Raw genomic sequence first — 72,089 nt, 5'->3', positions numbered from 1 at the left:
TGTTAGATCTTCTAAATATTTATATTTGATATAAAGGGCTAATCACTTGTATAATTGTATATAGGTGGAGGAGCCAAGTAGAAGAGGAACAAGCAAGGAAAAGGTGGAGAAGGGTTCGACCATTATGTTTTTTGCTCACTACTTAGGAAGTTTGTTAGGCATTAAAGATTGTCTTTAAACTTTCTTATTTTGATAAGAACTTATTATGTGGCTTCATATGATGGAAGACCACTATTAATGCCTAAATGTATAAAGGTATTTAATTAGTCTCTAAATGTATAGAGCTAATATTTTTTGTATTAAACATTATGAATGTTTGAACTATCATATTAATGTAATGTGAAGAATGCCTTTTTAATATACTATTTCCTTAAAGTAATGTTATGAATTGAAAATTGTCTTGTTGTATCCTAGATGAGATACAAGAGTTATATCACTTATTGTAATGTGATAACCAAACTTTAGATTTATCAATTGTGGATAGATCTCACATGTAGGACATAAAAGGATACAATGAATCTTTAGATTTGGTTCCATTTGTCTACTTATGAGTTCTATATGAATTGACAAAAGTCTAGAGAATCCTTTCTTGAAGAAAAGGAAGATCACATTATAATGATATAAGTAATAAGAAAAACGTTTCTTATATGGTTATCACTTGAAACACAATGATCAAGATCACTCTTGATTCAATTAGTAATTTTGAACAACTAATTGGGCATTCTTTAAAAGGTTTTAAAATGTCAATTGTGTTAGTGATTAAACCAAGAAAGAAGTGTCTAAATCTATAAAATGTTTAAAGACTTTATTCACTTAATAACAAGACATTAAACTTAGTGAAGATTGAAACAAATAAGCTTGAAATGTTTTAAAGCTACTACACAATGTCTTCTACCAAAATACTCCACTTTTATACATTTTGAATGTATGAAATGATTTCTCATTAAAGTCATGAGAAATAGTGGGAGGTGTGAAAATGGATATAAACTTAAATATGATTGGTTTATAGTTGTCTAAAGAATAATAGTACTTGACTATTATTAAGAGTTTGTAATTTTAATTGTTAAAAGACTCAAGCTCTTCAAACGTTAAAATTCTATGTTGTGTGACATTCTAAAGAATAGTCTTTGAATGTTGGTTTCGTCAACCTAGCATAAAATGGTTATATGTTGGGAGTTGTCCATCATTCTCTTTTATGAGAACAAGCTAAATAACCAAGCATATGGACAAGTTGATAAAACAAAAGGGAATAAGTTTCAAAATGAGTCACAACATATGGTTTAACAACAAGACAAACCAAATTCAACATCTCATGTAACAATATTGCTCTATGTAGTTTTGATAAAGAATTATATCAACCACCTAGAAGGAATGGTTGAGTTTCTATATCCTTAGTAGGAGCCATGCTTCCACTAAAGACTTGGATAATTCTTATATGACTACGTTAAAGGTCTTAGTATGACTAAAACTTGAAGTATAGTGTATGACACCATATAATTTAAATGAATAGACTTGATAAAGCAAGTCACACATTTCATGGAATTACTTGAGAAGGAACTCTTTTGTGTGTGATTCATTTAAGTTAGTGGGAGCAATATGCATTCAAATCAAGAAAATATAATTGTTATTTTTGAATGAATTCTAAGTTACAACAAGGCCAGTGGGAGTGATGTCACAATTTGAGCAACAAGATGTGAATAAAGTCTATTCAATAGACTTGATAAAACATAAATGTTACTCGAGAAATGACAAAACATGACACGGTCAATTTTGAAGTATAGACTTGAAATTGGACTTATTGATATAGCAAGGCTATCTCAATAATGTTATATGGGAATTAAATCTCAAATGTTGTAGATTTAAGAAAGCATTTTCCTATGTGATAGGAAATCACTTTCATAACCCTTATAATGAATGTGTCATAAAATCACAAAAGGGACACATGTATGGACTTGTGAAGTAGATATCCAAAGGTGAAGAACCACAGGGGTTGTCACTTTAAGATATTACTATATCCCAGGATCAGAACCAAAGCAACTGATAAAGTATTATTGCCTTTAAGAAAGAAACATCAGAGTAGGACTCTGGAAGCGTGCATTCACTTAGGTTGTTAACCAAAGTGAAAATAAGCCATTTTAACAAATGGAACTTCATAATGGATGAAGTACTGATCATATGAATGAATTGTTAGTATTGTACTACAATGGTCTCAAGGTTGGAGCAAAGTTTGTATAAAGTATACAAACGAAATATATGTCGATATATAGTTTTAGAAACTGCTTCAAAAGGTGTTTTGAATGGAAGAGGTTCTTTTAGAACCAATGATTGAATCCAAACCATAAGGTCGTTAGTAGGATACTACGACGTAATGGGGCGATAGCTCAAGCCATGGAATCAAGGTCTCATCAAAGTATTCGAACACAATAAAGAGACATCATCAAATGTTTTAGAAACATTTGATAAGTAAATCCCTTTTAAATAAAAAGGATTAATACATAACCAAGTTAACCTACGAGCATAAGCTCTCTCAACTAGCATGTATAAGATACACTAGTGATTAACTTTAGTGCAAGTGGGAAATTGTTGGAAATATGCCCTGAAAGTCAATCTTTGGAAGAAACCTTTCAGGACAAATGAATCGATGTATAGATGACTCTTATACATCGAATGGCAAAGATACTAATTAGGACTATCTCAATAAATGATATATGTCCTAAATAGTGAATCCATGGACAATGGATTGATTGAAGAAGTAATCTAATGATGTTAGACTACAGAGACCTTCTTCACATAACCATTATGTCCAAAAGGTTCCTGGTCATTGGATTGTCGGAGGGATACGACAATGCTTAGGCCGGTACATACTGTGTCTGCTTCAATTGGAAGGATGAAAAGTCCCATCCCATTCGTGTGGTGACACTAAGACAAGTATGTAGGTGCTCATTAAGGGAATGAGTTCACTGAACACAATCGAACGAGAGTACTTGCATGAAGGTCTACTCACATGTCAAGCAAGTAACTCTAATGGTTGGAATAATGTAAGTAGTCCTTTGACCTGAGGCATCGTCGTTGTCTTGTGGTTAAGTACTTGATCTTTGATTATGTCAAAAGTCACTCTATCAGAATGTCAACGGCATAGTTGGGGTTAAGCCACTTAGTCATGAAGGCAAGTGTATGCGCAACAAGGAATCTCTAATCCTCGATAAGAGAGGAAGAATACTCTAAGATATGATTCGGGAATCTTCGACCGAAGTATCGAGCGTAATAAAGGAAAGCGTTCCTATACGACTCAATTGAATCATATAAGAAGGAATAATCACATTAGGGGTTTGACATAATATATCCATACCCTAGTAATGTGATTGAGAGTATTGTTTTAGAGAAGGATCGAATTACATTGTAATTCCAAATGAATAGGTTCTCCGAACAACTTCTACATTAGCTTGGGTAGCTATGACATATGGTTAGATGTCACTCATAGCTTGTGAGTTTTTTCTAGATGATTAAATGTAGTCATCAAAGAAGAAAGGTGAATTAAAATGAAGTTTTAATTCACTAAGTGATTGAATTAAATATAATCAATTGGATTGATGCCAATCACCTCACTGCCTTGCTAATTGGAACCTAAAATGATTGTACACCGATACACTCTTGTAGTGAGTAATTAATGGATGATGGAAATAATTAATTGGATTAATTAAGTGTTGTGATTAATTTAGAAAGTCTAAAGAAATCATAAAAGCGATAAAGATCGTTTTGGGCTTAAAGAAACGTTCGGGTTTAATTGGGCCCATTGGGCCTAAACCCATTGGGCTTTTATTCAAGCATTGGATGACTTGAAATAAATGAAAGCCCAAAGCCCAAACAACACAAAGAGGGCCGGCCACTTTAAGGTGAAGAGGGTAAGATATTTAGTCAAGTTGTTGACTAGGTTTCTTTTGTCTATATAAGGAACTTTATAAGATATTGTTCATTAGGGGTTTTTTGTGTGGTTAAAACAACAAAGAGGCAAAAGAATATCTCTCTAAAAACTTCACAAAGGCCGGCCACCTTGGGGTGATTTTACTAACATATCTTTCACCCTTTGGTTATTCCTTCATCCTTCTCACTACACTAGTGGGTGAGGATCTTTAGAGGTTTCCTACTTTGAAAACTTGAAGAGAACCTAGGAGCACACATTCTATCAAAGTGGAGGAGGCAAGGAGGGAAGCTAGGCTCAAGGAGTTCAAGGAACAAAGGGCTTGGAGGTGGTCCATCCTTGGTCTCAAGTCTAGATCAAGAGGTATAAGACTAAACCTTCACTTTGTTCTTTTTTCTCTAAATTTTATTTGATAAATTATATATAAACCTATGAACCTTGAAGGGGATTTGCATGACTATAGCTTTGATAATTTGTTATAAATGCTTCCGCTGCTTTCGTATATTAAATTTGATTTGTATATGCATGATAGTCATTTAGAAATCCCATATGAAAACTCATAATTTTCCCTTCAATCCTCACAATCTTCCTATTGATAATGTATCATTAGAAGAATATGTTAGAAAAAGTCTATCATAAAGAGGACAACACTTTTAATGTCATAATTCTTCAATTACAAATTGTTGTATGAAGAAATAAGAGTTGCTTTGAACAACCCTTAGTCAATGCAAACACTAGTGCTTGTTTTCTTTGTTAAATGAACAACGAACTTGAGAAGAAAGCACAATGGCATGGACACTTTATGTGCCATGATTCTTCACTTACAAATTGTTGTATGAAGAAATGAGAGTTGCCTTGAACAACTCTTGAAAGTTTGTAATTATGTTTAGAACATAATGGTTGGTTGACAAAAATAGTCCATCAACATGGACTTATGATGATTTTGAATCATTGAGTGTTGAAGTGATAAACCATTTAACGAGACGGAAACTAGGCAAGGACTTCACCTTTGTGTCCCTATCCTAATGGTTCACTAAGTTTATTGTAAACTATATAGTGAACAATAACCACACACTCTCCAAATCGTTTGATGTATATAACACAATTGAAATAAGTTTCAAGAGAGATAGTGGGAGTTTAGGGACCATGACTATTGTAGTCAAAGGAGAAGTCAAATGAAGAAGATAAAATTAACTCCAAGGGAACAAACTTTCTTTATGAAAGGATGGACATTGGAAGGGGTATTTGCAAGAAATGTCTTGCAAGTGTCAAGAACACACCTTTCGAAGGTGTTGTAAATTGTTCTTGAATAGTTCAAAATAGTTGATTCTTCTACTTGAATGCTTGATTCCGTATTAGTAACTATGTTTTACAATCGTTGTAAAAGTGTGACTAATAAGAAGTAGAAGAAATATGAGAGAAGAAAATGTGCTTCACATTCGGAACGTGAATAAAATATAGATCTCTGCGAAAGCAGATAGTACTTACTTCCTCATATGAACTACCAAAGAAATTGGAAAAACCAAAGATTGTCTTTACATTCCAATTTTAAGGAACGTAAATCCGTCACTATAGTAGAGATGGATGAATGTTTTGTTTGACAAAACATTGTTCTTTATTAATCAATGATTGGATTATTATAATCTAATTGATTGTCTCTATAGTAGAGATGATATGGTAGTGTTAACTGTTTAGAATATAATGATGCTTAAAACCCAAAAGGTTGCAAGGTAGTGACTAATCCCAACTGAGTTGTGATACCTCTAAAACATAAATTACGAGTTGGTCATAGATGGATGCTTTGGATCGTTAGATCCGGATCCAATACCTTCTTGTTAAAATTGTATAGAGGCGAAATGTTCGAATCTTTATTCTTTTGGAAAGAATAAAGAATCACAAAGTTGTTGAGGTTAATTCACTTAGATGTTAGTGGCACTTGTCCACAACATAATACTACTCATGTTGTATGACATTCACCGAAGATCACCCTCAGTTGGACTATAGTTTATTTTAAATAAACACAAGTCCGAATACTTTGCAAAATGTTTCAAAGAATTCAAGAAATGTAAGTTGATGAGTAAGACGTCTAAAGTATTTACATTCTTAGATTTGATCCAAGGAATGGTAACACTTTAGAATAGTTTTCCTTGACAGATATCAAGGAGAATAGCATCATAAGATAATGAATTTCTCCATTAGGAGAAGAACGAACTTGAATAAGATTTAGTTCGTTGGATGTTATCTATTACCCATATATATGATATATATACTTCTAAAACAATATGATTGTCAATTAGAAGATCTTCCAAAATTTTCATAACTCCAAAAGATGTAGTTGGAAAGAAAGACAAATCTTAAGCATGTTAAGATTTGGGGTTGTGTGCTAAAAAGCAATATTTGTTTGATAACAATCTTGTGGGATATCCTTAAATTAACTTTTGGATATCACTTCTATAAACCAACTAACAAATGTTGTTTTGTTAGGTAGTTCATTGTAATCCTACAATGTGATTTGCCTAAGAGCAAATGAACGAGAGATAGAACTCAAAGAATGGGTTCTTTGAGAGACAAGATAATAATCAACAGATATAACAACCTAGTTCCTATACCAAAAGCTCCAAGGTAGTCAAGAAGGATTTATAAACCGTCTCAGTTGAATGGTTTGAACTTTATGACTATGTCATAGAGTTGCACCTCTTAATTCGAAAGAAATAAGAATGAAAATCCTTATGACTACATTGAGTGTATATATATACTCAAGGAAATGGTAAAGTACCATTTGACCCGAAATAATGAAACCTTCATAAGCTAATTGGTAGCTTAAGGTGACTACAATCAAAGAGAATGGTTGACTTTGAAGAAACCATCTTTGAGATAGTCTTGGTTTCAATTAATTCGAAGATTGCTAGCTACAACTAAATGGTGATTCAATGTTTGGACATAATATGGGTTTCCGAAACCATTATTAAGATAGTCTTGATAATATATGTCTAAAACTATAAATCACAAGACATGTAAGTTGTAGAGATCCATCCATCATAGATCTTAGCAAGCTAGTGGGAGCTATAAGCGTCTTATGAGAGAAAGATCAAATTGTTTGATTTCTCATAAAGATGTAAATGAATCTTTTGTTTACTAGGTTTACAAAAGATTAGTGGGAGTTAATCATGTTCCTAAATTTAAATATATATATATATATATACACACATATATGATATATTAATTTTGGAAATGCAAAGAATACTTCTTCGTTAAAGTTGTGACTTTAAAAACATTATATAAAGATAGAATGTATATGGGAGACATAGTCTATATACATGGGATGGAAATCTATATTGATAGATTTTACGATATAATTGGATTATATCAAGCCCTAAATATAGACAAAAGATGATAGGAAGTTTCTCATATGATGATGAACTTCAATCAAAAGGACAACTCTAGTGAGACTAAGAAGTTGCTCTTCTCAAAGAGAACGTACTCTTTGACTCCCAAAGAAATAATGCGTAAATAGAATCCTTTATGCGTAAGCAGAAAGGTGATTTATGTATTTCATATTGTATGAAAAACATTGATATGAGTTGTACCTAGAAAGGTACAAGACGATATTAGTACAAGCCCAGGATCAGAACCATGGCAACTGTCAAATGAGTCCTTAAGTATTTAAGAAATACTAAAGGATAGATTCCTCAATAATTAAGGAAGAATTAGAGTAACGTAATGGAAGCATAAATGTATTAGATTATGAATCTAATCCATCATTGGATGTTTCTTCATTATGAATGAAGAGATAAACAGATATCTCTTTATTATGACTAAAGAGATATTTGGATGGACACATTAAAGTAATGACTTTAGTGTGTTCCATTATGAATGCAAAATATATTGCCATATAGAAGCTTACAACAATGTTGTTTGGATGGGAAAGTTCATTTATGAACTCTCTATTCGGTTCCAACCAGAAAGTGTATCTAGTGTATCGACACTATGACACTAATGGGGCGATAGCTCAAGCCAGGGAATCAAGGTCTCATTAAGATCCGAACTCATATGAGAGACTGAACCACATGATTGAGAATCATGTATAATGGTGACGTCGTTATTCTCAAGGTTGCTTCTATGGATAACATATAGATATCCATTGTCTAGGCCTACTACTTAGCCATTTATGAAATGACTACAGAAGAGGTATCATCACTGATGACCAAGCTGATTGGCTCTAGTGCAAGTGGGAGATTGTTGGAAATGTGCCCTAAAACCAATCATATGATGATACTTTACGGACATTTCACAAAGTTAAACTAATGTAGTTTAAATATAAAGGGCAAAGATTATTGTTTGAGCCGTCTCATATAAATGTTATATGCTTAAACGATAAGTCCAAGGAATATGTGATTGGGAGAATGCAATCTAAAGAAGTTAGATTCATGAGACCATTCTTTCGTAGACACATCCTAAACGTTCCTGATCATAGGATTGCCGATTAGGCATTGACAGTCCTTTAAGATCAGTACGTGCTGTGTCTTCTCTCAGGGAGAGTGACTAGTCTCGAGTCATTGGTGTGTGTGACATCAAGACAAGTACGTAGGTGCTCAATAGAGAATGAGTTCACTGAACACGATCAACGAAGAGTTCTCATATTCATGTCACATGAGAACTCATGATTGGGATAATGCAAAGTAGTCCTTTGACCTGAGGCATCACAGTTGTCTTGTGGTTAAGTCCTTGATCTTTGATTATGTCAAAGTCACCCCATCCGCGGGTGTCCACGGCATCGTTGGGGTTAAGCCACTTAGCCATGGAGGCAATTGAATGCGCAATAAGGGATCTCTAACCTTCAAACTGTTTAGGGGAGAATACTCTATGATATGATTGAAAATCTCTTATCAGAGTATTGTATTAGAGAAAGACCATATTGCATTTGTAATCCTAAACTATCAAACCAAACAATGTGGTCAAGAGTATTGTATTAGAGAAAGACCATATTGCATTTGTAATCCTAAACTGAATAGGTTCTCCACCTCTTCTGATTAGCTTGGGTAACCATGATATGCTGCTAGGTGTCACTCATGGTTTGTGGAAGCCCTAAACGTGTATAATCACTAAAGGGAGAATTGAAAGTAAGTTTCAATTCACAATTGGTTTGAAAGAGTTCTAATCGCCCACTGCCTCGCTAAAAGGAACCTAATGGATCGTACACCGTGTAAGGTAAAGATTGAAGAAACAACGGAGATGAGTAAGAATAATTAAATGGTTTAATTATTGATGGCAATGATTAATTAATATGTTAATTAATCAAACGAATAAGTTCGTTAAAAGACCACGGGTTAGTTTTGGGCCTCAAGGCCCAATGGGCTTCGAACGTCAAGCCCATTGACTTAAGTTGTATGACAACTTAATGACTAATAATTCACAAAGGCCCTAAAAGCCCAATGAAACCCAATGGCCGGCCATTTAGAGATGGAGTGGGTTTTGGACTTATTTACAAGTTTGTCACTCCAATGAATTAAGGTATAAATGTGACTTTATAGCCAAAATTCATTTAGGGTTTCTTTTTAGGAAATTGGAGAGAACACAAAGCTCTCCTTTCTCTCTAAAGAGGCCGGCCCCCTTGGAGGGATTAGCTAGCAATCCCACTCCTCCAAGGTCACTCATTTCTTCTCCAATCTAACCTTGGTGTGGAGACTTAGAGGTTCTCAATTTTGGGAACTTGGAGAATCTATTCTTCCATCCAAATCCATGGATCTAAGAAGCAAGGAATGAAGGCCCTCTCCTTGGGTGATTAGCCTTTGCTTATGCAAAGAGGAATCTACAAAGGTATAAATTTCTCAACTCACTTTGTTTTGAGTTGAGTCTTGGTTCACCAATCTACTAGGCTTTGAATTTCATGGGTAATGTTTTGTTTTTTAGTGCATGCTAGCATGATTCCGCCTTTAATTGTTAATTGCATGCTTATAGATGTTGCTCAAATGAACATGTTTTCACAAAATCTTCCTTCACATGCATCATTTCATCACCTTAACCTCCACTCCATGCACTCATTGCTGCACCATTTCTTGTCCCCTCCATTGTACCAGATTTCATGCATCATTTCATCACTTTAACCTTCCATCCTTGCACTCATTGTTGCACCATCACTCCACTTTCCTTTCCCATGCCATGCACACCATCCTTGTCCACTTCATGCACTCATTTCTGCACCATTTCATGGAATCATTGCTGCACCATTCCACTCCTTTTTCTTTCCTTAAGCTGTGCACTCCTTCTATAAAAGGAAGTGTGTGTAACAGCTATAAGTGTTCAGATTTTGATCCATCTTCCACCACCATTCAACACAACCAAAAACACATCAAATCATCCCTCGCCGCATCTAACCTTCATCCATACACATCCATTCATCTTCTCAGCCATTCTTCCATACAAATCACCACCCAAACGTTACACCAAACCTTGTGCTGTGAGTAAAGAAAGAAGGGAGTACTCTTGGATGTTCAAGCTTGATTGTTGAAGCATTCTAGGTGTAATTCGTTCTATATTTACAATGTTTAATTTCTTTTTCTTTTGTTTTGCTGTGAACATGAGTGGCTAAACCCCTCTTGGCTAGGGGTGATTTCAAAGCCATGATTATATGTGCAATTTGAGTTGATAAATTCCAGTTATGAATTCTTGAATCGTGAATGCAATTGGCTTAATTGTTTAATTGATAACTTATTTGCGTTTGTTAATTGAGGGTCGACACTTAATTGGCATGCATAAATCCGATGCTAGAATATAAGGTAGTTTCACATAATCGTTACAAACTTATATTCATATGTAGTGAAGGTTGTTGATCACAATCGCATTAAGTTTAATTCCTAGCATGAGTGACATGATGTCATAGTTGCAAGTGCTTTGTCAATGCTTATGATTTTCATTGAACGTAATGATCTTTGATCGTATCTCTATTATGATGTCATGTAGGGAACTTGTGAAGAATACTTTGGGTTGTCGAATGATGTCATCCAATCCAATAAAACAAGGAAAATCTGAGGGTTAACTAGTGATGTCATGGTTAATTTGGGGCATTGTCGTTCATAATTCAATGAAGTAGTAACTGGAAATCGAGTCGTTTGCATACATGTCATGTGTGGAGGAAAAGCCTCTAGCTATCCCATCATCCATCTAATTTCCTGAAATTATTTTCAAACCTGTTTTCAAGTTACAATTTGTTTTGTTATTCTAAATTCATCCAAAACAAAACCCCCCCTTTACTTTCTTGTTTCAAATTGTTTTAAACTTGTTTTGTTTGTGTTTTTAATTGTTTTGAGTCAAGCCCAAACCTTATTTTCGTCCAAAATTGTGTTTAGTGTCAGAAACTGCCTAGTTGGTGTTTTTAGGCAATTTTGAGTGTTTCTATCTTATTTTGAGTATTGTGAACTAGTTTTAAGTCTTTTCAATCTATCCTAATGTTTTTAAGTTTGTTTTTGTGTCTCTAAGTCAGTTTAGAATCAATTAGCAATCCCTCCTAATCCCCGCCCTAGAACGATCCCTACTTATACATATACTACAATTGTCAAAAGAGGGTTTAATTTGTGTGTTAAGTTAATTTTCGCATCAGGCAACCACAATTCTCAAAAGCTTCACACACTCTTGATCAAGACATTGTGAAGCAAAACCAATTTATGGTGCCAACAAGAGCTTTATCAAATGAGTTCAACCACAATTCTCAAAAGCTTCACACACTCTTGATCAAGACAGTGTGAAGCAAAACCAATTTATGGTGCCAACAAGAGCTTCATCAATGGAGGGCAACCACAATTCTCAAAAGCTTCACACACTCTTGATCAAAATAGTGTGAAGCAAAACCAATTTATGGTGCCAACAAAAGTTTCATCAAAGGAGTTCAACCATAATTCTCAAAAGCTTCACACAATCTTGATCAAGACAATGTGAAGCAAAACCAATTTATGGTGCCAACAAAAGCTTCATCAATGGAGGGCAACTACAATTCTCAAACATTCAAAGCAAATTCAAGACTGTTCGAAGCAAATTCAATTTATATGGTTCATCCAAACCTTCGACTACTACAAGGTGTGGCTTGCATCACAATCTCTTGCTCAATAGTATGGACGCAAAATTTGTATATGTTGTCTCTCCCACATTTTCAAATTTCTAGTTTCCCAAAAAAAAAAAAAGGAAATTCAACAAAGCTTCATCAATGGAGGACAACTACAAATTCTCAAAAACTTCACACTATCTTGATCATGATAGTGTGAAGCAAAATCAATTCGTGGTACCCAACAAAGCTTCACCACAAAAGCTTCACCAACAAAAGCTTCATCACAAAAGTTTCACCAACAAAAGCTTCATCAATGGAGGACAACTACAAATTCTCAAAAGCTTCACACTATCTTGATCAAGATAGTGTAAAGCAAAATCAATTCATGGTACCCAACAAAAGCTTCAACTCCACAGCTTCACCTACAAAGCTTCAACTCCAAAGCTTCACCTACAAAGCTTCAACTCCAAAGCTTCACCTACAAAAGTTTCACCAACAAAAGCTTCACCCACCACAAAAGCTTCCCCCACCATAAAAGCTTCACCCATAAAAGCTTCACCAACAAAAGCTTCACCCATAAAAGCTTCACCAACAAAAGCTTCACCCACCACAAAAGCTTCACCTACAAAGCTTCAACACAAAAGTTTCATCTACAAAAGCTTCACACTATCTTGATCAAGATAGTGTGAAGCAAAATCAATTCATGGTACCCAACAAAGCTTCAACCTCAAAGCTTCACCTACAAAGCTTCAACACCAAAGATTCACCTACAAAGCTTTAAAATATATATATATATATATATATATTTTTTTTTTTTTTTTTTTTTTTTTTCGGAAATTCAAAAATTCAAAAATTCGAAAATTCGAAAATTCGAAAATTCAAAAAAAAAAAAATTCAAAAAAAAAAAAATTCAAAAAAAAAGAAATTGCCTAGGCCCCCTCTTCTTTGGGCCTAACAACTTTTATAACAAATATATATGAAGAAGGAGTTTTGGGCTACCACTTAGAAAGGAAATGCCTCATTCATCAACTCCCTCGACCGGAGACTTGGGGGACTCCTACCATATGCTACTGCACCTTGATACTCAGAAGTCTCACGACCACTCAGTGACTTGGATTTTTCAAGTCTCCAAACGAGAAGTTTTCCTCACTCGGGAAATTAAGGGAGCACTACCTCAACCTACATGCTTCACTCACAAAGCTTCAACAAAAGGAAAAATTCAAAGAACTTAGTTAAGAATGCCTTGGTGTATTTAACACAATACATTGAAATGAAGCAAAGCTTGCTTATTGATATCTTTGATAAGTTACAAATATGTACATTTACATGAATCAAAATAAACAAACAAGAGGGAGCCTTCACAAGGGTTGCTCAGGGAAGCTTCACTCACAACGTTATACCGTCAAGGACCCAGAAGAGTTTCCCTCCAACCAGGAGGCCAATCACAATGTGACACGTGTCAACATCAGAAGCCAATCATAGCGCGACACGTGTCAACATCAAAAGCCAATCACAACACGACACGTGTCAATGTCAGAATGAAACTAGAAACTCTCTTCTATAAATAGAGATCATTCTCTCACAATATTTCCTAATGTCATTTGTACTAAATCATTCACTAGTACTCACAAAAGGAGAGCTTGAACCTATGTACTTGTGTAAACCCTTCACAATTGATGAGAACTCCTCTACTCCGTGGATGTAGCCAATCTGGGTGAACCACGTAAATCTTGTGTTTGTTTCCCTGTCTCTATCCATTTACATACTTATCCACACTAGTGACCGAAGCAATTTAGCAAAGGTCATAAACTTAACACTTTCTGTTGTACCAAAATCCTCACTGATTTTATGCATCAACAGGATGTATTTGTGCACTTGCACCCTGAGCTCTTGATCTTTCACAAGAAATAGAAGATGATGTCCTGGTAGACTCTTCAACTTCACTAACATTTGTTTCCTTAACCTCAGGTGGAATTAGAGGAACACAGATTTCTCTCAATTTGTTTTCTTCCTAATCCCACTTCCCATTCTCATCAAACACTACATCCCTAGACACAATCACCTTCATTGTGGTTGGATTTAGAATTCTATATCCCTTATCACAAGCTGCATATCCAATAAAAACTCCTTTTACACTTGATGCTTCCAGTTTATGTCTCAAATATCTAGGTATTAGAGAATAGCATGCAGCTCCAAATACCTTGAGATGTTTAATCCCTGGTCTTCTTCCACTATAGGCTTCAAATGGTGTGACACAATTTAATGCACTTGTAGGACACCTGTTTAACAAGTAGACTGTAGTGTTGACAGCCTCTCCCCATAGTTTGTAGGGTAAATCTTTCTCATGCAGCATGCTTTTGGCCATTTCCACTATTGTCTTGTTCTTCCTTTTTGCCACTCCATTTTGCTGTGGAGTATAGGACCCAGTGAGTTGTCTTTCCATCCCAATTGATTCACAAAATGCATTAAATTCAGTGGAGGTGAATTCTCCACCTCTATCACTTCTCAATTTCTTCAAAGAGTAACCACATTACAGTTCAACCATTGCTCTAAACTTCTTGAACATCCCAAATACTTCTGATTTATTCCTCATAAAATAGACCCAACACATTCATGAATAATCATCAATGAACGTAAGAAAGTATCTATTCCCACTTGTGGTTGGAACCTTCATAGGTCCACATACATCCGAATGTATCAGTTCCAATGGTTCATGTGCTCTCCATGTGATCTCCTTTGAAAATGGCTCCCTATGATGTTTCCCAAGCACACAGCCTTGACACACATCATTACTATCTTGGATTTCAGGCAGCCCCAATACCATTCCTTGACTTTGTAATAGCTTGAGACTCCTGAAATTTAGATGTCCATATCTTTTGTGCCACATCTTTGCATCTCCCTGTACATTTGTTCTCAATGCTAGTTCTTGGTTGATATTAAGAATCAAAGGAAAACACATATTTCCCTTCTGTTTCACACTAACCACCAGATTTCTAAGAGACCTGTCATCAAACACATCCACTTTATAATCCCCAACAAAAGAAAATAACCGTGCTCTGTCATCTGTCCTACACTGAGCAAGTTCTCTGTAATACCAGGTACAAGCATTACATCTCTTATGTAACTTCGGCCCTTCATTGTTTCAATGATCAGTGTCCCCTTTCCAGCCACTTCAACCAAGTTTCCAGTGCCTACTTGAACCTTGGCTTTCACATTTCTATTAATGTCAACAAGCAAATCTTCCCTGGATGTCATATGATTACTACATCCGATATCTATATACCATTCATCACTTATCTTCTTCATTTCCCCTGAATGATTAGCATAAAATAGATTTCCAGTTTCCTCTACCTGATTAGCAAAATTCACTTGTTGCACAGCCTTGTTTGAATTACAATATCTTGCAATATGACCAATTTTGTTACACTTGTGACACTTGACTTTGTTCTTAACCCAACATTCTCCATAGTGTAATCTATCACAAAATTTACACTTATCTCCAGTGTTATTAGCATCATTCTTCACAGGAAAACTAGCCTTATTTCCCCATTCAGCCTTATTTCCCCACTGTTTCCCTTTTGGCTTAAATTTTTTCTGATGTTTGCTACTATTTGACTGACTGTTAAACCTATTTGATTTCGGTGCAATATTCAAACTAGCAAATGCTTTCTCCATACTACTTTCCCCATGTCTATCAAGTCGTTGTTCATAACCCTTTAGGATAGCAACAACATCCTGTGCATCTATGGTGTCTAAGTCCTTAGTATTCTCTATCATAGCTGCAATACTATCATAAGACTTAGGTAGACTGATTAACAACTTTTGAACAATTCTTTGATTACTTAAATCTTCACCATAGCTTTTCAATTGATTAATCAGATCAAACAATTTAGCAATATACACAGAGAGAGAATCATTATCATTCATGCGAGTATATTCAAAATCTCGCCTAAGACCTTGAAGTTTCACAGATCTTACTTGCTTATCACCCACAAATTCTTGTTTCAGAATGTCCCACACAGCCTTCGCACTTTCCTGGGTTGCAATCCTCGGAAAAATTTGATCTGAAACGGCACCTTGGATGATTCTGAGTGCTCTAGCATCCTTGACCACATTCTCACGCATCAGCTTCTTCTCCGTCTCCATGAGCTCCTCCTCCTTCTTCGCAGGAGTTTCTTACCCACTTTCAACCAGATCCCATAATTCGTGTGAATGGAAAATGGTCTTCATTTTGATTAACCAGAAATCAAAATTATCGTCATTGAAGATTGGCGCTCTGAGTTCTCCTCCTCCAGATCCAGCCATGTTAGACTAGATCACAGATATGAGCTCGAATCACTGCAATGAGCTTGTTGCTGTGAATCCGAGCTTAACCCTAACAACCACGACGCCCAGAAATTTAGATCTAACCAGGCTATGAGGCCATGTTAGTGATTAGAGAAGAAAAATGCAGATTTGTTAGACAAGAAGAAGAGCCGAAACAAGGAATTTCAAACTCAGAAAACAGGGAAGGTTTCTCTGTGACTTCTTTTGTATTTCACCAAGTGAAAGGGACAAAAATTGCACTCCACGCTTGCATTTCCTTTTTGAGGATTTCGTAGAGTACGGTGAAGGTCAGTTCAGTAGCTGGTGGTCTACTTAATAATTTACTCCGCAGACGCCATTCATATTCATCAACTTTGTTTAATGGTTGTTTTTTAATGTTTCAGGTTGCACTCAAACAATGGATCCTCGGAAGTGTACTTTGTCTGGTGGTGCAACTTCTCTTGCTATGACACCTCCAAGCATTTTAAATAGGTTAAATGAGAAGGCTCGGTTTGAAAAAGAAGAGAGGGATACAGGTCATGTTGTCGAGGCTGGAGTCGATATAGACATTAGAGAGGTTTATTTTTTTTATTATGCATTTTCTGTCTCTTGGGCCATGCCAGAGGACTTTCGAACAGTTTGGGAATGATCTTCTGGAACATCAGCTTCTACCTAGAAGGTTTCATGCTTTGGTTTTCACGGAGCGGAATGAGGATGCTACCTCTTTCCCATTGAGTTACAACAACTTGGTTGAAAGGTGCGTATTTTCCTTAGTTTGTCCAACAACTTGGTTGAAAGGTGCGTATTTTCCGTATTTTCCTTACATAATACCTTATTTTGTTCTTGTTAGAATTGGTATTATGTAATGCGTCCAGTGTCCTCTTATTACAGAAGATATATGTTTTAAGTTTTAACAGTAGTCACTTAATAAATGTGTAACACATGCAACAAAACACACACCCAAGCCTCACATTACATGCCGGCACCCCTTGTCTGGTATGGTACCCTAACCCTAAACTTTGGTCCTTAATCCATGTCCAGTCAAACAGACAATTGGCATCTGATACGTAAAAGAGGAAATGTACTGGGTTGTGTTAGAAAATGAAATAGTTGCTTAAACTTTTGGCAGTAGTGGTAAACAAACAAGTTCTATGGTATCTGAACAGAAGAACTGAGCATTAACCTGAATTCTACATGTTGGAAAAAATTATCAGGGTGCGCGGGTTTTCTTATTGCATTCCTTTGATTTCTTTCTATACTGTATAGGTTGGCCTAGTCATTTTATTTCCTATGTTAATGTGTAAATTGATGAATTGATCAAAGAGGTTTATAAGTTTCATTAGTGTTGTGTCTTAGCTCATAGGCTGAGATGGAGTGATAAAAGTGTAATGTGCTAGTTAAGTCTCATAGGACTTGATAGTGGACAAGTGTCCTAATCTAAGCAATGAAAATGGATGATTGAGATTGAATTGAGGATATGTCTCTCTCTCTCTCTCTCTTCTCCAACGGTTATTATGTTCGTATGTAAGCTCACATGTGGTGTGTCAACTTATTGCAAACCAAGCTAACCCTTAATTATTTTCTTCCTATAGCGAGGCAAAAAGGTTTGGTTTTCCCTTTTATTCTACGAATACGACATGCCTGCACAATCTAAGCCTGAATTAGTAAAAAGGCTATTGAGTCAAACGACTCAAACCCAACTGCTCCCAAGCCAGCCTGCTGCTACAACTTGGATGAGCTCATACAAGTTAGACCTGGATAGAGACAAAAAGTGCAAGAAAACTGCCAACCCAAAATTGTTAAGATATAATAATGCATTCAACAATTCATTAGCTGTTTCCGTGCAACTTTCACTAAATTATGCGCTTCTCTACTAAATAGCTAAAGATGGATGCTCCGTTATAACTCTTCCAATCCATCCTTTTTCTTCCTTTTTCATTAGCTTCCATTAGCTAACATGTACGAACAAACAAACAAACAAACAAACAAACAAACAAACATATGACGGATGACTTCATTAGCTTCCATAACTGGAGATCGTGCTCTATTCAATTCTCATGCCCTCCGATAATCAAGCAGTAAATGGAAACAAGTAGCAGAGAGACAGTACGTAAACGGAAACCAGTCAAACAAATTGAGAAATGCACATTGCATCGAGATTTTGTGTTCATGAGTTCACACGCGTATATCATTATTCGTACTAATCGTCACGCATTAAATTGAAACAGCATAAGTAGAAAACCATATGAATAAACCTGTGCATTGTAGAAACCTCTGGATTTGGTTCAACAAAGTAAAAGAGAGGCAGAGAAGTTGGCTGCAACTGAAGAGGTTGCTGTCCCAAGTCCGATTGTCCGACGACCGTACGGGGCTTATTCCTGGAGGACGAATCCTATTAATTCTCAGAAATCTTCCTTAATTAATTAATGAATTAAATGCGTTAATTTGATTTCCTTTTTTGTTTTAAACATATGTTATACCTACTTAATACCTATTAAGATTAGACGTGTGAACAACGAGCGATAGCAAATCTCATGTATGCGCATTGTATTTGTAATTTAGGAAACATAAAAGAAAGAAAAAAAATCCTAATACATCAATATCAAAATACAAACGAACTAGTACAATTTCAGCTAACTGATCTAATCAGACTCCCAATACAGTTCTGCAACGATGGCATGCCACGTCGAATAATCTTATCTACTCAAGCTAAAGCTCTAAACAGTCCGAGCTACAACAAAAGAGTAAATGAAACCAAGGTTCAGCAAGGTAAATGTAGACAAATCTTGGCAGATGGCGCTGCTACGGTTGATGAGGCCAACCAATGATGTACTCCCAAGAGAAGCTCGAAACGACCTTCAATAGAAACATGTGATTTCCCGATTTGAGTGGCTTCCTCCCACTCCCACTCACTGATCTTTCAAATGGCATCAATGAATCGGATGTCAAAAGAAATAGGATTAATCTGCCACACATTTATGTTTGCGTATTCCTCTAAACATTGTTTCAGTTGGGCTTCACTGTATCCCTGTTCCAAAGCAAACATTCCACATGGCTTGAGACAAAATAGATAGACGTTCGAACATGATTATCACGAATTTTCATTTTTGCTATATATTTTGAATTTCTACTACTATAAATTATATAATTATATTTATCACTTTCAAGTTTTGGACTAGTTTGACATGTTAAGCAGTGCAGTTGGATTTTCGGCATTAGATCCACTTATATAGGTTGACATTCAATTATTTATCTGAACATCGGTCACAAGATGCTTAAAGTTGAGTTGCAAAAACTAACCTTCCTAGAAATCAGATTTAGAGCATGTGCATAGCTCACATCCTGCTTGCCCGTTGTCTCAGACTCATCTCGCAAAATTGAATAGATATCTCCAATAGGATCCAGACCAGATTTCTGGCGATCATCTGAGTACAAAGAGAACTTCGACATATGCATCAGCCTTAATGCCTCATCCACATCAGATTGAGCCACAGTTTCAGAATGTCGGAGTCTTGCTATTGCCTGTAAGCGAAAGAAGTTAGTTTGTCTGTTGCGTGATCAACACACCCAGTATAAACATATATTGCTTCCTTCTCCGGATGAGCATTTTCGAGCAACCCATCCAACAAACCAAGAAAATCTATTTATCTATAATACCCAAAAAAGCATACTAGATTTCCATGCTAGATAATTCTTCCTCTACTTATGGACGCAGTTTCTTGAGCAACCCATCAAATGGGTAAAAGATGGTACAAACAATACTCCTACTGTCCTACATATTACCTTTTTACAATTCCAACCTAAACATCTGACCCACTCCATACGCAGAAAGGTTCTGCTTAAATACACACCATTTAGGTCGTAACACTCTTAAATTGGGTGGCTTTCCCTCTGCCTGATGAAGATGGCAGAACCCAAACCCTATGCCTATGTAGATGGCTAGAAACCATCAATTTTGCCACCTCAGTCAACTTTGATGCTCTGTATATGTTGTTGTATCATTTCTTGCCATCTCATTCTATTGTGATACACAGCATATATTTGCAGAACCACATTTATTTAAATGAAAAAAATGAAAGGCAGGACTTACAGCTGATATTCGAAGAATGCTGAGCAGAGTTCTCACAGTTGTATAGGAATGGGGGGCATTCGATTTAGCTTCTTCTTGCCGAATGCTAGAGTAGGCACTAGCAATATACTCCTCAAGTTCCTGTGGGACTGAAGGAGACAATCTTCTCACTGCAGAAATATATGCCCTGAAAAAAATCATAAAAGAAAGGATCTTATCAGAAAGTACCACTAATCAGCAGACTTGAAAATAAGGATTTAGGTAGCTTTACAAATTACAAGTTCTATACAGAGAGATCATACTCGTTTGCATGGAAAAGTGATCAATAGAAAGACTAAAACAAAAGAGAAGATCCTGAAATCAGTACTACTGAGCTTTCCATGGTAAAAGTGATGTGAAATTTACCGAATAACAGATGGCTCAAGTGGAGTGAAGCCAAGAGCCGGAGATTCTTTATTCTGATGAACATAGACAACATGCCTAGCCATCTCAAGATCACTATCCATATCTGCTCGATCCAGGATTAACCATAAAAGATCAAATCTTGACAAAAGGGCCGGTGGAAGATTAATGTTTTCAGCAGGAGTTCTACGTAGGTCATATCTCCCCCTTCAAGAATATACATAAAACAACTACTGTAAGAGTTTGCACAGATTTTACACAGAAGGTTGGCTACCAGCAGTGGAAAAGGCACCACTTAATTAGAGCAATATGATTTAGAAGATAAGTGACAAGGAGTAATGCCCTATATGAACCAGATTAAAAATAAGTAGAAAGATTTTTACCATGCTGGATTAGCTGCAGCAAGAACAGCAGTTCTTGCATTCAAAGACGTAGTGATCCCAGCCTTGGCAATGCTGACAGTCTGCTGCTCCATAACTTCATGTATGGCTGTACGATCTAATTCATCCATCTTATCAAACTCATCAATAGCACATATTCCCATATCCGCTAGGACCTGAAATGAGTTAATACTTCCACAATTCAACACCCAGAAACACTAAAATAATAATCATATAGAAAGCCTAATAAAGAACTATAGGGAATCAGATCTAATTAGGGATTATAAAGTGAATTGGTTATGGATTGACTCCTGAAAACTGGCTAGATTTTACTTCCCCTCTTCACTTTCTAGCTATTGCTTCTGCATCAAAGGCACACACTGGTATGATGCAATAAAAGTTTAACATTAAGAACTCTCGAGTATTATGCATATATTCGGCAAGTATTTACTGGTTTGTAACTTTGTATGCTCTTCCACTCATATAACATGAAAAAATAAACATATGTATGTCTATATATATATATATATATTATAACTGAAAGGAGCATATGTATCTCACCAATGCTCCTCCTTCCAGGACCATTTCATTTGTGACGGGATCTTTCTGAACAGCAGCAGTTAGACCAACTCCACTGCTTCCTTTGCCAGTTGTATATACTCCCCTGGGTGCTACATTAATTATGTGTTTGAGAAGCTGGCTCTTTGCAACTCCAGGATCACCCATCAGACAAATATGTAAATCTCCTCTAATCTGCATTTTGAAGGAGAATGTATTATGACCTCTTGCGGTCCTATCGTGCAAATGATAAAACATGCTATGACCAGTCTACTTTATCACAGACATGATATGAGCTTGGAATTATCCTAAAAATAGAACATTTGGCTTGGGAATCCCATCTTATAAAGGAAGGAGACAAATTGCAAACTGAAACTCAATTTACATAACCATTAACCGGTGACCAGGACATGCAAGTGCCAGGTCAGGAAGCTGCAATAGAGGGAAGGAAGAAGGGAGGACTGCTGATCTTTCACTTCAATGTAGAGGATACATCCAAATGAAATCCATAATCTTGTGAATAAAAATTCTCAGAAGGATAAGCAAAATTCAATTTAACAATATAATTGAGTCAGATGGCATCTGGTAACGATGAGAACTTACCTTCATTCCATCTTTTAGTTTCCTGTGAGGAGCGCCCACTAGGAGCAGAAGCAGAGCCTTTTTGATATCTTCATGCCCGTATATTTCAGGTGCCAAAGATCGAGCCAGCTTTTCATATATGTTACCATCCTCAGCCAAACGTGCAACTTGTTCTTCCTCATCTCCTATAAGTTCATAACTGTGGCATAACTCAAGTTAGTACACAATACCTTTTTCACCTAAGAATTAAAGAGGTTTATCAAAGTAGGTAAAAAGAACAATAAGTTTAGCAAAAATTGTATTACAAGCACCAGATAAACTCTATGATAAGAGTTGAAAAGATGAGAACAATATATAGTACAACATTTGTATGAAAAGTAATTTAGTCAATTACACAAGTATAGATGGTTTTGTCGACTGAGAACGATAAACGAGATGCATCAACTGAAGACAAAATTGTACTGAACATGGAATAGTGCCTTACTCTTCATATTTTTTCTTAGTATGTGTGATGGACATGGCTTCTAAGTAAGTATCAGCAACTAAGCCAGCCCGCATTGCTCTGAAACCAGTGTAAGGAATAGGAAGAAAAATCCCAGATAATTTCACAACATCACCCGGAGCTACCTAATGGTGTTGAGGAAGAGGCACATGCAAATTCAAAGAAAACAGTTATAATCAGTTAAGTAGAAGCAGGATGTCATCACTTCCTGCAATCATGTGAAGCGGAAACCCCCATCTACCCCATTGCAAGGGATTCATTCAAAACTGTAAGTTTTAGTTTAAAATACTTTATGATAATTAACATAGAAGTATTCAACCTTTCTTGTGAGTTCACCACAGAAGTGAACAGTCATTGTCCGTGGAATGTGGCCTTTTGGAACATCTTCAGCCAACTCTTGTATCTTTGCCTGAAATTGAACCACATCTAACTATATCACAGAAGAGGATGATAAACGCTACTGTTGATAAAAATTAATGCAAAACCATATTCTAATACAGCTGTCCCTGCTATTAAATAACTGTGACTAAATCGGCATAAAGTACCTCCTGAAATTTCAAGAACTTTGATGCCCTGAGTTGAAGAATAAGGTTCCCCTTTGTTCTATTTGTTATACAACGCCTGGATGGGCATTCAAAGAGTGGCATAAAGACTCGAGCAGTTACTTCCTGTTAGGCACAAAAAGAATTCATGAGTCAACAAAAGTGGCTTTAAAGAAACTAGGCACAAGTATAGGCGCAGTGGCATTGAATAAATTATACTCCAAAAGGGAGAGAAATAAGAAGGTTTGAAATATGTTGAGTATGTATGGGTTTGTAGCTAACAACAAATGTTTCAAAATACGCTGAATACCCAAACTGTATTATGGCTTATTGGCAATCAAATGGCTGAACATAAGGATTGTGTCTAAGTACCTGGTAAATCTCAAAACCACATTCTTCACATGTATAGACAGCTACCTGCATCAATGGCTTAACATCTGAACACCGCGTCACAATCCCTGATATCCTTACAAGTTGACCAATATGTGAAGCCTTGACCTCCCTAATTGCATATGGCTTCGACTTTCCACTTGAAGATGCTCTTATGTAAACTTCACTAGAATACATATGAAAAAACACTAGTAAATTCAAACATCATAGAAAGCTTCACTACAAATGAAAGTTGAAGCATATGAAACTTATTAATAAACTACAACAGAAGACATGGAATAGATGTAAAAGTAAGTTACCAATATTAATCTGAGATAAACCTCTGTTGAACTTACATCGCACCAGCATATTTTCAAAACATATACTGCAAACCAAACTAGCTAATACCTTTAAGAAAATCGACGTTCATTTACTAATGAGTCATGAATAATAAACTACTAAACACAAAAGTTAAACCCGAAACAGGACGTGTATCAGTGTGACCACACAATTCAGTGAATTCACACATTTAGACTGAAATTTCATTCAAACAAGCACAACCGGAATTAGGATTTTGCTTTGAACTCACAAGTAGCGCTTGATTTCAGGAGGCATCTTCTGGTGTGGATCCGGACCATCCATATTCTCTGGTACATCATCAGACCTCTGAGTCATGAGTATGTCATGATCATCATCTGTAAATGCCTCTGTGGGCTCCGGCATAAGCTCATCAATAGCATCAGCAAAAATACCAATATATCGCCGAGTGTTTTCTTGAACTCGATTGCAGAATTCTTCATCCAATTCTGCGTACTGCATAACACAAATTAACAATTGATTTCGTATAAGAAAATCAACAACTCTTTCACAAATAATAATTAGGCATTTGCAACAAAATCCCAAGCATAGGCGGAACTTACACTAAACAAGTCCTCAATATCAATCTCGATAGCTCGAAATTTGCGGTTTGCAACTTGTTGCTGAAAAGTAAAAAACATTTAGATATTGCTACTGTATAGTCAAATAATTCAGAAAAATGAATCCGGCATTCAATCCAACGGGAAATTAGGGTTTTCAGACAGTACTATCAAAGCTTACAAGAAAATGTGGTAAAGAAGAAGAGGGATACTCACAAGGATGCGCATGTATTTGGGTTCGCCATTCGAATCGGGAAAGTTGGAAAGAAAATCCTTGGCAAGCTCTGTCAAAAATAACAAATATTAAATCGAGTATTGACGGAGGAGAGAGAGAGAGAGAGAGAGAGAGAGACGAAAACTGACCTTTTTCAGCGCTGAAGTCGATGTCCTTCATGGTTGCCAGCAATTGGAGAGAGTGGGAGAGCAAGAGAGAAAGGGGCAGTTACACACAGACTGAAAAGTAAATGAGAGCTCAGATTTGGCGGCAAATGACGGATAGAGGCGAGGGTTTTGGCGGGAAAATAAGGGGAGGGTAATTTCTTTTCATTGAGCTGGGCCAAGGCCGTAAAGGAAGGCCTATTAGTAGGGCCGGCCCAAGCTCCAAGTAATCGGTTCAACCGTTCAAGCAATTCGGCCTTGCCTTGTATTACATATTGAACAATATCCGGAAAGATATGGCTTCGTTGGAATCGTTCATCATCCGTTCATCCTAAGATCAAGCCCTAACGGCCATTTGGATCAATAACGTCAACAAATCCACACATCCAACCGTCCTTCAAGATCAAGCCCAAAAGCCCTTGAAGATCCGTTCATCACCGTCATTCAAGATCAAGCCTCAAAGGCCCTTGAAGAAACTTTCAACCGTTCATCCATGATCAAGCCTCGACAGCCCTTAGATCAATCACACATCCACAAAATCAACACCTTACGGGAATCGAATCAAATGATCAAATTTGAGAGAGATTGTAACCCAAAATCATCAAATACAAATATTATTTTGTGCACGTTGTTCTTGTCTTTTTCGTTTCAAGAATTTTCCATGTTTACACTACTACTGGTACTACTCATGATCTTGCATGAGTAGGTTATTGCGATGTGAGTAAAGTGGGGTGAAGATATATAATGCATAATACGATCATGGCCGGCACAAATAATTCAACTAACATTGTGATGAGGGTGAAGATAAATATAAAGATCACTAAACGATAGGAAATTAGGAACAAAAACTTATTAATTAAATATTTAATTAAAAAATAAGCAGCCTGCAATGTCATCAACAGTTGCCTTGGCCGAGTGGTTAAGGCGTGTGCTTGCTAAGTGCATGGGGATCCCCCGCAAGAGTTCGAACCTCTCAAGCCATGATTTATTTTTCATTTAAAAAAAAATATTATTTCGATAAATACTTGCCTCCTTCCTAAACATTATTTCAAACAGAAACAGCAAATATGGCTAGACATTATTTAAAATAGAAACGGCAAATATGGTAACGTGTGATAGCCGGCGGATCAGATTTAATGCAAGCGTTTCACAGTTGTAGTTGTAATTTATGGCATCCATGCTTGTGGTGCTATATCAAGATCATGTAAATTGGAACAGCCAATCTCTGTAGGTAGCATACGTTTTTATTTTATTTTTAATTTTTCTTTCGATAAATACTTGCCTCCTTTCTAAACATTTCAAACAGAAATGGCAAATATGGCTAGACATAATTTAAAATAGAAACGGCAAATATGATAACGTGTGATAGCCAACGGATCAGATTTATTAATGCAAGCGTTTCACAGTTGCATTTGTAATTTGTGGCGGCCATGCTTGTGATGCTATATCAAGATCATGTAAATTGGAACAGCCAATCTTTGTAGGGAGTGTATGTTACGTTGCGGACTTGGTTATACATTACGTTCTCAACATGGCCATACAAAACTTTTTTATCATTGTCCAAAAACTTGACAAGAAACCAAGCGTCTCATGATAAGATGATGAGACAATGCTGCAAATGCCAAAACCAGGAACATGGTTTACGTTCTGAGTTCAATTTCTCTGCCAAGTAATGGATGAATTCAAAAAAAAGTATCCTTACATTAGTATAGTACAAGTTTCATAATCATAATAAATAATGCAATTTCAGCGACTTTTCATCATCATCATCATCATAATCAATCCTTTGGGATAGAAGCACACGTAGATTTCTAAGTCGGGGCCTTCAGAGAATGGGCATTGAACATGAAATTGAACCAATTCTCTTCCGGTATGGTTGATGTTGCTGCCCATGGCATTGACTTATCCTTGAAACTCTCATCGCAATACTATATGCACCATTGAAATCAAACAAACTACAAGAGCTTCAGTCCACCTGTTACATCATCAACCACTTCAACAGGTCCTGTATACGAATGGGTTGAAAATTTGGGATAAGTAAGTGCAGGTAAAGTGATGAGGGAAAATCAAAGTTACATTTTGATATTGTACATTTTGTCAGACATAAGAATTCCATATGCTACATTCACAAGCTCAAAACCTCTCCTACCCAATGTCCTACCAACATAATATAGAGGGGCTTGGCCTCCCAAACAACCAATCTAAGTCGACAACACCCCACACATGAGGACCATGCTTAAGAAAGGTTCATCAACAGACAAGATAATGGAGAAGAGAAACATACCAAGAATAGCCATCACTGTCCTTGAATCTGGAAGAAAACATAGGACCAAATAAGTAACTTTGGAAGGTCAACTCCATAAGAAACAAGTCAAGAATATAAATTTCATGGCGCATATGGGGAACAAATACGACAAGTTACAACGGATCTGTTTGCGGCAGTACTCAAAAAACAAGTAACACCAAAATACAATTAAAAAATGTCAATGAGGATGGCGGTACACAACTTGGAAACTCTCATTCTTCGAGAGCATTATGCTGATCGACTTAATTCAATCTTTCTCAAGTTGTGATGACGAAAGCCTCCGCTTCTCAGTAATATTCAAATTTTTGTGAGTAAAACTAGTTTTTTATTTGATTGACACTAGTGACATGAACATCACCAAAGGCTAAAAGAATATTAAAATCAAGATTAAAGTCAGCTATAGAAATGTAACCAAGTAACGCACTTGGTGCAATCTGAGTCCTGCCAGCATCAATTGTAATGTGTGTCGGTAAATTCAGCGATTTAGCCCTTTCCTGTCAAAATCCACGACAATTTTTACATCAACCATAAAGTTCAACTCACAGAAAATATACAGAGAAATTTGTATATGATACTGACTTGCAAAACTAGCATATCTTCTTCACTTTCTATTTTCACTACAACTTTAGGCTGTGCACACATCTCCCACCTGCAGATTGGAAAAACACCATTACAGGAAACATAGAAAGGTATGCAAAATCCCACATTGTCTGACAGAGAAAAAATCACAGAGTAGTGTGTTGCTTTACCTGTTTAAAGCTTTTGGTGCTCGATGGAGGACCTTTTTATAGAGGCCTAAAGTCGCATGGCTAAACAATGAACAAACATTCCGATAACAAGTTTGAACAAAAAAAATAATTCGATCAATAGAGAAAAATTAACTAGTCAATAAAGGCTTGTTTCAAAGTGCTTTTAAAATGAATGAAAGTGCTTTTAAAGAAGTTAACCATTTAACAAACATAACACCTATAATTGCTCAATTTGAAAATATATAAAAGGGTGCAGATAAAGGAGTGGCTTAATTTTAGTGCACCAAACAAAAAGGAAAAAAAAAAGAGTATCTACAGCTACCTGCATTGAGCGGCAATTTTCCCTTTACCCATCTTTAGATCATTCCTGACCACCAAAACCTGAAGAAAACAATCAAGAAAGTGAATAAAGGAATACGGAATCACAGGTGCTTCGAAATCATCAAGTATTAAAGGAAAAGAGAGAGAGAGAGAGAGGGAGAGAGAGAGATGAAGCTTGAAGCAATACCATTTTGAAATCTTGGAGAATGTCGGCGAGGTTTTCAATCTGGAGAGGATCTTTGGGCTTGTCCTCGTTCTTCTTCTTCTTCTTCTTTCCATTGCTAAGATCATTGGCAAGTGCAGCCTGCTTAGCGAGTCTGGCTGAGAAAATAATGCGAGAAGGAGGGTAACGAGCGCCAAAGAAATACCCCAAAGCAAGCCAGCCCGCTCCTACCAAAATGGCACCCACCCACCCCAACCCCAACTCCAACCCCATCATCATTGATCTTGCATCTGAGTACCGAATATCGGAAGTTAGTAACCCTAGATCGGACGGCTGTGAACGTGCTTGGGGTTTTGCAGTGAAGGAGGAGGAGAAGCGGAACAACTAGTGCGAGATTCAGGTGGGTTCACTCGGGGCTAGTCAAACAGAGCTGGGCCAGTGGGCTCCTTTGAATGACAAAAAGGGCAGTGTGATCTTCTTCTATTCATTGATCCGACTGCCGAAAATTAAGACGAGTGTATGAAAAGTGATACATCTGTTGGAAATTAAGGAGTGTGTGAAAAGTAAAAATAGATGTATAGATAACAATACCCATTTTAATTTTTTTTTTTTAAAGAAACTTATTTGAACATGTTATCAAGCTAAATATCACTAATACTAATCTTAATATGTACGTTTTCTTGCAGTTCTATTAGATTAGGAATGTGATCGTGTAAATCCTATCATATCTGGGATATCCTTATGAGATTCTACCATATCTTTTAGACTACATATTATCCTATTAGAATTGTAATCATATTGGGGTAAGGAATTTACCTTTCATACTACTATAAATAAAGACACAATAGGGTGAGATAATACATATCTCACAATTACACATCTCTTCTCTTTCTATGCCACACCTCCTCTCTCTCTCTGTGGCCTCTATAATTGTTCAGTTATGTCTACAACACGTTATTAGCACGTTCTTGGCGCTGCGCTAAAGAAAGTTTGTACACTGTTTAAGAAATTTAATGGTACTACACTGTTTATGAAACTTAACAATACTACACTATTTATGAAACTTATTACATTGTTTATGAAAATTACTGCATTGTTTATAAAACTTAACGGTACCACACTGTTTATGAACTTAACGATATTACACTGTTTATGAAAGTTAACGGTATTACACTGTTTATGAGATTTAATTGTACTACATTGTTTATGAAACTTAACGGTACTACACTGTTTATGAAACTTAACGAGCGTTGGGCACACATGTTTATATTTTATGTTTTTTCTTTTTGTTCTTATCATTAAATAAAGTTATTAGATAGTTTTTGGTTAAAAAGTAAAGTTTTGAAGCCTTTTTCATTAATTTTCCTTTATTTTTATGATTATTTTATTATTTTATTAAATTGATCTACATGCTATTGATTCAATTTAATTTTTCTTTGTTGCACGTGATACAACGCATTGAAGATGCAATTCCGACTTTCAAAGAATGATCTTCTACAAATTCAAAGGCTCGGTTGTTTTCTGCCAATCATGTTCTTTTAAAATAAAGAAAGATAATTGAAACGACCATGAAGCATGAAAACATTCCCCATGATGCATGAACCCCCTACATTTATATTTACCTTCTGATATATATGTTGTATATGTTCATATATTTTTCAATATATATACTTTTCATGCATTACGCAATTATTATTTTGCTATGTGGAATTTGTGAGTCAAAGCATATACATAAATTAGAAGCAATTTAGGGTTCTTTAAACCCTAGAAACATCGGAAAAAAAAAAGAAACAAAATGGGAATTATGCGGCAAGGCTGCGGCTCACCCCCGCTAGCATAACCATCAACTATCGCAGCTGGCCTGCAGCCCAGCCGCATAGAGCACATATGGGAACAGCGTCGTTTAATGCCTTGGACCACACGACAACAACTTTTTGGGCTTCATTGCTCACGCAAGGCACACTAGGCCCTCGCCCTAGTAGGGTTCTCACGGGCCTGCAGCCCCAGCCCAATCCGAGAAGGCCTACAGCTTTCTTGGATGTGTCATACGCATACCTGGCCCAATACCAGCCACCCAGTTCTACTAGGCCCTTTTGTCTCGTGCTCAAGCCTACTTTCAGCAAGCACATCGCTTGATGGGCTTTGCCCATGCCTTAGCCTAACTCGCCAGTAGTTTTTCACTACTGGGTTTAAACTGCCCCGACTTAAAACCCAATCCCAGCTTCGGCTAGGCCTCGCAAGCGCCAACCCGCAAGCCAACTTTCCAATGTTGGGCTTACCCAAACCACATTGACTAGAGACCCACAGCCTTCCCCAAGGCCTAATGACCTGCAACCGTGCTGCAAGGCTTGTCCCCCGCATTGTAGCCAGCCCAATGAGGCTAGGCCGTATTATTTTTTTGGCGTGCCCGGGTTATAAATCATACCCAAATATTTTTTTTTTGGGTACTTTGGTTTACGCTGATTAATTCTAATTTAATTATCACTTGACCTATCACCAACCGAAGCTAATATGACTTGTCTATCATTATTTTTGCTTCCACGATCAATCCTGTTTGGTCTCGATCTATTAAATTAATTAAAAGTGACTAGCAGTCTATTAATCTAATAATTAATCTAAAATTATTGACCTGAATATCACTTTTGGACGTTAACGATTCAATAATTTATTTTTCTACTTTGAACCGATGACATCCTTTAATGGTCTCGAAACTCTCACACTTGAGTTCCCAAAGTAACTCAAATCCACTACACTTAAATCAACATATTGTATTATGTGTTCTTGCAGGAACCTCTCTTTTATGAACTCAACGTTCATAAACTAAATTGAACATGTAGTTTTGAATTTGGTGTCTTTGAAACCCGAAGTTTTTATAAAACAATACACTCATGAAAACCCGACGTTTTTCATGTAAACCATGTCTTAGAACCCCGAATGTTCTTACTTTTATGTTTATGGAGATCTTATTTCCATAGCACCAATCATAATTGTATTCCCTCCATTCAGTGGATTGTCGAACCGTAACAAGTTCGATTCCACTGATTTGGACGTTTCTTGACACAAACCACTTTATGTGGGTACAAGACGTGAATCTTCACTTGACTATCAAGAAGCTAAGAAACAATTGAAGCTAACAATGACATGGAAGAGCTAACTAAGCCTCCGCCATGGTCTTCATTCGAAATGCCTGAAGCATTACAAACAAAAATACCTCCCGAACAAGGATTCCATGACTCTTTGGCTCACTTCTACGGACTGTTTAATCATGAAAGATATTGCCTGAAGCACAACATGATTACGTCTATGAATGAGTACGATTCTAAAGTTTACAAATCCGATGAAATTTTGCCTAGAGAATAATTTTCTCGTCCTTCCATGTTTCTAACTTTCTCTTTAAGTGGCAGTGTAGAGAACGAAAGTTTACCAAATTCTCGGATCTGATTACTACCACATATATGACAGAACGTTGTAGACTCAGTTTTAGGTGGAGTCTACCGAATGGTGGTGCCCTGCTTCGCCAGGGATGCATCAAAAGGCATGCCCTGCTTTGACAAAGGTGCACTGAACGGTGTTGTTTTGCTTCGGCAGAGGTCTATCGAACAGACCCCTCCAAGTTTGACTAGACCCTACCGAACCCAAGTATGGGTCTATCTCTCTCACAATCCAATTTTGAGTTTATTTTTTACAACGTATGGTAAAATTAGGGTCAGCCAAGGTGTGGCATCATGCCCGAAGCATGATCTTTGGCACCTAAGACCTAAAACTTCACAATAACGAATATTATTCCAGAACCTCAACCCTACAGAATTTACTTCTGTCTAGATGGAATAAATCATTGGTTATGCACCTGTTTATGCCCCTACCAATGTCGTTGAGGAGTACCATTCTAGTGGTCAATATGTGAGACTAATTTTGCTCCACCAAACATCGTTGGAATAGCAAAATTTTGACATGAGTGGCCTTGTTGGCCGAATCCCCTTCGTAACTTTGGTTTACTTTAGGAACATTTTTCTATGTTCTTGGATTCAGGTTTGGTGTTTGTTTTAGTTATGGATAATCTTATCAATATTGTCCTCGAATATGAGTTAATTGAATCATGTTTCTTATATACATGTGACCAAATTCAATTAAACATGTGATTAGGTACGAATGTGTGAAACTTAGTTGTCTGGATGAATGCGATACTATGCATACTAACTTTATACCTAAATCACATCTTTAGCAACAACTTCAGGTCTATCTAACCTGATCAAGAGCATTGGAACGATTCTTGTTGTATGGATGGTATGTTGGAAATGTGCCCTACAACCAATCATATGATGATACTTTACAGACATTTCACATGTTAAACTAATCTAGTTTAATATCAAGGGCATAGATTATTGTTTTAAGTCGTCTCATATAAATGTTATATGCTTAAACGATGAGTCCAAGGAATATGTAATTAGGAGAATGTAATTTAAAGAAGTTAGATTCATGAGACCATTCTCTTTCGGATACATATCCTAAACGTTCCTGATCATAGGATTGCCAATTGGGCATTGACAGTCCGTTAAGATCAGTATGTGCTATGTCTTCTCTTAGTGAGAGTGACTGGTCTCAAGTCATTGGTGTAATTGATACCAAGACAAGCATGTAGGTGCTCAATAGCGAATGAGTCCACTGAACACGATCAACGAGGAGTTCTCATACTCATGTCACATGAGAACTCATGGTTGGGATAATGCAAAGTAGTCCTTTGACCTGAGGCATCATAGTTGTCTTGTGGTTAGGTCCTTGATCTTTGATTATGTCAAAGTCACTCCATTCGCAGGTGTCCACGGCATAGTTGGGGTTAAGCCACTTAGCCATGGAGGCAAGTGAATGCGCAACAAGGGATCTCTAACCTTCAAACCGTTTGAGGGAGAATACTCTTTGATATGATTAAGAATCTCTGGCCAAAGTATGAATGAGATTTAGGAAGTCGTTCCAAATCACATTAGAAGTAATCATATAAGTAAATGAATCACATTGGATAGTAGACATGAATAAACTATCAAACCAAACAATGTGATCAAAAGTATTGTATTAGAGAATGACCGTATTGCATTGTAAACCTAAACTGAATAGGTTCTCCACCTCTTTTGATTAGCTTGGGTAGCCATGACATACTGCTAGGTGTCACTCATGGTTTGTGGTAGCCCTAAAGGCGAGTAATCACTAAATGGAGAATTGAAAGTAAGTTTCAATTCACAATCGATCGTTAAGAGTAACAATCGCCCACTGCCTCGCTAAAAGGAACCTAATGGATCGTACACCGTGTAAGGTAGAGATTGAAGAAACAACGGAGATGAGTAAGGATAATTAAATGGTTTAATTATTTATTTATGGCTAGAATTAATTAATATGTTAATTAATCAAACGAATAAGTTCGTTATAGAGCTAGGGTTAGTTTTGGGCCGCAAGGCCCAATGGGATTTAAATATCAAGCCCATTAACTCAAGTTGTATGACAACTTGAATAAACAAAGGGCTTGAAAGCCCAATAAACCCTTAAGGCCGGCCATTTAGAGGAGGGTAGTGAACTTGTTTTAATTACAAGTTTGCCACTCCAATGAAGGAAGGTATAAATATGACTTTATAGCCAAAATTCATTTAGGGTTTTCTTTTGGGGAAAGGATGAGAACACAATCTCTCTTTTCTTTCTAAAGAGGCCGGCCACCCTAGAGGAAAATAGCTAGCAATCTTACTTCGTCTAGGTCACTCATTTCTTCTTAAAATCTTACCTTGGTGTGGAGACTTAGAGGTTCTCAATTTTGAGAACTTGGAGAAATCTATTCTTCCATCCACATCCATGGATCTAAGAAGCAAGGAATGAAGGCCCTATCTCTTGGGTGATTATCCTTTGCTTTTGCAAAGAGGAATCTACAAAGGTATAAATTTCTCAACTCACTTTCTTTTGAGTTGAGTCTTAGTTCACCTAATTACTAGGCTTTGAATTTCATGGGTAATGTTTTGTTTTGAGTGCATGCAAGCATGATTCCGCCTTTAATTGTTAATTGCATGCTATAGATGTTGCTCAAATGAACATGTTTTTCACAATATTTCATTCAAGTAGTAGCAGAGCCTAAGTCTAGTAGTTGGTGAATCCTTTTGGGTTTTGTAGTTCATAGTCTTTGATTTGAATGTTGTAATTGTTACAAGCTTTATTCTTGCTTCTTTGAATGTAAATTTTGTTAGAAAATTTGCCATCTCAAATGTTGTAGATGTAGTTCATATGAGCATGAATTTTGGAGCTAAAATTTGGTGCCATGTTTTTGGGGAAATTCGGCCAAATCCAAAGGGTGGATTTTTTGGTTCATGTTTGTCTTGTTAAAAATGTTTTCAAGTGACTTTTGGAACCCCTATGTACCCTAGTATGGTTATATGTTATTTCCCTTAAGTTTTGAGTGTTTTTGGGATGTCTTTGGGTGAAAAATGTTCATGGAGCTTTTATGGGTTTTTCATGAATGTTCTTCATTGTTCTTGATGTTTTAGCCAAGAACAAAAAGTTTGGTGTTTTGATTCAAAGTTTTGATTTATTTCATAAAGTCTTTGTTTTGTGCTTTTTCAAATGTTTAAATGTGATTGAAATTTTGAAAGGTGATAGAAATGGTGATGGATGTGTAAGAAGTACTTCTCTTACACACACACCACTTGCATGAATTTATGTCATGCACCACTTGCATGAATTTATGTCACGCACCTCTTGCACCACTTGCACTACTTGCATGACTTTATGTCAAACCTATAAATCAACACACACATCACTCCCTTCACTCTCTATAACCGGCCACCCTATTAAAATAGGGTTCTTTTGGGGCTTTTATGCAATTACATAAAGTTTTGATACTTTTGTGTATTTGCAGTTTGACCCAAAAATTTACGTATTTACGTAAAGACCCAAAATCATTAAAGGACAAATTGTTTTGTTCCTTTAATGAAGTTTTTGAATTTGTTGAAATTTTTGGGTTCTAGTTATAATTACATGAAGTAATGGACTTTTGTGTTTTTGCAAAATGAGCTCAAAAGTTTAAGTTTTGCAACATAGCCCAAAAGGTTGAGGTTATTGCATTTTGGCCCAAATTAGGTTGAGAACAAAATGGTTTTGTCTCTTTAAATGAGAATTGGATTTTCATTTCATTTAGCTCCATTTAAATCAATTCTATGGATACAAAAACCAAATGACAATGTTGCATTCAAAGTTTAATTAGTTAAAGCGTTAATTAATTAAAGAAAGGGTGATTATGAACCTAAGCCTACGATAATTGAGTTATGTGAAAGACCGTCTCAAATTTGTTTGAACCATGGGAATGTGTAGATTAGATTTTGGTTGTAATTTGATATGATCAAATGTTGTAAAAGAGCATAAGCTCTTCTTTACTTTAAAGTAATTTGTTTTGATCAAATGTTGTAAAAGAGTATAAGCTCTTCTTTACTTTGAAGTACTCCCTTTCTTGTTTTATTTGATATGCATGAAATTGGAGTAGTTGAGTCCAACGCCCAATAGGAAAAACACGCCTTAATATGATTAAACGTGTAACTAAAATCAATCACCATCCCTAGACCGAGATTCAACACTAGGCTCGTGTTGGATCTAATCAAAGGTTCATAGTCATCCTAAGGTCCTAAGGCAACTATATAGTCCATCAATGAATGCAAACCTTATGTTAGTAGTACCATATACTCTTGCTTTAAAAATCGTTTTACAAGCTTAGTGGGAGTATTATATACTACTAAATCAATCACATGGACCAATAGTTGTAATAGGACCAAATTGTTTTAATAAGATTAAAATGAATGTTTATATATATGATGAGACCTAAAACCCTCAACCAAACCATTATTAAGTTGATAAGCGTGAGAGTGCTTTGAACACTCTTTCTTGACCTTCCACCGTGGTAGGCTCCAATCGTTTGTGACTCGTACACCGACTTCACCCTATCATGGGGGAGTACAAAGTGCGTGCTTACACTTAGGAGGAATCCTATATGCATACATGATGTTGTGAAGGTAAGCAACGAGAATAGCCAACATCATATCATTGTGAGGTTGTTCTTGAACCCCTACTCGAACTTGCATGGTGGGAATGACTTAACTAAGTGCAATGAAGCCAACATCATATCATTGTGAGGCTTCATTCTCTAGAGGCCAAATAAGATGGGTACTTGCAAGAGATGCAAATGAGTAAGTGTACTCTCTCATTATTATTGATGCTAGCCAATATCATATCATTGTGAGGTGAGCTTGGTAATGATGAGTCTCCCATACCCTACTAAGAGTTTCCTCCAAAACTCTCGAATTCCGATGAGGGATATGGAATTTGCCAAAAATAGTGGGTGGTGCTATTTGATTTAAAGACCCGAATCAAATGGCTTAAAATCAATCAATTTATATTCGTTATGTATTTGTTTACCAATATATTTGCAAACGCTACCCAAAACTTGACTAAGAAAAGCCGAATGCTTTAGTTTCCGGACTTGGTACCACAATCCCAAAGATTGTCTTAAATGGATTGTATATGTACCTAAGTAGTCTAATCCTCACAATCTTCCTATTGATAATGTATCATTGGAAGAACATGTTAGATAAGTCTATCATAAAGAGGACAACACTTTTAATGTCATAGTTCTTCACTTACAAATCGTTGTATGAAGAAATAAGAGTTGCTTTGAACAACCCTTAGCTAATGCAAACACTAGTGCTTGTTTCTTTGTTAAATGAAGAAAGAACTTGAGAAGAAAGCACAAGGGCATGGACACTTTATGTGCCATGATTCTTCACTTACAAATTGTTGTATGAAGAAATAAGAGTTGCCTTGAACAACTCTTGAAAGTTTGTAATTATGTTTAGAACATAATGGTTGGTTGACAAAAATAGTCCATCAACATGGACTTATGATGATTTTGAATCATTGAGTGTTGAAGTGTTAAACCACTTCTAGAAACGGAAACTAGGCAAGGACTTCACCTTTGTGCCCCTATCCAAATGGTTCACTAAGTTTATTGTAAACTATATAGTGAACAATAACCACACACTCTCCAAATCGTTTGATGTGTGTAACACAATTGAAATAAGTTTCAAGAGAGATAGTGGGAGTTTAGGGACCATGACTATTGTAGTCAAAGGAGAAGTCAAATGAAGAAAGCGAAATAAACTCCAAGGGAACAAACTTTCTTTATGAAATGATGGACATTGGAAGGGGTATTTGCAAGAAATGTCTTGCAAGTGTCAAGAACACACCTTTCGAAGGTGTTGTAAATTGTTCTTGAAAAGTTCAAAACAGTTGGTTCTTCTACTTGAATGCTTGATTCCGTATTAGTAATTATGTTTTACAATCGTTGTAAAAGTGTGGCTAATAAAAAGTAGAAGATTAATGAGAGAAGAGAAAGTACTTCACATTCGAAACGTGAATCAAATGTAGATCTCTGGGAAAGCAGATGGTACTTACTTCCTTATATGAACTACCAAAGAAATTGGAAAAACCAAAGATTGTCATTTTAAGGAACTTAATTCCATCACTATAAGGGATGGATGAATGTTTTGTTTGACAAAACATTGTTCTTTATTAATGAATGATTAGATTATTGTAATCTAATTGATTGTCTCTATAGTAGAGATGATATGGTAGTGTTAACTGTTTAGAAAATAACGATGCTTAAAACCTAAAAGGTTGCAAGGTAGTGACTAATCCCAACTGAGTTGTGATACCTCTAAAACATAAATTACGAGTTGGTTATAGATGGATGCTTTGGATCGTTAGATCCGGATCCAATACCTTCTTATTAAAATTGTATAGAGGCGAAATGTTCGAATCTTTATTCTTTTGGAAAGGAAGAAAGATTCACAAAGTTGTTGAGGTTAATTCACTTAGATGTTAGTGGCACTTGTCCACAACATAATACTACTCATGTTGTATGACATTCACCGAAGATCGCTCTCGGTTGGACTATCGTTTATTTTGAATAAACACAAGTCCGAATACTTTGCAAAAGGTTTCAAAGAATTCAAGAAATGTAAGTTGATGAGTAAGATGTCTAAAGTATTTACCTCCTTAGATTTGATCCAAGGAAAGGTAACACTTTAGAACAGTTTCCTTGAAAGATATCAAGGAAAGAAACATCATATGATAATGGATTTCTCCATTAAGAGAAGAACGAACACGAAATAAGATTTAGTTCGTTGGATGTTATCAATTGCGGACATGACACAGGACCGAGCACAATGGCGCTCTAAGATTCATATAGCCGATCCCACCCAGTGACTTGGATTTTCCAAGTCTCCAACCGAGAAGTTTTCCTCACTCAGGAAATTAAGGGAACACTACCTCAACCTACATGCTCTACTCACAAAGCTTCAACAAAAGAAAATTCAAAGAACTTAGCGAAGAAGGCTTTGGTGTAATTAACACAATACATTGAAATGAAGGAAAGCTTATTTATTGATATCCCCGATAAGCTACAAATATGTACATATACATAAGTCAAAATAAACAAACAAGAGGGAGCCTTCACAAAGGTTGCTTAGGAGAAGTCTCAGCAGTCGGTAGAGCCCCAGAAAGAGAAGGCACCAGAGGGGGATCATTCGGAGCCTCAGTACTGGACAGAACCCTAGAAGGATGAGGCATCAGAGGTTGATCATTTGGAGCTTCATCACGCGGTACATCCCCAGAAGACGAAGGCAATAAATGCCTTTGGAATAAACCCACAAATCTCTGATGATCAAGTAAAACCTGACCATCAGATTCCTTCTGGTCAAGCTTCCTCTTCATGTTTGTAGCATAGTCATGTGCGAGCCGGTGCAACTGTTTATTCTCATGCTTGAGCCCTCTAATCTCCTGTTTGAGATTCATCACTTCAGCCACCAATGATTCAACTTGGCGGGTTCGAGCAAATAGGCGTTGGGCCATATTAGACACAGAACCTGCACACTGAACACTGAGAGCCAGAGAATCCTTAATAGCTAACTCATCAGACCGTTTGGAAAGTAGTCTGTTATCTTTGGGAGTGAGAAGGTTACTGGCCACCACCGCAGCGGTCATATCATTCTTCATCATGGAATCCCCAACGGTAAGAGGACCAGTAGGGGAGACGAAGGATGGGCGCCATATGTTGTCTGGAGAAGGCAGAGCTGCCTCTTCAACAATGTTCAAGTCAAAACGACGGTCGGAGGGGCCAGACATTTTCAAAGGTGTGAAGAGAGAAGAGGTCGGACAAATCAAGATCTTAGAAGTGCAAGAATGGAGCTTCTACTGGTGGAGATTCAAGTGTGCTTTGGAACTTAATGCCAGCCCCTATAAAAATCTGCACTCGACAGAGCTTCAGAAATCGAAGAGGCGCCTGCTCAGAAATCGAAGAGGCGTTTGCTTTCTCAAAAGCTGGGCTGCTCAGAGACCACGAGGGTCGATCTCAGAAATCGAAAAGGAGTTTGCTTTTTCAAAAGCTGGGTTGCTCAAAGACCACGAAGGCCGATCTCAGAAATCGAAGAGGCGCTTGCTTTCTCAAAAGCTGGGTTGCTCAGAGACCACGAGGGCCGATCTCAGAAATCGAAGAGGCACCTACTTTTCCAGCCTTGTTAGCACCTGTCACACGCACACTCAGCTTTGCGGAAATTATGGGCATTCTGTCGAAGACTTCTGGTGAAGTAGAAAGCACATGAGTCTTACTGTTCAATCACCCACTTCCCACACGCAACAGTAGCTCATGGGTACCACAGATAACTTTGCCAAAGTTCTCTGCCAAAGTTGAGCACGTGAAGCTTGCAGCTCCCATTACATCGCTCTGACCAAGAAGGGTAAAACAATAGCAAAGAGACGGCACTAACAAAGTTTAGACACATAAATTTTGAAGGTCTAGCTACCATATTATTACCCACAAGGGTAAAGGAACAGTACCACTGCTGGATAATTGGAAAGTCCCTGTGTGTCAACCTCTGTGCTTCATGGCAAGGTAGACTAGCAAACATGCCCAACCTTTACTCACATTCGAGAAAACACTCCCAACAAGATTGCTTGCTCCAAAATCGAAGAGGCACCGTCCTCCGAATCTCGAGAGCCAGACTCCCAACATGACTACTTTCTCAAAAATCGAAGAGAGGGTAAAGGAACAGTACCATTGCTGGATAATTGGAAAGTCCCTATGTGTCAACCTCTGTGCTTCGTGGCAAGGTAGACTAGCAAACATGCCCAACCTTTACTTACATTCGAGAAAACACTCCCAACAAGTTTGCTTGCTCCAAAATCGAAGAGGCACCGCCCTCCGAATCTCGAGAGCCAGACTCCCAACATGATTACTTTCTCAAAAATCGAAGAGACACCGCTCTCCGAATCTCGAGAGCCAGACCCCCAGCATGATTGCTTTCTCAAAAATCGAAGAGGCATCGTTCTCCGAATCTCGAGAGCCAGATCCCCGATAGGATTGCTTGTTCGAAAACCGAAGAGGCAACACTTTCCCAACTTCAAGAGCCGGATCTCCTTGGATAAAGCTGTCTGTAATCTTCACACGCAACATCACCTTTCCAGATACCACAGACCACTTTTCCAAAGTGCTCTGACAGAGTTAAAACATGTGAAGCTGGTAGCTCCCACTACCGTGCTATGACCAAGTAGGGTAAAGGAATAGCATTACTACTTGTTGTTAAGGAGATTCCTATATATGTCGACCTCCATCCCCAACGGACAGGCAAACCTGCAAAAATGCTCAACCCTTCCTCATATCTGAGAGGGCACTCCCAACGAAGCCTTTCGAAATATTCAGCTTTCTTTCCCCCCGATAATATCTCTGCAAACAAGCTATACTAGAGCAAGAATATCTCATATCATCAGGGTTAAAAGCAAGAGTATCCCATATCATGCTTTTTCCCTGTCTTTTCCTTTGGCCTTGTTCTTATCTGCAAGATAAGGAGAAAGAGAGCAATCAGTCAGCACTTGGAATCAAGCTTCCAGCCAGGAACTGACTGCCTGGAACCCCTTACCTGATTACTTACCTGCCATTGCTCTCGAGTACCCATCTTCAACATCTTATGCTTCCAGGGAAGATACCGCATCTGCCTGAGGAACAGATAGGGCAAGGGAGAAGGATACAAGGAAGCATGTGGAGACAAGCGAAACAGCACACGTGCCGATACATCCATTACTCTGTCAAAGTAAAAGTATCCCATATCAGCAGGGTCGAACGTACTCTAGATTTGATGGACTTGTTTTGACCCTCAAATTCTTCAGTCGGCCTTATACTCTGGAGGAAACCAGAAAACCCTCCAGCTCAGTTCAAGAATAAGCATGTGGAAAGTTACTTCTTCAAAAGCAAAAGTATCCCATATCATCTCTTCTCATGTTCTTCTCTTTATCCTTCATGCTGCCTGCAAGATAGGGAGAATGTGAACAATCAGCCGGAGCTCTGATTGCTTACCTTGTCTGTCACCTCTTTCAGCAGATCCTCTAGCTCGGCGACTTGGGGGACTCCTACTACATGGTTTGTATCGCGCTTGACCAAGCCTGAAACTACAAGTAAGCTTCAAGTGAAATTGATACATTACCTTATGCATCTCCACCAGTTAAAGATACCACCCCTAGATGGAGGAAGAGTACTTCCAAAGAAGATGCCACATCTACCTATGAGACAGATAAGGCAAGTCAAGACGATACCGCACTCCGATACTTAGAAGTTTCGTGATTACGAGATCATTCTCCCACAATATTTCCTAATGTCATTTGTACTAAATCATTCACTTGTACTCACTAAAGGAGAGCTTGAACCTATGTACTTGTGTAAACCCTTCACAATTAATGAGAACTTCTCTATTCCGTAGACGTAGCCAATCTGGGTGAACCACGTACATCTTGTGTTTGCTTTCCTGTCTCTATCCATTTATATACTTATCCACACTAATGACCGGAGCAATCTAGCGAAGATCACAAAAAACGACCGTTTTCGCTACCTAGGATCTATCGTGCAAGAGAACGGAGAATTAGATGGATATCTCAACTATAGAATACAAGCTGGATGGATGAAGTGTAAGAGTGCATCCGGCGTGTTGTGTGACCGTCGTAGGCCACTGAAGCTCAAGGGAAAATTTTATAGGACGGCAATAAGGCCAGCGATGTTGTATGGCACAGAATGTTGGGCGGTGAAGCATCAACACGTACACAAAATGGGTGTGGCGGAGATGAGGATGCTTCGTTGGATGTGTGGGCACACGAGAAAGGATAAGATTGGGAATGAGGATATCCGAGGTAAAGTAGGAGTAGCCAAAATTGAAGGAAAGATGAGAGAAAATCGGTTCCGGTGATTTGGACATGTGCAAAGAAGGCCTACTGACGCTCCGGTTCGAAGATGTGACTATGGGACAGAGGTTCAGGGCCGAAGGGGTAGAGGAAGACCTAGGAAAACTTTGGAATAGACTCTAAGAAAAGACTTAGAGTACTTGGATCTAACGGAGGACATGACACAAAACCGAGCGCAATGGCGTTCTAGGATTCATATAGCCGACCCCACTTAGTGGGAAAAGGCTTTGTTGTTGTTGTTGTGGATGTTATCAATTGCCCATATATAGGATATATACTTCTAAGACAATATGATTGTCAATTAGAAGATCTTCCAAAATTTTCATGACTCCATAGGATATAGTTGGAAAGAAAGACAAATTTTAATCATGTTAAGATTTGGGGTTGTGTGCTAATAAGCAATATTTGTTTAAAGAATTATCTTGTGGGTATCCTTAAATTAATATTTGGATATCACTTCTATAAACCAACTAACAAATGTTGTTTGTTGGGTAGTTCATTGTAATCCTACAATATAATTTGCCTAGAGCAAATGAACGAGGGATAGAACTCAAAGAATGGGTTCTTTGAGAAACAAGATAGTGATCAACAAATATAACAACCTAGTTCCTATACCACAAGCTTCAAGGTAGTCTAGAAGGATTTATAAACCGTCTCAGTTGAATGGTTTGAACTTTATGAATATGTCATAGAGTTGCACCTCTTAATTCGAAAGAAATAAGAATGAAAATCCATATGACTACATTGAGTGTATATACGATATATACTCAAGGAAATGGTAAAGTACCATTTGACCCGAAATAATGAAACCTCCATAGCTAATTGGTAGCTTAAGGTGACTACAATTAAAGAGATTGGTTGACTTGGAAGAAACCATCTTTGACGTAGTCTTGTTTTCAATTAATTCGAAGATTGCTAGCTACAACTAAATGGTGATTCAATGTTTGGACATAATATAGGTTTCCGAAACCATTATTAAGGTAGTCTTGATAATATATGTCTAAAATTATGAATCACAAGACATGTAAGTTGTAGAGATCCAACCATCATGGATCTTAGCAAGCTAGTGAGAGTTATAAGCGTCTTATGAGAGAAAGATCAAATCAATTGATTTCTCATAAAGATGTAAATTAATCTTTTGTTTACTAAATTTACAAAAGATTAGTGGGAGTTAATCATATTCCTAAAATTGAATATATATGATATATTAATTTTGGAAATGAAAAGAATACTTCTTCGTTAAAGTTATGACTTTAAACATTCTATAACGATAGAATGTATATGGGAGATATAGTCTAAATACATGGGATAGAAATCTATAATGATATATTTCAAGATATAATTGGATTATATCAATCCCTAATAATAGACAAAAGATGCTAGGAAGTTTCTCATTTGATGATAAACTTCAATTAGAATGACGACTCTAGTGAGACTAGCAAGTTGCCCTTCTCAAAGGGAACATACCCTTTGACTCCCAAAGAAATAATGCGTAAATAGAATCCTTTATGCATACGTAGAAAGGTGATTTATGTATTTCATAATGTATGAAAACATTGATATGAGTTGTACCTAGAAAGGTACAAGACGATATCAGTGCAAGCCCAGGATCAGAACCATGGCAACTGTCAAGTGAGTCCTTGAGTATTGAAGAAATACTAAAAGATAGATTCCTCAAAGAATGAGGAAGAATTAGAGTAACGAAATGGAAGCGTAAATGTATTAGATTATGAATCTAATCCATCATTGGATGTTTCTTCATTATGAATAAAGAGATAATCAGATATCTCTTTATTATGACTAAAAGAGATATTTGGATGGAAACATTAAAAGTAATGACTTTAGTGTGTTCCATTGTGAATGCAAAATATATTGCTATATAGAAGCTTACAACAATGTTGTTTGGATGGGAAAGTTCATTTATGAACTCTCTATTCGGTTCCAACCAAAAAGTGTTTCTAGTGTACCGACACTACGACACTAATGGGGCGATAGCTCAAGCCAGGGAATCAAGGTCTCATCACGATCCGAACTCAAATGAAAGACTGAACCACATGATTGAGAATCATGTATAATGGTGACGTCGTTATTCTCAAGGTTGCTTTTATGGATAACATATAGATATCCATTGTCTAGGCCTACTACTCAGCCATTTTTGAAATGACTACAGAAGAGGTATCATCACTGATGACCAAGCTGATTGGCTTTAGTGCAAGTGGGAGATTGTTGGAAATGTGCCCTAAAACCAATCATATGATGATACTTTACGGACATTTCACATGTTAAACTAATCTAGTTTAATATCAAGGGCATAGATTATTGTTTTAAGCCGTCTCATATAAATGTTATATGCTTAAACGATGAGTCCAAGGAATATGTAATTAGGAGAATGTAATTTAAAGAAGTTAGATTCATGAGACAATTATCTTTCGTATACATATCCTAAACATTCTTGATCATAGGATTGCTAATTGGGCATTGACAGTCCGTTAAGATCAGTATGTGCTATGTCTTCTCTTAGTGAGAGTGACTGGTCTCGAGTCATTGGTGTAATTGACACCAAGATAAGCATGTAGGTGCTCAATAGCGAATGAGTCCACTGAACACGATCAACGAGGAGTTCTCATACTCATGTCACATGAGAACTCATGGTTGGGATAATGCAAAGTAGTCATTTGACCTGAGGCATCATAGTTGTCTTGTGGTTAGGTCCTTGATCTTTGATTATGTCAAAGTCACTCCATTCGCGGGTGTCCACGGCATAGTTGGGGTTAAGCCACTTAGCCATGGAGGCAAGTGAATGTGCAACAAGGGATCTCTAACATTCAAACTGTTTGAGGGAGAATACTCTTTGATATGATTAAGAATCTCTGGCCAGAGTATGAATGAGATTTAGGAAGTCATTCCAAATCACATTCAAAGTAATCATATAAGTAAATGAATCACATTAGATAGTAGACATGAATAAACTATCAAACCAAACAATGTGATCAAAAGTATTGTATTAGAGAAAGACCGTATTGCATTGTAATCCTAAACTGAATAGGTTCTCCACCTTTTCTGATTAGCTTGGGTAGTCATGACATACTGCTAGGTGTCACTCATGGTTTGTGGTAGCCCTAAAGGCGAGTAATCACTAAAGGGAGAATTGAAAGTAAGTTTCAATTCACAATCAATTGTTAAGAGTAATAATCGCCCACTGCCTCGCTAAAAGGAACCTAATGGATCGTACACCGTGTAAGGTAGAGATTGAAGAAACAACGGAGATGAGTAAGGATAATTAAATGGTTTAATTATTTATTTATGGCTAGAATTAATTAATATGTTAATTAATCAAACGAATAAGTTCGTTATAGACCTAGGGTTAGTTTTGGGCCGCAAGGCCCAATGAGATTTGAATGTCAAGCCCATTAACTCAAGTTGTATGACAACTTGAATAAACAAAGGGCTTGAAAGCCCAATAAACCCTTAAGGCCGGCCATTTAGAGGAGGGTAGTGAACTTGCTTTAATTACAAGTTTGCCACTCCAATGAAGGAAGGTATAAATATGACTTTATAGCCAAAATTCATGTAGGGTTTTCTTTTGGGGAAAGGATGAGAACACAAGCTCTCTTTACTCTCTAAAGAGGCCGGCCACCCTAGAGGAAAATAGCTAGCAATCTTACTTCCTCTAGGTCACTCATTTCTTCTTAAAATCTTACCTTGGTGTGGAGACTTAGAGGTTCTCAATTTTGAGAACTTGGAGAAACCTATTCTTCCATCCAAATCCATGGATCTAAGAAGCAAGGAATGAAGGCCCTATCTCTTGGGTGATTATCCTTTGCTTTTGCAAAGAGGAATCTACAAAGGTATAAATTTCTCAACTCACTTTCTTTTGAGTTGAGTCTTGGTTCACCTAACCACTAGGCTTTGAATTTCATGGGTAATGTTTTGTTTTGAGTGCATGCAAGCATGATTCCGCCTTTAATTGTTAATTGCATGCTATAGATGTTGCTCAAATGAACATGTTTTTCACAATATTTCCTTCATGGTACTAAATCACCATTTGAGAAACCTTATATTCGCCCCATTCGGAAGAACGTCGTTGAGTCTTAAGGATATTCAAGATGACAATGATCATAAATGAAATCACTGAAGAAAATAAAGTGAAATATCATTGCACCACCTCTAAAAATGAACCTGAAGCTTTGCTTTGGGACCAATGGGATGTCTTCCAACTAGGAACACGCCAAATGTGGTCGGTGTGGAGCTTGGTGATTGAGCAGTTTACTTGTCATGGCACGACCGTTTGGGACACTTAGGTCGAACAATGATGCCACGAAGCATCTTCTTACCCGAAGTAAGGATCATGTGCTTACAAGCACACTTGCCATGTGACGACCCGTCCCGAATTATTGTATATATTTTATCCCCGAGTATGTTAAGTGATGATAATGCCCTCATGGTTTAGTGACGTGGATGTGCATATGCGTATTTAAATTATTTTTCTCGCTAACGTTATTAAATCATACTCGACGTCACGACAGCGTCGATGAGTGTTAGGTCAAATTGGATTCCTAACAAAAATATTACGATAATTTAAGAGCGGGATTGGGTAGAAATATAATTTGGGTTGCTTATCACATATCCACCAATCACCTTAGCTCCTACAATCTATAACCAAATCAAAAATTGTGTTGGTTTTATTTTATTTGGATCATTTGCTTAAACCATCAAACCCATGGCCCAATCCCGATCACGCACACACACTAAAAATCTTTATCTCTCCTTGTTAGCCAATCAAACGCACTCACACGTACATACCCATTTTCTCTCCTTTCTTCTCGAGTTTTCCTGCGTCTGTACACCGAGAACCCCACATCCTCACGACACCATCAAAACGTCACGAATCGAGCGTTAGGAACTTACCATCACTCTCCTCTCGAACCTACGAGCTCATCCATACCATTTGTTTGAAGAACGAACGTCGGAATCGTGAGTAACCATAAACTCACGAGATTTTAAGGCTCGAGGTGGTTCCTAATCAACTTAATAGGGACCCAGGTTAATTTTGGAGTGATTTGGATGTGGGGACACTCGGGTTTATAGAGTTGCAGACTTAGCCGGAATTTTGAAGATTTTCTGTTCACTTTTCATCAGTTTTAGGACCTCAAAGAGGTATGGTTATGTTCTCTTAGTTGAGGGCTTCAAATTCATGTGAAATTTAGGAATTTTGGTTGAGTTTTGAAGAAGATATTAAGATTTAAAGATTTTCCAGAATTCGGCAATACAAACTGCGGATTTCGGTGAGTCACCAGAGAAGGAGGAGGAATATTCCGTCAACTTTGACGGAATATATTGACGGTGTCAGGTAACTTTAACGGAATATTCTATTATTTAACGGAATATCCCCTAACGCCGCTAGGGATTCCGTCCATGTGCCAGGCACGTGCCTGTGCATGGCCGGCGCGTGAGGGTGCGTAGGATGTCGAAATTTTTTTCTAAAAATATGGGGATGCTTGTGATGTTGAGTAGGCCACTATGGTATATTCAAACACCCCAATTGAGCAACGTATGTGAAGTTAATCCTAGGTTTTGTTTATGTGCTTTTGAATTAACGTTAAACTAGTTGTTTCATATATAGGTGAGACATATCTTGAGGACGAGCGTGGTCAGGCAAGACTTGAGGGCTACGACCCTGCTACTTACCAATGAGTGGGCTTTTGTTTTCTATATATACATATATATGCTTCATGCTTCCCAGAAATTGTTTTAAATGAAATTACATCTTAAATGCCATGTCATACTTGCATTACATTTTAGTATTTGCATTGGTATAGCTATGCATGATATTGCATGATGCTGTAGAGGCCCAGGTAAGTTACAGGTGAGTACATTGTGATGATAATGGTTGCATTGTGTTTGGTTATTCGTGGATGCATCTAGAGCTCATTATCCTGCATCCCGATGTTAGTGCTCCCGCCCGAGGCTAGGGCATAGCCTTCAAATGATCGTTCACCTCCCTCACCGCACTCACCTTGGATCCAAGTCAGGTGTCAACCTGTCATACACACCACATTAGGTGGTTCTGACTCGTGTGCATGATTAAAGTGGTGAGCTATAGGTTCGGCCGTACAAGTCACATTAGGTGACTTCGGCTGACATATCATTTTACCTTGACTTCCATCACCTGGCTTACACCTTATATTTACTGATACACTTTGACATGGCATACTTTGGTTTTCACGTGACACCCCGACTGAGGTCAAGGCATGCTGGCCGTCACGTGAGAGTGACGTAGCCATGTGCACAGTGTGGAAGCGGTAAAGATAGCAATTATACGAATAATTAAAAACCAGATTACTAGTGTGCACTACTAAACAGAAAGTGATAAGAATTACACAGTAAACACTCCTAATCAGAGCATAAAGTTTAGGTGTAGTCCAGTAGGACAAGTACTAGTTACATAGTACCAGGAATGTCCTATTATTATTCAAATAGGTCAGAACTGCTGAAGATCCCGAGCCACCAACAACAATCTTACTTAGAACCTGGAAGGACGCAAAACAGAAAACGTGAGTGGGCAAACACAAATGTTTTACAAAATCATTTCATTTATCAACATACTAACCCCTCGCTATTAAACATATAAGAGTTTCCCAGAATCAAGATATAAGCATATACAAAAATATATCTGAAATCATATCAAGTCAATTCATGCTTCACATAATCATATTCATATGTATGCCATGTCAAAATATAACAAAGTAATCAGTTCAGGTAAGAATGATTTCATGGAAATACGATATGTTAGCCGGAACTCCTGTGGTAGTCTATACGGCTGAATTCATAACCCAAACTCAATCTAGCCGGAGTCACTACTATGACCTATACGGCATTATTCTGCACATAAGTCGGAACCACTAAAAAGGGGTCTGTACAACAAGATTGGGTATAATATAATTATGCTCAATTTTACTCTCTCAATGCTAGCTGTGCGATAATACGTTAGTCACCTACGAGTCGGAACCACCTATAGTGGTATGTACGATAAGACTGTGCACCTAATTGGATCCAATGTGAGCATATGGTACGAGAGGTGACATAATATACAGGCATGTGCCAACTCTCTCTGTGGCTAAATCGCAATCACCCTGGTGCAGTTTATAAGCTCAATGTTCATCAATGCATTTATAATCATTCTATTCACAACTAAGGCCTTTGCCTCAACTATTGTATGATTGCATCTAACGTATCGTTAGACTGCCTACGTACCCTGAATAGGGATCAAGTCATTCGTAGTTCACATAATCAAACATAACTTACCTGAACTTACATGTGCCTCCACATCACCACATATACATATATATATGCAACTATGAAATGCATAACCAAAATATAAAGGCATTTGGCATGGAAATTCAAGACATACTTTCATTTAAATGCATTTCTGGGAATATATCAAGTATATAAATATATATTGAAAACCAAAAGCCCACTCACTGATATGTCGACGGGTTGTAACCCCCGAGTCACCCGTGGATACGCTCGTCCTCGGGATAAGTCTCACCTATATGCGAATTAACTATAAAAACGTTATTTTAAAGCATATAGGCAAAACTAGCTAATAACTTCTCATACATAGCTCAAAACGGGTATATGAATATACCAATGTGACCTACACAACCTCATGAACATCGTGATATTTTTAGAAAATTTTTCCTATAGCTCATGCGCCGGGGAGGGCACGGCATCATGCGCCTTCACGCGTATCACCTTCAACCTCCAGACACCGGAATAGTGCCACCGGTGCCGGATTCTAGGCAGACCTGCAACTGCCTATTTCTCTCTCATTTTTGCACCATTTTCTATGAAATCTTCACCCAAATGTCACAAATTTCAAAAGGAAGAAGGTTACACCTCTTTGGAGCCTCAAATCCTTCGAAAACACGTCGGAAAAATCTCACCAAAACCGGCCACCTTCGAACCTCGTGATCCCGACATCCAAAATCTTCAAACGAAGCACTCCGAGCTTCCTTGGGACCTCACTAAGCTCGATATAAGCTTGGATTGTCCTAAAATACAACCATTCGAAAGTTCATGAATAGTGCTTAACTCGGAGCTTGAGTTTTCAACGTGAAATTGAACGAGTTCTTACCTAAAATGGGTACCTTTGTACTTGTATGGTCCTCACGAATACAATGGTACCAATTTCTTCTTCGATCCGTGATGATTTGGCTTGGTCCGACCTTGTCTGTATGGAGGAGAGGGAAGAGAGAGAGAGTGAGTTTGAGAAAGAGTACGGGAGAGAGGAGAGAGAAAGGGTATGAATGTGAGTGTGTGGTTCCAAAGTGTACACCAATCACAACAAAAAAATTTCTTACTTCTAATTGGGTCCAAATTAGTAGGGACTTAATACATTGGTCCTCAACCACAACCACACCTAGTCCCACGATGCCACAAATGCTCGAGGGCATTTTAGTATTTTCACATCAACGATAACAAAATAATGTACATTTCCGGGACGGGTTGTGACAATCTCCCCAACTTATAAAATTTCGTCCTCGAAATTACATACAACCAATACATCCACTAATAATCATAAAACAAACGTGGATACATTCTCTCATCTGCTCCTCTGTCTCCCAAGTAGCTTCTTCCACTGAATGATTTCTCCATAACACTTTAACCAGACGAACTGCCTTGTTTCTCAGTTCTTTATCCTTCTAATCCAATAGAGTCACTGGTTCCTCATCATACGTCAAATCCGGATTAATTTCCAAAGCTTGAGGAGGAATCACACGTGAAGGATCTGAAACATAATGTCGAAGTATCGAAACATGAAATACATCGTGCACCTTGGATAACTCTGGAGGCAACTCAAGCCTGTAAGCAACCTCACTGACTCGCTCGGTGATCATATATGGTCCAATGTACCTAGGACCCAACTTTCCTTTCTTTCCAAATTGTACAACACCTTTCCAGGGTGATAGCTTCAGAAATACCCAATCACCTACATCATACTTCCGATCAGTGATATTCTTGTCTGCTAAGCTCTTTTGTCGATCTTGGGCCGCTTTCAAGTTAGACTTAATTACCTGAACATTTTGAGTAGTCACATCCACAATTTCAAGGCCCACTAAAACTCTTTTGCCAACCTCTGACCAACATAGAGGTGTACGACAAGATTTCCCATAAAGTGCCTCAAATGGTGCCATACCAATGCTCGAATGATAGCTGTTGTTGTAGGCGAACTCCATCAGATCCAAACAATCATGCCAACTATCTCCAAACTGCAACACTGAAGATCTCAATATATCCTCTAATGTCTGAATGGTCCTCTCAAATTGTCCATCTGTCTGAGGATGATATGCCGTACTATAAAGCAATCTCGTACTAAGAGCTTCCTGGAATGCTATCCAAAACTTGGAAGTAAATATGGGATCCCGGTCCGAGATAATATTAACTGGCACACCATGGTACTTCACAATCTGTGTAATAAATAACTTAGCTAATCGGCTTAACGAATACTTTTCCCTCATTGGAATAAAATGTGCAGACTTCGTAAGCCGATCAACTACTACCCAAATGTCGTCATAAATATTCTGTGTGCGAGGAAGCTTGTATACAAAATCCATAGTAATATTTTCCCATTTCCATTGTGGAATGGGAAGTGGCTGCATCAACCCAAACGATTTCTTTCTTTCAACTTTAACCTGTTGGCAAATGGCACACATACTCACATATTCGGCAATTTCTCTTTTCATACCTGGCCAATAGTAAAATGGTCTAATGGTATGATACATCTTAGTGCCTCCTGGATGCATCGCATATGCCGAAATATGTGCTTCATCCAAAATTTCTTTCTTTAATTCTGCATTATTCGGCATATACATTCTGCTTTCCTGCATAAGCATGCCATCTCTTGAATTTCAAAATCTTTTTTTTTTGCCTTGATTCCTTGCTTGAATTATTTCCTGGGTCTCCTCGTTAATCATCTGAGCCTCAAGCACACGATCAATTAAAACTGGCATAACCTGAAAATTAGCAAGCAAGGCTTCTCCTTGATCTTCCACTCCTAGCTCCACTCCAATGGACCTCAAATCTGCTAAAAGAGGAACATGACAATCATAGATGGCATTAAGTCTGGCTGGAGTCTTCCTTGCCAAAGTATGTTTGAACTTGCAGTTCCTACACTGCCCAAGGTAACCCTATTATGTTACAAGTGGGAAATGAAGCGTAATGTGATGAATGAAATAATGCGATATGTTGCACGCCTTATGGCACAAAGTTTCTCTCAAACCCCCTGTGATTCACTGCAACATTACGAATGTGATTAGTGTTTCTTCATAGGGATATGAATTATGCCCTTGCATGTTAAACTATTAAGTCTTATTCCAAATTGCTAGAGTTACATTTTATGTCAATGACATGAATCTCACTAAGACTCTGGAAGAGCTTGAGAAAACTGCTTGCACTTGAAGATGAAATTTGAGATGATAGATCTTGAGAAAACTCATTTATACATTGACCTAAAGTTCAAGCGTTGTTTTGATGGTACTTTGGTCTACTAGTCGAACTACACACCCCTGAAGGTGTTACCTTTGAGTATACTTATGATCTTCCATAGGCTATATGCAAATGAGACCTTGAAGAGGTTATGGAATCCAAAGTTCCATATCTGAGTTCAACTTTGCGCTTTGTTGTGCTTAGCTTATTGCATTATATAGGACATCTCGTTATTAATCTGTTGGTAAAGATGCAGCATTACGCCTACACGCAACCACTGAATTGGTATTAAAGACGTTTTTCCGCTACCTTGAAGGTACTACGAATTTGGGCTAATTCCAATGCATCCCAAGAAGATTTGACCCCTTTGATCATCGGAATGATGCTTGCCTTGTTTGTTATGCTGATGTTGGTTACTATCAAACCCACACAAAGCACATCCCTGAATGGTTTATGTTTTTACTGTTAGGGATATTGCAATATCTTGGAGGTCCATGATATGACCTTAGTTGCAAAATCTTTGAATCATTCCAAGACTCACATTATTTCACTATGCCATACGTGAGACATGGTTGAGAGATCTTGTTCAGCATTTTCAAAGTACTTGTTGTTTTCATCCATCATTAAGTCCTAACGATGATCCATGAAGACTATGCTGCATGTATCCACCTGACTAAGACATGATACATCAACAAAGTCAACACCAAGACATATTGCGTTTACATCACATCAGCAAAGCATCAGCAAAGCATCCGATCTCAGACAACCTTGCCAACCTCTACCGACGTAGCTTCTTCCATTGAATGATTCCTCCAGACAACCTTGCCAATCTCTAGAAGCTTGTACGAAGAATTGGTATGCCTAACTATTCATATGCAATGCTTGTAGTTCTCATTTAGAAGTTCTATCAAACTTAGGAGGAGTATCCAGAAGTATACTTACTTGATCTTAATATACTCTTTTTCTTTACGATTAGGAGCATTTTTCCCACTGGGTTTTTACTACCTAACTAAATTTTGATGAGGCACCCCATCTTAGGCTGGTCATACCCTTGTGAGCTCTTCTACTTGCATCCAGAAGACGTTTAGTTTTGACTTAATACAACTTCTCACTTTTCTACTTAGTTATGGGTTTTTATCCCACCTTGGGTTTTACTATAGCGAGGTTTTATGAGTTTTACCTTTTATGCATTATTCCATTGATTTGAGACTCACATTCGCTCATTGTGCCGACGACTTTATCAACTGTACTTACTTCATTGCTGAAGACTTGATGCGCCATTTAGTTGAGTATTTACACACTCAAGGAAGAGTGTTGCAGTATTATTAGATTAGGAATGTGATTGTATAAATCCTATCATATCTGGGATATCCTTATGAGATTCTACCATATCTATTAGACTAAATATTATCCTATTATAATAGTAATCCTATTGGGGTAAAGAATTTACCTTCCATACTACTATAAATAAATAAACAATGAGGTGAGATAATACACATCTCAAAATTACGCATCTTCTCTCTCTCTCTCTCTCTCTCTATAATTATTCAGTAAATTATGCCTACAACACGTTTGTAATTAAAAAATAATGTATAAATGAGATCCTTCATAATGATCCAGCTCTGCAAGCCAAGCTCTGCTCGTGATAGGCCCAATGGGCGGTGGGCCGATCAAACAATTGGACTTAAACATTGGGCTCAGCTAGCTAACTTCTTACTAATCATGCTGTGCCATGCCTTATTTAAAGGAAACTTTAACGAAAATCTCACAATACTGTTCACTTTAACGAATAACCTCATTTTTACACTAAAAAGTCAATCCTGGTATGATTCACTTTACCCTTTATTTTGTCCTTATCGTTAAATTTCAAAGTTTTCAAGTCATTTTTATTAATTTTCCTTTATTTAAATGAGCTTAGTCTGTGGCCATGCCGTGCTCGGCACATCCATCGACTTCTTATAGCGACAAAATAAATTAAAACTGATGTGCATCAACTTCTCGATGTCCAAATGCATATCGAGCCTGACACAATGGTTCATTACTAATGAATTTGATGAAAGGGCATCTTACTATGAATCACAAGAAATCAGAGACTTACTATTAGGAGAACCACGAGAAATCAAAGACTCTCGACGGAATCATAAGATATTGGCAACTGAAAGTACGAAAATAAAGTCTCAATACAGCAAATCAAATCTCAGAGCTCTTATCTTCTTTAGGAGGTGCAAACTGCTTGCAAAGCTTGGATCTCGCCCAAGGATCCAAAGGAACTCTCTGAGGTGGTTGGGGGGCTGGTGGTTTTGATTGTCTGAGCTCATTTTCTCTGTCGATGAACCTATACAAGTTTGCCAACACATAGTTAGAATGTAGCCCAACATCAACCAGTATTGATCAAAACAGTCAGTGAACCACTGTGTGCTAGTAGAGTTATCTGATAGATAGAATTGTACTCGTTACTACTGCAAATTATAAGAAAAACTGAAGACAGTGCATTATTTAAGCAATGGGGTAGGTAGACACTAGACAAGTAAATTGTATTGCTTATGTTTTTTTCCTATGCTTCCCATTTTCTTCCTCTTGTTTTTCCACCCAAGGAGAAAAGTGAGGGTTTAGAAAGCATCACATATTGGACAATCAATGTCCGCAAAAATTTGTAAATTAAACAAACACTGCAAAATGAATTCAGTATGGCAGACAAGTATACAAAGATGGCTAAGAAGGCAGAGTTACTGAGGATCAAATATATCAATAAAATGCAAAATTACCCCATTTATTCATATATAATCTTTGTTTATTTTCCAAAAGACTCCTACCCTATTAATATGAAAAGAAACGACAATTGCCCATCTACGGACATAAAATGAATGCTTGCATGCACCAAATGCACTCAGATTATTTGTTAATCATCGTACTCCCAGTAATTTGCTTCTCCTTTTGGTATATAGGAGGGGCAAATGCCCCCAAAAGAAGGAAACAAACTATATCGAAACTGTCCTTGGTTTTTTTCTCAGAATTTTTTTTGGAATTATTCTCGATATTTCATTTTGGTGCTTGATTTCATTTGGCATTTTTTGGCTTCACTTGATTTTATTTTGGATTCGAATTGATGGGTTCTGCTTGGGTGGATTTGTCGTCTCTTAGTTTTTATGTTCAAGATAACACATATGAATATGCCTATATATTAAAATCTATACGGGTCTTAAATGGGTCATTTATACCCAAAGGTTAAAATGAGTGGCCATACACTCTTTTACTTAGGCATTTGAGCATGGGTAAAACCAACTTTACAAGTTTTTAAATTGGACAAACATATTTCTTTTTTGTTTTATTTATTTTTGCCAGACAGACAAACATACTTCAATCAACAAATAAATAACAGCCTTACTCAATATAGGCCATAGGTGCAGCATCACCAACTCGTATACGAGTGCGAAGTAGCCTTGTGTATCCACCTACTCGATCTCTGTAACATAATATCCAACCAATGTAACAAATGAAAATATGGAAGACTTAAAAAACAAGAGGTTTGAGGTTCACTTGTATCGATAAGCCATTTCAGTAAATAGCTTGTGAAGTACATTATCCCCACGCACAAAAGCAGCAGCACGCCTTGCGGCACACAAGGAGCCCTGTCTCAATATTGAAAGAGAACACAATCACGTGAGAAAAAAAAATCCATACAAATGGATCAACAATGAAGATATTTCCAGAACTTTGCACCGCAAAACAAGAGTACAAGCATATTTCAAATTTCAATACATCATGTTCATATAGCCAAATATTGAGTTAGAACTTTGGTAAATACCCCCATAAAGTGTTTATAGATAAAAATAAAATTACATAAACATATTCACTCACGAATGTCAAAGCACTGTATCAAACTACCAAGTTCTGGTTAAGATAGAAAACTTTCAAATAAGTGATATTTATCATGAAGCTCACAGCTGACTGTATCGGTTCTATGGGGCATGACTTATTGGGCATTGGGTATTCTTGGATTTTTCAATTAGATATTATTTTGCTTGTAGATTATGTTGGCAGATGCTGGTTCACATCCAACAATTAACCCCTTTTTCCCGAACCCAAAAGAAAATAAAAAGGTATATGTAACCTCTCTAATCAAATATTAACATATGCATTTCGGTAGATATTTTTTACCCAAACAACAGTCCGACTAGCGTATTTCTCATTCAAACAACTAGCAAGGCTTTCAACAGAAAACTGATGCAAGACCCAATGACAAACACACACAGGGTGATCAAATCATCAAACATTCACTATGTTTCACACCCAACAACTAAAGAACACAGGGTGATTGAATCACCAAAGATTCACTATGTTTAGATTATTTGGAAATCCACAGAACATCTATAGACCACCAAATATAAGCACCTAACATGTTTTCGAACTTCAAAATTTTCAACACGTGCAACTCAACATCACTCCAATACTTGCACCTCACATTTCAATCTCATGTTGGGCTATCTAAGATTGCATAAAATTTTCTATCCAATTGGAATAACGTCACAATTTACAGAATTTCAAACTTGGGAACTAGGAGTTACTCAAGCATGTGTTCCTCATGTACAAATCAGAAGGTGTGTTATTTCAAACCTATTCATTTCTGTAATTAAAGAGAAGCAGGGCCTATATGTTAACCGAAACAGTCACTTTAAGATTCTCTCCAATGGGCTATAGCTTACATAAATCTCTGTCAACGAAAAACTTCATCTTCTAAAACCAATTATAAAATATAAAAATGCAAAGCCCGCAAATGTAATATTTAAACACAATTATAGCAGAATCAAATACATACATCTTTTCCAAGCTGCACCATTTTATCAGCCTCGCGACGGATCTCTTTGGCCTGCAAATAGACCAAACAAAACATTTAAACATAAAGTTTAAATTTGCCGAAACATCGAAGCTTACGGTGAAACTTTTTGTCCTTATAAACTTGTTTGACCATGGCATAAAAAATGTATCAGGGTTCAGGCACCAAAAGAAAAGGAATTTTAATATAATTATTACAAAAAATACAAAATCATAGACGGAAGAGAAATATAATCAGATAGTATTGTTTCAATCAAAGAAATTAACTAAAACCCTAAACCCAGAAAACCCCTAAATTTGTAAAATGTGGGAAAATCCCAACAAATAAATGAAAAAAAGAGGAGGAATAAAAAGAGAAGGAGGTACCTTGGAAACAGTGGTCTCAATGCGCTCGTGCTTCACCAACTGCGACACCATCGTCCTGCGCATCAAACCACACTAATTCTTTCAACCATAATTACATTAACATTTTGAGCTTCGAAAGCTAAACCTGTGAGATTAGGAACCTGAGCATGGACATGCGGTGACCCGTGGGTCGGTTTAGCTTCCTGAACTTCGTCATCCTCCTCCCTCGCGAGCCTCGCCTTCGCACACTGACAGTGAGAAGAAGAGGGCAGAGCTTGGAAAATTGAAAATACCAAAAACCCTAGGGTTAAGATTCGGGTTTGAGGGCACCGTGGACTGAGCGGATCAAGGTTACAGATTTGGGCTCAAAATTCAGTGGATCGATCCTTACATTGGGCTGAGCTCAATTCGAGAGATATATGGCTTATCATCGTTGCCTATGGCCCAAATACCCTCCATTCTCTCGCCAAATGCGAATTCAAACTATAATACTGCTAGCTCATTGTTAGATTAAGATCACTGCCCACATGTTCCCCCTAATGTCGTTTGTTAAAAAAAAAGGTTCCATTTTGGGCGGAATCAAAATTAGTGACACTCTTCCCATCTAAAATCATCTTATACCTTCAACTTAACAAAGAGGAGAATTTCGACCAAAAAAAAAAAAAACAAAGAGGAGAAGCCTTCAACCTTCCCAACTGAGATTGTTATAAACCTTTTATTTGCCTCAAAACTTATGTTTCAATGTGAATGTACCGCCTACCTAACTTTTTGTTAAAAATTTAGTCAAATCAAATTGTTTAATTTTTCAAGAGTAAAAATTAGCAAGGTTTTAAAAAACGCTAGGCACTAGTCGGGCGGCGGGCTGGCGCCAAGCGCCTATGCGTATTTAGATAAATTTCTTGTATATTTTGTAAATAAATGCATATTGACACTTACAAAAAATTATACTTATATGAAATCAACAGATAAGATAATAAAAGAATGATAAAATGCAAAAAGAGTATCCAACAAGTCCAAATTTTAAAAATACATTAAGCATATATGCCATATAACCAGAGTGAGGAGTATTGTAGGATGACACATGTACAACAAGTTTACAATTTAAAACCATATAAAATGCAAAATAGGAGGAAAATAAAGAAATATAATAATGTAAGATACTTATCTGTTAAAAGCCCACGATACACATTATATAGTTTGCAATTAATTTTGTAACAATGCAAATTGCTTTGGTACAAATATGTTAAAAGACCTTTACAAATTCCGAAACAAAAAAGATTTCAATTTGGAAACCATTTCTAAAAGTATGAAAAGGCCATGAATTTTTACTTAAAGATTTCAATTTACAAGCATAAAACTCAAAACATGCATTCAATACCTATTCCAGATAAATTTGGAATATATTGCCTCAATAAGTATTTTTGTTTGTTCGAAATTATATTGTTGCACCATACTCTTGAAGGAGCTCAGAGTTATGGTAGAGCTCTTGGATAGTCTATAAAGTTATTTACAAGGTTCAAAAAAACGTTAGGTGCTAATCGGGCGGCGGGCTAAGGCCTAGCGCCTAGGCGGATTTAGGTAAATTTCTTATATATTTTATGAATTAATTAAATTTATTATATCAAATGTAAATAATTATTGACTTATATGTTATTTCTTATAAAAGAAGATACATATGTGAATATTTTTTGTACATATATGATATACTTGCCTAGGAAAAAATACAAAATATTATCTAAATAATTTATAATTTATATAAGATTTATATATGTGTGTATATATATACACACACACACACCAAACTTCTAAAAATATAAAAAGCCCACATGGTGGGGGTTTTCATTACTAAAACCATGAAACCGTCCACCTCACCTCTACTCTTTCACATCGCCTGTCCACCTTGTGATTTCATAATTAAAACCATGTCAGAGTCCATAGTTCTATAATTAAAACCATGCTTTTGACCTTGGATTCCCGGTCCTCAACTTGCACGGTTGCACATGCACCACCACATATTCAAATGTTTAAGCCTCCCTCTCTCTCTCTCTCTCTCTCTCTCTCTCTCTCTCTCTCTCTTTCTTTTCGCACTCTCTCTTCTCTGAGTTTTTTCCAGAAATCTCTAGCAAGCAGCCATAGTTTCCGATGCAGGTGCAGATGCCAAATGCGAGGTGTGAGATGCGATGCAGGTGTTGGAAACTTGGAGTTGCAAATGCTACGAGAGTTCGAGGTGAGAGAGTTACAGTCTTGCAGAGCCTTCAGTGGTGGCAAGAGTTGCAGACCACCTTGTGCGACGACAAGAATTTCAGACCGCCTAGCGCCGTCTAGACCGCCTAAGTCCCCACCGATTTTTTAAACGATTTTCCCCAAATCGAAGCGGGGTTCCACCGCTGAACGCCTAGGCGGCCGCCTTGAATGTTTTTTAGAACACTGGCTATTTAGTGTATATTGTGTAGCCATGAAGTCTAATCAGTGGCAAATCCATAAAATAATATTAGGGGGGTCAGTAAGAATAGCGAGCGCAACGCGCAATTTTTGTTTTTTATACTAGAAATAGCATACATATTGCCATTTCATCAAGTCTTGGTAGGCTTGAAGGCATTTGGAAAGGCATACTGTACACCTGTTAATGCCTCATTTGTGAGGGTAACTAACATATTTCAAGGCTGCTCCCCGATAGGAGCATATTTATGCGACTTTGTTATCTTATTTCTTTGCATTTACTTAGTTAATTTCCATTTATTTTGGTAATTTAAGCTATTTTCGTATTATTGTAGGTCTAGTTGGTAAAGATGACAATAAATAGCTAAATGGAGCAATTTGGAGTAGTTTTGGACTTGGATTGGATAGCATGCGTGGATAGCATATAGGCTGGACATTTTTTGTGTTTAAATGGTGCTAAACATGTGCTAAAATCTAGAGAAATTAAAGTTGAGGCTTGGAAGACAAAGAATTACACAAGAAAGAGGAATCCTAGTTGGAGAGGAAAATTACCTTATCTTATCTTATCCAACATTATCTTATCTTATCTACAGCTGCAATGAGGAATCCTAATCACATTCCAACACTTTCAACCTAATTTTTAGAGTCCTAAAATAACTCAAAAATGCCAAAACCTTTTCTTCCTTGGATTCAGCCATTTTCGCCTATATATATGAAATTCTTGCAGAGATTTAGGATGTGCCATGCATACCATTCATCCATTGAAGTTGCTGGAATTTTTAGAGTTCTTTCTATCTTTGTTTTAAGTTTCAATGTTTATTTTAGATGGCTTTTTAGTTATGATAAACATGTGTAACTAAGTTTCCTTTTAGCTAGAGGTGAATTCGAAACCATGATCATATGTTTTATATAAATTGATTACATCCAGTTATTGTTTCATAAAATATGAATGCGATTTACTTATTTGCTTTATAGAGAACTTATTCTTGTATGTTTATTAAGGGTGCACACTTAGTTTGCATGCATGGATTTGATGCTAGAATATAAGGGAATTTCACCTAATCGTTATGAACTTATATTTGCAAGTAGTAAAAATCACTAGTCATGATTGAGTTAAGTAAATTCCTGACAGGAGTATCATGCTTTTCATAGTTACGAATACCTTGTCAATACTTATAATTTTCACAGAACTTAATGATCTTTTGAGATGTATCTCTATCATGCTTTTCATAGTTAGGGAACTTGAGAAGAATAATTTGGTTGCGTCACTGAGTCGAATTCAATGAACTTAGGAAAATATGAGAATTAATTAATGCTATTCACATTTAATTTGGAGCATTGTCATTCATGGTTTATAGGAAGAATAACTAGAAATCGATTTGTATACATATGTTTCATGTGTGGAGAAGAATCCTTTAGCTATCATTTCATCCATATTTCATTCACAACTTAATTTATTTGCTGCCCTTTACTTTTATTTTAATTAAATTCGTCCAAAATCTCCCCTCTCATTGTTTTAATGTTAGTTTAATTTAGTTTTCAATTTTATAAGTTTAGTTTGTGTTGATTAGTATCCCTTCTAATCCCTGGAATAGAATTATCCCTACTTACACGTACTACGCTCGCATAATTTATAGGGTTTAATTTGTGCGTTAGTTTCTACCACATCAAATTTTGGCGACGTTGCTGGGGATTAGTAAAATTGCTAATCGCTCTTTTTTTTGTTTATTTTTCTTTTTCTTTTGATTTAGTTTTATTTCTTTGATTTCAGGTACTAGAGAAGCAAGACATGGCATTTACTAATCTTCAAGCTCAAATGGTAAATCTTACTTCTCTTATGTCGCAGTATGTTGAAAGGTCCACAATGCAAAGTGTCCTTACATTTGGTGTGTCTTATAGGCAAGGATATCAAACTAATCAACATCTTCAATTAATTGAGAATGGAGGTGGGAGAGATCATTCAAATTTTATGTGGAGGGAACTTCAACAAGTTCAAGAAGAAGGATATTGGTAGCCATTTGAGGAGTCCCCCACAACAATTCCAACCAAATTCAAGCATTTCCATGGATCATGTTCAAATTCTTCGAATACTAAATACTTCTTGTGCTTCTTTGACTCAGGATCTAGAAAACCTACATAAAAAGATGGTCGAATTGAAAAATCAACTTGGATAGATCATAGAATTCATGGGACAAATTCAAGAACAAAGTGAACTCTCCAACTCAACTATTGTCAATTCAACGGGAGATTTTGAAATTGCTGATGCTATCACGTTGGGAAGTGGTATGGAGGTTGGAGCTGAACCAAAGATGTCCAAACATAGCCTAGAAGTGGACAAAGAGCTGTTGTCCGAAGAGGAGGAGGAAGACTCAGCCATGGCAAGCTTAGAAGAACCCTTGCCGCATCACCCAATCATCTCTAATCCTAGTGCTGTAGCCACCCTAGCTCCACCACCACCCAATTCAAGTAAGGCTGTTCCAAATTCAATTCTTTCTAACCCTATTCCACCAAATGTACATTTTCCTCGCAGGTTTATGCAATCCAAGAAAGAAGATAGTGAAAAAGACATCTCGAAACCTTTCCAAAGATTCAAGAGAAAGAAGTGGTTGGGGAATATCTAGAATTCATCAAAGAGGATGTGCTTGAGACAACCATCCCCAAAGAAGTTGGATTTTATGACACGGGACAAGTCACTGCTCTCATACCAAATCTGGCTAAAAGCAACATTCCTGGAACTTTCAAAGTAGTGTTTGTCTTTGAGATCTTGTCGCAGCACAAAGGTAAGCTACCTCCTAAAATTTCAATTTCATTTTCTACTAACATGTTGTTGATTTCAATGATTCAGGCACCCACTTTAGAATTTAAACCATTACCGGATCATTTCAAGTATCACCTTCCATTCAAAGATCAATTCCATTCTGCCTAGTCCTAGTGAGGATTAAATGGAGGTATCGTCCGGCCGGAAGACATTAAAGCAAGCGCTTCTTGGGAGGCAACCCATGTATTAAAACAAAGAGACATTGGAATTTCTAGCTCCTACAACCAGATTTGCTTTCTTTTACCATTCTCTTTATTGTTTTTGCTTTGCTATGATTGTCTTGTTTGCTAGTTATCTTTTATTGCTTTCTTGTTTAAGTTTATTTTTGAAACATTGAGTACAATGTTTGGTTTAAGTGTTGGGGGGGGGTAAACATATTGCTTTTCATGACTCATCTTCGAATTTCACTACTTATCACTACTAATATTGTTATTCACTGTTTTAAAGTGTTTTATTGTGTCTCATAAAAAAATTTGAAAAAAATCGAAAAAGCTTGAGAAAAAACCAAAAAGAGTCGTTTTTGTTGCTTGTTTGTGTCTTAGGGTACCTTCCAATATAATGATGAGGATTTGATTTTTAATTGCATGATTGTTAAAGAAAGTTACAAACATGGGTGTAAGTTTGATATGCTATTTGGTTATTACTTAGTTATAGTTGTCATTTACGAATTCACATGTAATCACAAAGAGAAAACAAAAATCAGTTTTTGTAACATGCTTGAAGGAAGAAACTCAAACTAACGCTACAACCATGTGAGACTTAAGCCTATTATTTATTTGGAGAGTTATTAATCTGTGATATTCTTGCTTTCTAAAGTCATTGCATGATCTCATTATTTCTTTGCTTGGTTGCTACTTAGAATGCTTTTTCGTCATTTTAGTTCCAAATACTAGAACTCATGCCCATTTCATTTAAAGCGTAAAATTGATTGCATAATAAATAACAAGATGAAGTTGTTTAGTTACCACTAGAGCCAAAAGCCTTATCCCTTGCATATGCATTTTAGGTCTAACCCCTTTGAGCCTTATTTAGCCTATTTTCTTTGTTAGCCTGCATTATCCCTACCTAGCCTAGTATAGGAATATCCATACCCTTGTTCTTAAAGAATAGTAAAGCATGACTTATTGCGAATTCCATTTGATTCACGATTTGCAGAAAAAACAAGTGTGGGGGGAAGGATTTGTTTTTGTTTTTTTTGAATCCAGTGAAGTAGTGTGTATGTTTCAAAGAAAAAAAAAGAAAAAAAAAGAAGAAGAAAAACGAAAAAAAAAAAGTTGAGAAAATAAAAAAAGAGGTTGAGAAAGAAGTGAGAATGAGTTCATAAGTGTTGGTTGTTGAAGAAAGGTCCAAAAATGTGAATTTGACCCCTAAGTTGTACGAATCTCCCCGTTGTGTTTATAGTTGGGTGTTGCAATCAAAAGTTGAATTCTAAGTGTTGATTTCATTACTTTGCTTATTATCACTTTAAGAACCTTTGTTTATCCTTAACGTTTATTTGTTAGCCAATACTTTAGCCCCATTACAACCCTTAGACTTTTATCTTGATTGTTATGTGATTCAATATGTGGAGTTTGAAATTGGTACGAGTATATGGAATCCCTGGTTCTCGCTTCTAAGTAGTGGCACTTCGTTCATGAGATCATATACATGTTTGTATTAATAATTTCAGAAAGTCCCTTCTTTGTTATAACATATGTGAGTGCTAGTCTACATGTTTACATCAATTTTTTCATATATACTTCATATAGGGAGTGTAATCATAAAATTTGTGTGAAAATAGAGAGTATATCCAGTGAGGAATTGAGTGAATTCTTAAGGCATGTTACTACTTTCAAATGTTATTTTAATTGATTAAATGAGAGCTAGTGAGTGATTACTACGGTTAAGTATAAGCTCAAGAGTAAGGATTGCTAAAATCTATGTAAGTAATGATTTTTAACATGTCATATTTCATTGGAAATCCTTGAGGCAATTGTTGGAAGGTTTAAGTTTTGTTTTGTTTTCTTTGTTTTGCTCGGGAATAAGCAAAAGCTAAGTGTGGGGGAATTTGATAGGAGCATATTTATGCGACTTTGTTATCTTATTTCTTTGCATTGACTTAGTTAATTTCCATTTATTTTCGTATTATTGTAGGTCCAGTTGGTAAAGATGACAATAAATAGCTAAATGGAGCAATTTGGAGCAATTTTGGACTTGGATTGAATAGCATGCGTGTATAGCATATGGGATGGACGTTTTTGGTGTTTAAATGGTGCTAAACATGTGCTAAAATTTGGAGAAATTAAAGTTGAGGCTTGGAAGGCAAAGAATTACACAAGAAAGAGGAATCCTAGTTGGAGAGGAACATTACCTTATCTTATCTTATCCAACATTATCTTATCTTATCTCCAGCTGCAAGGAGGAATCCTAATCACATTCTAACACTTTCTATCTAATTTTTAGAGTCCTAAAATAACTCAAAAATGCCAAAACCTTTTCCTCCTTGGATTCAGCCATTTTCGCCTATATATATGAAATTCCTGCAGAGATTTAGGGTGTGCCGTGCCTACCATTCATCCATTGAAGTTGCTGGAATTTTCTGAGTTCTTTCTATCTTTGTTTTAAGTTTCAATGTTTATTTTATATTAGTTTTTAGTTATGATGAACATGCGTAACTAAGTTTATTTTTAGATTGACCATGATCATATGTTTTATATAAATTGATTAGATCCAGTTATTGTTTCATAAAACATGAATACGATTTACTTATCAGGTCTATAGAGAACTTATTCTTGTACACTTAGCTTGCATGCAGGGATTTGATGCTGGAATATAAGGGAATTTCACCTAATCGTTATGAACTTATATTTGCAAGTAGTAAAAATCACTAGTCATGATTGAGTTAAGTAAATTCCTGGCAGGAGTATCATGCTTTTCATAGTTACAAATGCTTTGTCAATGCTTATGATTTTCATAGAACTTAATGATCTTTGAGATGCATCTCTATCATGCTTTTCATAGTTATGGAACTTGAGAAGAATAATTTGGTTGCATCGCTGAGTCCAATTCAATGAACTTAGGAAAATCTGAGAATTAATTAGTGCTATCCATAGTTAATTTGGAGCATTGTCATTCATGGTTTATAGAAAGAATAACTGGAAATTGATTTGTATGCATATGTTTCATGTGTGGAGAATAATCCTTTAGCTATCATTTCATCCATATTTCATTCACAACTTAATTTATTTGCTGCACTTTATTTTTGTTTTAATTAAATTCGTCCAAAATCTCCCCCTCATTGTTTTAATGTTAGTTTAATTTAGTTTTCAGTTTTATAAATTTAGTTTGTGTTGATTAGCATCCCTTCTAATTCCCGGAATAGAATGATCCCTACTTACTTGTACTATGATTACATAATTTATAGGGTTTAATTTGTGTGTTAGTTTCTACCACATCACTCCCATATGAATGCTTAACAAAGAAACACTTATCTTGTATTTGATATCATTGCATGCCATTAATATGTTTGTCCAAGAATGATGATGCTTTGTTATTCACTAAGATCACAATTTCATTCACCCATATTTCAGACATTTTATCAAACATTTGGAGGGCATGTATAAAGCCAACTCTAATCTTCAAAAGGGCAGCACCCAAGGTATCTATGGACATTCACCGAAGTTCGGAGGGTTAGCACCCATGGTATCCATGGACGTTCACTGAAGTTCGGGGGATTAGCTGACCCTCTACCCCTCAATGCATCTGCCATTGAGTTTAGTAGAATGCTTGTGTATTTTAAAGTGTATATTCTTTTGGTATTTGAAATTGGGTACTAGGAGGAATATCCTGCAAATAAAAATTAATTGTGCACGTTAGACTAGTCAAATAATGAACTAGTCAACTAGTTACAAGTTAGTTAGTGATACAAAGTGCAATTGTAACAATGAAACATAACTGAAAAATATGTTCAATTAATTAGATTATGCCCCGACTAGTTTCACAACAGTAATTCCTAAGCTTGAACACATTTACATATCGGTTAATTATGCAAACAATGATAACAAAGCAATTATGAATTAAAGTATGCTGGATTGACTAGTCAAGCTCACCAGTTAACTAAGTACATATTCGTCAGTTAATCAAACACAAATCTACGAATCAAACTTAGTTCACGATGAGTTATCTTAGTCAACAACAAATCAGTTCATTCCTCATAATATGCAGTGTAAACTTAGTCTCTAACACATATCAGATACTAATTCATAGGATGCTTGAAACATATGCAAGTAAATAAGATATGTGGACAAACTTAAGAGACAAAGAACGCAAGAAGTTTTTGGCCGGAAAAACCCACCTCTGGGTTAAAAAACTGGGGACTCTCCACTGAGTCCAATTCACTAGTGAAATCAAGATTCTTACAAAGTAACCACACAAGTTTTTCCTGGGCTCTTCACCTTGTGGCACCGAAATCAAACCAACCTTGCCTTTCACGAGATGGATTATTTCGGTATTCATGAAGTGGCAGCTTTTCCTGGGCTCTTCACCTTGTGGCACCGAAATCAAATCAACTTATGCAAATGATGTTATGATGAAGTTGATGCAAATCTGCATTCGATGTTTAGTCAGCTTCACCAGTCAAACACTTGAAAGATGAAACCGACACGAATCCAAAAAGAGGTCAATTTAAAGATTTGAAACTTGAAAAACTTGACCACCAAATTAAAACAAAACTATGAAGATAATGCTACCCTAATACGTAGTGATTGGATATTTTATGCATGAACATGGTTTTGTGGCTAGGGTTTCAATGAAGAACACAAGAGGTAGCTCAAAGCTAAAATCAACTCTTTTTTGAAAATGTAAAACTCCTAGCCAAAACAAATGAGCATATAAAACGAATTTAAGTAAGCAATTTCAAAGATAGGTTTAGAAATATCCAATGGAGAACAATACCCATAAAATATGCTTGATGCTCCTAGGAGATCTACGATAGAGATGAAAAATAAAGCTTTAAAAAAATTTCCAATCTCAAATCCCAAAAACCAAATGAACCCTAGATTGGTCTTTATAAAGAGGGCTGAGTTTCAGACAAGAGAGGGGACAAGAAAAGCCATGTGTTTAGCTCGCGTGAAAGTAGTGAGAAGTTTTGACAAGATAGAACCACTAGACAGAATGTACTGGAAATAATGACATGAAATGCATATGAATGAACAAACCTTTGATGAGAGTAGTTAAGCTCTTGAGATGATATTTCCAGGAGCAATATCCCAAAGTAGCATTTAAACCCTAAATCTAAGTAGAGCATGTGTGGTACAATTTACAACATTTGACAAGGGAAGCCAAACAATAAAACTAGACTTCACAATCTCCCTCTTTGGCTTTCCTTGACAAAATAACTCAAACTCTATAACAAAATTCACTCAACCTCACACAAGAGAACCCAAAGGACGAATCCTGCAAAGAAGTATTCTTGACAAGAACAAGTGAAAAGTTATCACGGTTAAAGTAATTGCAAGGAAGTAAATTGCTTTGCATTGAACATGATTGCAACACAACTCAAATTTTCAAATTTAATTTTTCTCTCCTATTTTGTCATGGCAAAGACAAAGATCTAAAATGAATGATATGCCAATTCAATTAAACAAAATACATGATATGTTTATCAAGCTCATGAATGAAATGTACAACCACAAACGAAAAGCCAATAAGAACGAACATTCAAAATTAGGCACAAGGTTCACATTATAGCATGGCAACACAAGAAAGACCGATAAATGATTTTGCAGTAATAGTAAGAAATCCAAGGACACAAGTACAATAAGAGCAAGATAGTCAATGCAAACCATAAAGGTACAATTCTCAGTGCTAAGACATTTAAAGCAAGTTGCTTGTCCAAAGAAATTGTTAAAAAACAACCCACAACAAAGAATTACACCAGGAGTATCTTAATCAAGGTACATCAGAAGAGAGGTTAAAAAACAACGCCAAAAGAGGTCAAGTTTGCCTAATAAAATTTAAACTCCCCCATAATTTGTACTCTCCTAGACCCTAACTCCCCCATAAACCTCAAAGTCTACAGACTAAGTGGCGGCATCAGAACGAAAAAATTAAAATTTTCAGCAAATACAACATGCAAGGATAGCAAAAGCATAGCGGATAACGAATAGTAATAGATCATGTCAGTACACCTAAGCAAAGTGTAGCAAAAATTAAGCACAAGTAATTGAACCAACTCTGCCACAAAGGATGTATGTGATATAAATGAACTCCCACACAAATGATGCTCTTCATACAAACAAACTCTCCTAGAAACCAAGATCACGGCTTGAAACATGCAGTAACATAGATACCCTTAAAAGATTTCACCTTTCTGACGAGGGATAGTGGCTCAGCAGAAAGGGAAAATGTCCATTTACAACCAGATTTGTGCATATGCCTGAAACAATTTACTTAAACATATTTGTTTAAACACATAAAATGATAGAGAACATGATGACAATTGTAATCATTGCACCAATAAACAATAGTAAAACCACAAGCCATGAAGCGAATAAGAAAAAGTAGTTTGAGAACCTTTTGGAAAGTATGGACCGAACAATCAAATATCTAAAGGGCACATCAGAGAGGGCATAGCATGCAAAACTTTTGGCAACAACAAGAATGAAATTTCCATTGTTTAAGGTATAACTTGGAGGCTTGACATTTGGACAGAGGAACAGTGGGGTTCTGATAGGCTTGACGGTGGTAGGCTTCTATGTTATAGCGACAAGTGAATAACTCAGAATGATGCATACTAGCAGCGGATGTGAAAATGAATCCCTAGAGATGTTAGAGAAGGTAAATGTGTAGGATACCATGAAGAGATCTGAACTGTAAGAAGGACATGAATGGTTGAGATGAGGAGGTTAAAACATAAAGTGCAATGACATACATGCCCTTAAAAATATTCACTTTTATGACAAGAACCAGTGACTCGTTAGAACAGGAAACTGTCCACTTTGAAAATAGATAGTGCAAAATCTTACAATAATGAAATCAACTAATTTGGACACCACCAAAAACTATGAGAGAAAACAGGAGAACACCATGATCTTAGCACCAATAAGCCACAACTAACTAGACAATCGACAAAGAAGATGAGTGAATGAACAACTCCAATATCTATGCTTCCATGAGAAGGAACCAAAAAAAGTAATGACTTAAAATTAAACATGCAATGCAATTTTCAAATAGCAAGTCTTTAAAATCACACATGGACAGTAAAGCATAGATTAATACAAGCTCATAGTGCAATTGTGATGTGCCAAGGTAGGGTAATAAGATTGGTGATAGCCATCTTTAAATCAAAACTCCAAACCACTAAACTCAATATTAATTCAGAGGCTAACCAAACTTTTAATAATCTATTGAGTTTAAGAAACAACACTTACAACATAAATCGAACAAGGAGCAAAACACAAAACTACGCACAAGGAAAAAAGCCAAAGCCATATGAAACTTTAAGATGGCATATGGCAATAAGGTACACAAGTCATTTGATATGATTGGTGCAAAAAATATTTGAGGCACCCCAAGAACCTTTTGGGCTTTTATGACAAGTGGAAATATTTGATGACCTATGACATTGCAATGGATAACACTTTTGAAGGAATGAGAGATTGAGATTCACCTTCTTGAAATTTTTGAAAAAAGTGCTCATAACTGATGATTTTGAGGCTCATATTTATGATTTTATTTTAAGGAGCATTGAGCAAGAACCTAAGAGATAAACTAGTGGTGTTTTGCACTGGAATTGATACTAAGTTCAATTTATAGAGTAAGTAATGCCACTACACCTCAATTAAAACCAAAGTAAGCCTAACCTCTAAATCAACACAAGTTTTTGTTAAATGAAACGATGATTCTTCAGAGGTTATTAGCCACAGTAGGGGGAACCTTTGACATCATAGTGGAAATATTATCCAAGGTTGTTGGAGCATTTATGTTTTTATTTAAATATTCATATACATTTTGTTAAAAATATTAAGTATATAATTGTTAATTGTTATTAACCTTATCAGTTAATAAGGAGTAATTGGTACCACATAAATATGTTTTCAGATTCCTTCTATGTATAGAGAAGAAGAACAAGTCTTTATCCATAATCCTTCCATAATCATTCCGTATTTATTTATTTTTTCCGTTTTGGATCTCGTCCATTTTAATTTTTCTTTATTATTTCCAACTGTTCAAGAACACTAGTGATAATGTTAAACAATCTGAGTATGCAAGTATTATTGGTAGCCTTCGTTATGCTACTGATTACACTAGGCTTGATATATCTTATGTCGTAGGAGTTTTATGTAGGTTTACTAGCAGACCTAGTTTGGACCATTGGAATGCTATAGAGA

At 36.8% G+C, this 72,089-nt stretch overlaps 3 protein-coding genes and 1 long non-coding RNA gene across 5 annotated transcripts; all 4 read right to left on the bottom strand.

Moving 5' to 3' along the window:
- Positions 1 to 18,785: 18,785 nt before the first annotated feature.
- Positions 18,786 to 25,083, bottom strand: LOC126633114 (DNA replication licensing factor MCM7-like). Of its 2 annotated transcripts, XM_050303674.1 has the most exons (15): positions 24,947 to 25,083; positions 24,800 to 24,867; positions 24,587 to 24,646; positions 24,256 to 24,479; positions 23,670 to 23,853; positions 23,301 to 23,423; positions 23,075 to 23,164; positions 22,738 to 22,880; positions 22,275 to 22,452; positions 21,675 to 21,866; positions 21,117 to 21,289; positions 20,737 to 20,940; positions 20,353 to 20,518; positions 19,563 to 19,784; positions 18,786 to 19,290 (listed from the first exon to the last, which is right to left on the bottom strand). In XM_050303674.1, exons 1-15 carry the CDS (start codon positions 24,975 to 24,977, stop codon positions 19,183 to 19,185), a joined length of 2,166 nt encoding a protein of 721 aa, XP_050159631.1. In that variant the 5' UTR covers positions 24,978 to 25,083; the 3' UTR covers positions 18,786 to 19,182. The 2 variants fall into 2 exon arrangements, with proteins under 2 accessions (XP_050159631.1, XP_050159638.1); XM_050303681.1 differs by lacking the exon at positions 21,675 to 21,866.
- Positions 25,084 to 26,606: 1,523 nt separating this feature from the next.
- LOC126633180 (uncharacterized) lies at positions 26,607 to 28,929 on the bottom strand. Its single transcript, XM_050303741.1, has 7 exons — positions 28,524 to 28,929; positions 28,338 to 28,396; positions 28,016 to 28,075; positions 27,846 to 27,915; positions 27,691 to 27,760; positions 27,246 to 27,272; positions 26,607 to 26,966 (listed from the first exon to the last, which is right to left on the bottom strand). Exons 1-7 carry the CDS (start codon positions 28,776 to 28,778, stop codon positions 26,917 to 26,919), a joined length of 591 nt encoding a protein of 196 aa, XP_050159698.1. The 5' UTR covers positions 28,779 to 28,929; the 3' UTR covers positions 26,607 to 26,916.
- An 11,406-nt stretch (positions 28,930 to 40,335) lies between these two features.
- Positions 40,336 to 41,046, bottom strand: LOC126633239 (uncharacterized). Its single transcript, XR_007627003.1, has 2 exons — positions 40,664 to 41,046; positions 40,336 to 40,445 (listed from the first exon to the last, which is right to left on the bottom strand). It is a non-coding gene; the product is annotated as an uncharacterized LOC126633239 (long non-coding RNA).
- A 14,209-nt stretch (positions 41,047 to 55,255) lies between these two features.
- On the bottom strand, positions 55,256 to 58,785 carry LOC126633188 (uncharacterized). Its single transcript, XM_050303765.1, has 6 exons — positions 58,625 to 58,785; positions 58,485 to 58,539; positions 58,102 to 58,152; positions 56,823 to 56,914; positions 56,671 to 56,748; positions 55,256 to 55,620 (listed from the first exon to the last, which is right to left on the bottom strand). Exons 1-6 carry the CDS (start codon positions 58,678 to 58,680, stop codon positions 55,476 to 55,478), a joined length of 477 nt encoding a protein of 158 aa, XP_050159722.1. The 5' UTR covers positions 58,681 to 58,785; the 3' UTR covers positions 55,256 to 55,475.
- Positions 58,786 to 72,089: the final 13,304 nt, after the last annotated feature.

The sequence above is a fragment of the Malus sylvestris genome, chromosome 1, assembly GCF_916048215.2.
Source record: "Malus sylvestris chromosome 1, drMalSylv7.2, whole genome shotgun sequence".
NCBI lineage: Eukaryota > Viridiplantae > Streptophyta > Magnoliopsida > Rosales > Rosaceae > Malus > Malus sylvestris.
The sequence above is the reverse complement of the archived record's forward strand: the minus strand, read 5'-3'. Positions and strand labels throughout refer to the sequence as shown.

Bases quoted from the DNA above. Each gene is read 5' to 3' on its own strand.
- LOC126633114 (XM_050303674.1), bottom strand. From the start codon at position 24,977: ATGAAGGACATCGACTTCAGCGCTGAAAAAG. The intron at 21,867-22,274 runs GTAAGTTCTCAT...TTCAAAATGCAG, and splicing joins AACTAAAAGATGGAATGAAG to ATTAGAGGAGATTTACATAT. The intron at 19,291-19,562 runs GTTAGTTTTTGC...GCTTTGGAACAG, and splicing joins TAAATCTGATTTCTAGGAAG to GGATACAGTGAAGCCCAACT.
- LOC126633180 (XM_050303741.1), bottom strand. From the start codon at position 28,778: ATGATGATGGGGTTGGAGTTGGGGTTGGGGTGGGTGGGTGCCATTTTG. The intron at 28,076-28,337 runs GTAGCTGTAGAT...TTCATTGTTTAG, and splicing joins AAAATTGCCGCTCAATGCAG to CCATGCGACTTTAGGCCTCT. The intron at 27,761-27,845 runs GTCAGTATCATA...GGATTTTGACAG, and splicing joins AAGATATGCTAGTTTTGCAA to GAAAGGGCTAAATCGCTGAA.
- LOC126633188 (XM_050303765.1), bottom strand. From the start codon at position 58,680: ATGACGAAGTTCAGGAAGCTAAACCGACCCACGGGTCACCGCATGTCC. The intron at 58,540-58,624 runs GTTCCTAATCTC...TTTGATGCGCAG, and splicing joins CACCGCATGTCCATGCTCAG to GACGATGGTGTCGCAGTTGG. The intron at 56,749-56,822 runs GTGAACCTCAAA...ATTATGTTACAG, and splicing joins GAAATGGCTTATCGATACAA to AGATCGAGTAGGTGGATACA.